Genomic DNA, 72,089 nt, shown 5'->3' with positions numbered 1-72,089 from the left:
AAATTCATTGATTTTTGCTTAAGAAAATAAATCTGGTGAGATTTATTTGAAGAGTAGATTTTTTGTCTGTGTTTATTTTTAAAAAAAGTGCGTCGATGCCAGAGTTCCAGGTATTTTTTTAGGATAAGTTCATGAATTCTTCAGATGAGACTTTGAAGCTTTTCCCAACCTTTTGAAAGTATAAGTAATAAAATTGGGTGGGTTCAGTGCCTCAGATGGAATCTCCTAGACGTAAAATCCATCTACTAAGGTGTTTCATATTTTCTAAAAGCCAAAATGGTGCAAACTGCAGCCCGAACGACGAGGTGCTTGTTAAGCGTAGGCAGAAAACAGTGTCAAATGTTCTTTAGGCTGCCTTTCATAATCACTTGTTGGCTCCACTCCTGCAGGACCTCCTACAAGGAGGTCTTGGCCGAGTTCTAAAATAATACATTTATCCATAGGCAGCAAAGGCTACAGCTGCAGCCTGCTGTTTGTGTGAGATTTAAACACCAATGGAAAGGTCTTTTAACTTCTCTGAATTCCTCATTAAAATGCTGGTGTGATTTTCTGCAGCCACCTCAGCTGAAAGTAGCAGTCCAACAAAGAAGCACTGGAAGAGATTGGCATTGTATGTTTCTCTTTGAGATGTGGCAAACCGAGGGATAAACTTGGATTCTCCATCAAGAAAAATTGGAAAAGGAAAAGTATTTTCACAACTAGCCGCTGTGGGTAGGGATTCTGTGGAGGCAGCTCTCCAGCAAGCTGCTGATGGTGAGAAGTTCAAGGAAAGACTGCAGTCTCAAAACGCTGCACGTCTTTGTGGATGCCATTGTCTTCTTAAAAAAAAAAAAAAGATTTTTTTTGGTATTGCGATCTTTTCTCTAGCTGGGCTTTCCCCTTTTTAACCCATGAGCTGGTCTGCCTTTGCCATCTATTCAGATCTCTGGGAGAGCAAAGAAGACAGGATAGGAATGTCAGGGCTGGATAGCTATGTGTATGATTATGAACAGGTTTATTTGTCCAAAGAATAATGAAAACCAATGGCCTGAAACTGAAGCCAGACAAAGTCATATTGGAAATAAGACACGAGTTTTTAACAGGGAAAAGATTAGCCTTTGGAAAATACCATGGTGGGGAATGTTAGTGTCTCCATCTCTGGACATCTTCAAATCAGACCAGACCCCCAGCGCTAGATCTGTGTGCTGGACTCACCAGAGCCAGGCGCAGATGCCTTAGCCAAGCACAACCTGCTGGGCCCAGCACAGGAGTGACTGGGTGTGATTTAAAGACCCGGGAAGTCAGATTATGTGATCCAGTTCTAGCACATCCTCCTCACTTTTGAATATGAGAAGCTTTGTAAGGACAATAAAAGCACTGAAATTCAGCCCAGCTTGAGATTGACAGGCTCAACTATATTATATGTGTTTGCTTTCACTAGATGTGCAATGATGTGGTTAAAAGGTATAGTAAATAGTTCTATTTCAAGTCTCCTAAGGTGTGTGAGCTTTTGAAAGCAGTTTCTTAAGGCTGGTGTGTACCTGATTTATAGACGATTCCTAAGGCAAATTGAGTCAATTTTGTCATATTTTTATCACTTGTGCTAGAGTGTAACATATGTCCTACCTAGTCCTTGCGAAGCGATAGTTCATCAACTAGACGAAGGCCTGGATCTATTCTTGGATGCACAACGTAGTACTGCGTGACACATTCAGATGTACGGAAATGGATGGGACTGTCTGCTGCGTATTAGGATGAAGGTTTCAGAGTCACACTGGCAGTTAATATTTATTACTTACACGTGACCAGAAACATTTTACATTTAGAAGATACTGTCTGTTTTCAAAAGCTTAAAATAAAAAAAAATCCGAGTTTGACATTCTTACAATGATTATTCCGACATGAGACAAGCCCATGGTGGCCCCGGAGAGGCCAGAATTGCATGCAGGATGAGTGACAGCTGTAAGAATCAGCCCTGTTACCAGAGAAAATAATTAGGTAGATAGGAAAAAGAGAAAGTTGAAAGCAACTGGAATTAGAAAGCATTTTTTTTCCTAACATCCCTTGAAGAGATGCCTATATCCCTATATTGGAATTAAAGTTTAAAACTGTGCTTGGTTTTATTTATTGTTCAGAATATCTGGGATTCTGCTGATACTTTTAAAATGGCAGCCACAGCCAGTATTGCGTGAATTTGGGATGGCTTTGTGTCTGAAAACCTTTATTAGATGGTTTTTTGCACTTTAAAACCCCTCAATCTCTGTAGACACTTGCACAAAGCTGCTTAGCTATATAAAGTTTTTTTAAAGGATTAAATTAATTGGTGTTCTACTGACTTTGGAAAGGCCATGAGAATTAAGTGGCTTAATAAATATTTTACAGTGAAAATGATAACTTTATTGTAGAATTAGGAAAAGGAAGCAAATTGTGGCTAAGAGTAATTCTCCTACTGTGGACAGGTAGCTACTGGGCCTGAAAACTTTGTACTGGTTGTGAAATGCTTTTTTTTTTTTGTGGAGGAGAGAGTTAAAACCCAGCAGTGCTTATGAAAGAAAGCATCACATGTGGCAAATTATCACTGTGCAGTAAATAACTGAAAGGGAAGAGATCTGCAAGACTTCACCCAGAATTTTATTGGCCTTGACATATCGCTGTCCCAGAAGTTGAGTCTGGTTGGGAAACTGTGGTGGGACTCCTACGTGAAGGAGTAAACATTGCTGTGGATCCAGTTGATGCACCAGTTGGAAGGGAAGGAGAATCCAACCAAGTAGCTGAGGACGTTACCAAAGGAGGCTTTGGAAAACAAAGGTTGCCATCAAACTGTAACACCTTAGTGTTACACTGTAGTAGGAGTTTAAGAGTAGGTGTAGAGCTGAAGGAGTATGAGTTAAAGTGTTGTGTGGAACTGAATTTCTGCTCACATTATTATGTTCCACCTTCTTGTTCAGATTCAGTAGCATAAAGCATTCATCACATCCTAGCCTAAAATACTGCAGAAAGCTTCTGTGCTTTGCTAATCATTTATGACAGGTTGTCCTAGAGGCTGAGCACATTTCAGTGGTGGATGAAGAGGTCCCTGTGTACATTGGCCACGTATCAGCTTAAGTTTGTAAAACACTTTGGAATCCTTTGGGGCACAAGGCCATGTAATGTAAGGCCATTATCATGTTTGCTAAGAAAGCTGGGTTTGCTGCCAAAAATGACAAAATCTCCTTTAACCTTTGAAAGACTGTAGCTAGAATCTGCATTAAAATAGTGCAAGAACAAAGTGAAATGGGACTTACCGGTAATTTCAGTGTTGCCTTGGCACTGCCTCTTCCCAATGTAGGCTGTGTTGATCCTATTCCTTTTCACCTTCTTCCTCTGGGTTCTCCAAAGTCTGTGGCTATAATCATGGGGTGGACTTGGCAGCGGTGTGTAGGACCTGGAATGTGTTTTTCCAGCAGCTGTGTCTGGGTTTGTGGCTGACTTCTTTGGCTGACACCACTGCTGGCTCTGCTGGCAGACAGATCTTCTTGGGGGCTGTTTTGGGTTCACAGGGCTGTCAGCTCACTTTCTGTTCTGCCCTGGATACCGTTTTCCTTGAGTCACACTTTTTTTTTTTTTTGAAAGACCGTGTTTGTGGACAAACTTTCTGTTATGAAAACACATGATACGGCAAAAATCTTTCCGTATTTCAGGGTTCTTGTAAATGTTTCCCTGCGAACCAAGACTAAATGTGCACAGTCGCTCAGAAGAGTAACTGTTGGTGTAGATGTGGTCGTTTCCAAATAAAGCTGCTCGGCTGGGGACCTTCTGTGGCAAATTCTGTCACTGGTATTGTGGCAAATCCCAATTCCTGTGACAAAAAATGCCCTGGAGTGCCCTTCGCTGAAATAAGACCTCGATCTGCAAAGGTATTTAGGTGACTAACCGTTATGTAGGTGCTTCATTTCCACTGACTCATATTAGGCGCGCTAACTGCTTTTAAGGATGTGGGCTTAACCCTTGCAGGCGGCCAGAGCCAGCAGGTCACGTGGGTGATGCCAGCTCGGCAGGACGGATTCTCGCTCACAGTCCTGGATTTCCACCTATCGCTCCTTTGCTGCCTAATGGCTCTGCTGGAGCTTTGGTAGATTGCTGTGAGTAGTTTCGCCAGGGGATGGGGTATATCCATATTAAACTGAAAGACCCTCACTGCATGCTGGTGAGAGCTCTCTAAGGGTTTTTTTTTCATTTTTCTGAGATTTTGAAACATATTTTCAGTGATCCATTTTCTTTTTTTTTTTCCTTGTGGATTTTTTTTCTTCCTTAGATCTTTCTTTCTTCTTTTCTTCCTTTCCACTTTTCCTTCTTTCACTTTTTAGATTCCTTCCTTCAGGGATGGCATGGAAAAAAAGAAAGCAGGAAAGTAAGGAAAAAAAAGCTAAAAAATAGGAAAACTGAAAAGCCAAAATATAACAATTTGGAAAAGCATCCTCTACTTTTTAGAAATGCTTTGAATGGAGAATGTTGGGAGCTGTAATCTTGATAACTGGATTGAGGCAATAATTCTCAATATATGTTAAAACTGTTTTTAGGAAAAAAAGGGTTTCCCTTTCTATATTAGATACTCTTACAAGCATTTTGCATTTTGATGTCTGTACTCCTTCAATGAAGCTGTGAACATCTACTCTAGGCCATATTGGCATGTCAGCAAAGTTCATTTGGCTTATACCCTCTTTTGACTGTGGCCCCTGGCTTCCCAGCCGCAGAGGCACTGGTTTACTCCCGGGCTTTTCTCTCAAATGAGCCAGCTCTTGATATAAGCTCCTTTCCTGCATTGTTGAGTAGCTAATTGACTAGCGTTAAAGTCAACACGCCTATGTCCTTTATATGGCTGAGCTCAAGTCTAATTATTTCCAAAACAGATATATGCATAGAATATGTGTTTTGAGGGGAACTTTCCCTGGAGTCCACCTTGAGTACATTTTTATCTTTTGAACCTTCTAATCCATCTCTAAAACACAGAAACAGGACTAAGAGGGAATTAGCAAATAATGACATGGCTTTGTGCAAGAGTAGTGGGAATATCAAGTTCCTCTTTGGCAAATAAATGGGAATTCCAGATTTTTGACAAGGAACAAACTTTTATTGTTGTAACAGGAAGGCTGAGCAGCAAAGGAGAAGTACAAAATAACATTTTCTGAAGCTGCAGAGGAAAATGGGAATCCCTGAATTCTGGATTACCACTGCAGTGATTTATACTTTCATTAGGTAGACATGAGAATGACATAGCAGAAGATAGTGGTTTTCTGTTAGTAATTCCAACTTGGCTTCCTAAACAATTGTTTAGGAACATGTTCCTAAATGTTCCTAAACAATTGTTTAGGAACAATTTTTTTGTGTGTGGTTTTTTTTTGTTTGTTTGTTTGTTTTAAATGTGCAGTGCTATGGGGTTTTATGAATTTTAAAAATACCTGACAGAAAATACCTTCAGGAAGTGTTTATGGGTAAAGTATGCATAAGGGTAGTATACTGTTTGCTTTAACATTTTAGACAAGTAAGGTTAAGTGATGTAAATGGCTAATTCAGTTGAATGAGTCATCACTTGTCTTTTGCATTTTGATTTATAAATGTCATAAAGGAAGGGATTATCAAACAATAATAGCTGGCAAGCTTTCTTGCCAGCCAGCCCCAGATAGATACCTAATTCTTTTTTTTCAGTGATTTGTCCAGTTTGCTCTCGAAGTTACTAGGAACAATAAGACTCCTGCTGCTTTTCTTCAGATACTTACCTCTAGTTAACAAAGATCATTGTTAAGAATTTCCCCTAATATATTCATTTTCTATATTTTCAGTTACACCTTCTTGTTCCAGCCTGGTTTTTTATTCCCATCCTTGGTGTTTACACTCTTCAGATACTTAAAGTGGTGAACATATGGCTGTTGGACATTGTGCAGACAATCAAACATCATTCCTTTAATCTCTCCTCATAAATCAGCCCCTCTAGCTGTTCAGTCATTTTTATGGCTTTTTTTCACATATCCATCATCCTGTTGCTCTCTTTCTGGTATTGAAGTACCCAGAATTGTGCAGAGATTCCTACATATAATCCCCCCAGAGGGAGGCTGAGTCATGCACTCTCTGGTACAGTATTTGTGACCACATACGCAGCTAGCTATGAATTCCAATTTGGGTTGCTCTCTCGCATCTGATAATTAGGTGCTTTGTAACACTTCTTTCATTCTGGTTAAACTAGAACAACATTTTGGACTGTTTGAAAGCTTGAATTAATAAATTTATGGTGTTTAGAAATTTTGGGAGAGAGACTGTAAATTAGTGATCACAGATTTGCATATCAACCAACAGCAAATAAGGACTAAATGTGATATTGCAATGTCAGGAGGAGATGTAAAAGGAACAAATGTTTTGACATGGCATGTAGGAAGGAGATGTAGTATTTGCATGCACTGAAGGATAATTGGTAGTATTACTGAATCAGAAAAATAAGTCAGGAAGGATCTAAGACATCACCTAGTCCATTGTCCTGCCCAGAGATAAGATGCAGTATAGCTCTGTTGCTCCTGTTGAGTTTATATTTCCTATTATTAAGGACATCCACCAAAGAGGCTGTAATTTCTACAGGAAGTCTATTCCAGTATTTGCAAAGAAATCCTGCTAGAAGGCTTTTCCTATTTCCAACCTGCATAATTTTGATTTTCAGGCTTCTCAGGGAGACTAAGAGTTGCCTTTTTTGCTACTTTAAATGACAACATTGATGAAGTATGGGACTGGGACCTCGGTGCATCTGTTCCTTGCAACGAAAAGAAGACATAAATGATGAAAGAAATATGGTTACTGTGTGGCTTGTCATTATTAATCTAGTCCTCTAGTCACAAAATATTTGAGCAGCCATAATCAGTGCTCTTGCGAATGACTGCCTGGGAGGGAGATGCTGACAAGAAGTACTATTAATTCAACAAGAAGGGCTTTATCCATGCCAGAGTCCCAGCTGCTGGTAAAGAAGATTGCAGTAGTGCTGTGCTGATTTGCACCAGCTGAAGGTCTGTGATCTATGTAGACTGAGTTTGTTTGAAAAATACAGAACTGTGGTACAAATTTAGCCCCAGCTCCTTGCATGAGTACCCAAAGTTTGCTCTGAACTAACTAAACTTCACTTGTAAAATACTATCAATTCAAAACTGTCCTAACAGATAAAAATAACAGGGCAAGATGCAAAGCCTGCAAAACTGCCCTGGAAATACTGTAAGAAGTTATTTCTTTTTAAGTTGTGTTTAGAATACTTAATTACTGGGGGGGGGGGGGGGGGGGGGGGGCGTGTCTGTAAGTACATTGCGAATGATTTGTGGTTTTATTGATACTTCAATCCCATATTCTAGCTAGTGTGAGGAAATGCAGGGAGAGATCATGGAGAAAAAGCTACCCAAGTCTAGAAAGTGTTTAGTGGTCTGGGAAATGGTCCAGATTGGATATTTAAAGAAAAATATAGCACATCTTTTGAAAGTCTCAGAAGTATTCCAGTTCCCATGTAAGTATTAGCATTTACTAAAAATGTAGTACAGACACGCACACGGGTCACTCCTATCCAAAACCAGACTCATTTGATGAATAAGTAAACACACTTTTAAAAGTAAGTACTCAATTTCTCAATTTTGAGGTGTGGTTATTGTAGAAATCAGGTGTTCAGATAGTTACGTGCCATACTTTCTGCCATTTGCTGCTCATAAATGAACTTATTGTAATATCCTCTGTGTGGATGAGCCTGGAAAATTTCCCCCCATATTACGTATGCAGAAAACATGTAAGAAATGCTTTATACCTCAGACAAGGGTGCCACAGGTAAGAGAAGTTCTTTGGAATATGCACCTATCAAGCAGGAATAAGGCCATCAAATGCGAAGAGTGTGCGCCAACATCCTCTCCGACGTCCCTTTAAAAAATAACAACAAAGCAAATGCAATAAAATGGCACCTTGTCTCACAACTCCATAACTCACAAAATCACAATACACTGCCACATAACTTTGTATGGCTTGGTTCTCCCTACCTCGCTTTAAGCACCTAGTTGAAAGGCATAAATAATGAACAAGGTCATTCAAGAAATTCTCTACAGTCAATGGAAAATGATGGACACCGCTAGAAGGCAATACAGATCTTAAAGTCTAACTGTAGTATTGGTAGAAAACAGTTCTTCTTCCTTCCCTAAATCAAACCTGAATACCTATTTTAATTAGGAAAAAAAATGCAATTTACCAACTAAACTAAAATACAAACCTTAATAGTCTGCTCAAATCACACAGGCTGAATCTCTCCCACAACCCTCTCCCAGTCAGTCAGCCTCACCGCGGGATTCTTTGGGGGAACAGATACTCATGTACAACAGACCTCACAATCAGTACAATCAGACTCTGGGGAGCAAAGGGAGGAAAGAAAACTTCAGAATCAAGACTTTATCACTTAAAATGTCCTGTATCTAATATGATCCTTTCTGATTTAACTTGGGATCCAGTCATGTTAGTGCTGGAATTCCTGGTTTTTAAAGATGACACTTAAAAGAGCTGTATAGAGGATTATTTTGTACTACTTAAATTGTTTTAAACCCACAACTAAGGTTGTATGTTTCTGTATATTGTGGATTGTATATATATATATAAAAATATATCATTATCTATTATATTTTTTAAATATATTTCTGGTTTTGGTTCTGTTTCTCCTATCTCGAGTGAAATATGGGAGATAGGAAAGAAACTAAGAGTTAAAGCATCTGCTTCTAATAAACTAGGAACTTTTTCTAGGATAACAATATCTAGAAGTATGTATCTTACTAAACACTAATGCTCTACTAGTGTTTAATGTACAATACTGTGCTTACTCTGTCTCTATTTTACTGAGGTTTTTCTGTTCTAAAAGTGATATTTCTCTTCTGCAAACTAACTAACTAAAAATGGGTTGTCTATGTCTAAGCTAGCCAGCTTTGTCTCCACATATATTCAATGGAAAGAAATGGGGCAAATGCATCTAGTCCTGTCTTTTCCTGAAACATAATCACAGAATCGTGCAGGTTGGAAGCGAATTCTGGAGCTCATCTAGTGCAGTTCTCGGCTCAAAGACAGGCCAGTTGCTCAGGGACCTGTCCAGCCTGGTTTTGATAAACCCTGGGAAACCTGTTCCAGTGCTTGATCACCCTCGTGGTAAAAATTTTTTCCCTTTCATGTGATCAGAATTTCTGATCCACCTGAATTCCAACTTGCAGCTCTTGAATCTTATTTTATGCCTGTGCACCTCTGAGAAGAGGCTCCTTCTGTCTTTCATATTCCCTCTCATAAGGTAGTTACAGACAGCAATAAGGTCCTCCCTGAGCCTTCTCTTCTGCAGGCTGAACAAACCCAGTTCATGCAGCCTCTTGCCATGCATCCTGTGCGTTGGCCTCCTGCCCACCTTGGTGGCCCTCCACTGCGCTCACTCCAGCATGTCCATGTCTTTGTAGTACTGAGTAGCCTAAAACTGGGTGCAGTACTCCAGAAACAGTCTCACAAGGGCCAAGTGGAGGCAAAGAAACACTTCCCTTGACCTGCAAGCTACACTCTTGCTAGTGTAGTTCAGAATGTAGTTGGCCCTCATTGCTGCAAGGGCACACTGCTGAATAATGTTCAGCATGTTGTCCATCAGGATGCCCTGGTCCTTTTCTGCCAAACTGTTTTCCAGAGGGTTGAGCCCTAGCCTTTATTGCTGCATGGAGATATTCCATCTCAGATGCAGGACTTTGTATTTGCCTTAGCTGAACCTCATGAGGTTCCTGTCAGCCCATTTCTCCAGCCTGTCCAGGTCCCTCTGAACAGCAGCCTGTGCTCCTGCATATTGACTGCTCCCCCCAGTTTGGTACCACCCATGAAGAGGCTGAGTGTGTCCAGTCACTAGTAAAGACTAAACAGTATCAGCCTTGCTGAGGTCAAGATGTACAACACTTTTTGCTCTTCCTTTGTCCATGGAGCTTCTCATCTCATCATAGAAACCAGTCAGATTGGTCAGGCATGATTTGCCCTTGCTAAATCCCAGTCACCTCCTTGCCTTTCATGTGATCAGAAATGACTTCCCAGTGGATTTGCTCCATAATCTGTCCAGGGGCTGAGGTGAGGCTGACCTGAGTCATCCTGCCTGCCCTTTCTGAAGATGGGCGTGATGTTTACCTTGTTCCAATCATCAGGAACCTCCCCTGACTGCAGTGACCTTTCAAGGACGATGACTTTTTTGCCGTGATGTCAGCCAGCTCCCTCAGCAAGCTCAGATGTATCTGATCTGCTCCCATGGGTTGTATGTGCTCAGTTTGCTTAAGTGGTCCCTGACCCTGCCTTCCTCTCCTGCAGGTATAGTGTCATTCCCACAGACTCTGCCGGTAGCCTTCAGGGGCTGGAATGCTTGAGGAGACACCTGCCCAGTGAAAACTGAGGGGAAAACAAAAGAGATGATAGAATATCTCATCCTTTTCCATGCCTGTTGTCACTCAGTCCCTTGCTCCATTGAGCAGAGAGCCCACATTCACATTAATCTTCTCCTCATCGGACATATTTCTCTTCAGTAAACATAAAGACAGAGCAGGCTGATTAGCTTAGTCTTCACTAATTTTCAAAAGCCTAGAAAACAATTACTTGAATCATACTGCAGATTCAGATAAACCTTTGTTTTGTGACTGACTGTTGCCATTACCAACCCACACTAAGCTGGGTGCAGCCTGGGCCAGTGACACGTTTGCACTGGTTGATAGCTGACTTCAGCAGCCCAGCAGTGTAGTGCTACTGCGTTGCGCAAGGAGCAAGGGCTTTGATCAAGCATCAAAATCAGTGGTTTCAGGCTTTTATTCTTTGTTGTGTTCTGACTTGTATGCTGGTTTTAATTACTTGAAGGGTGATTCATGGCAGAGAAACACAGCTCCATGAACAGTGCGGTCACAAGTAGTTACTTAACCTGTGATGATGTGGATCTCCAGAAGTCTTCCAGCTCTTTGGAGGTTCCTGCTGGTGTGCAGAGGGACATGCACTTGGCTTACACGCCACGTGCAGCAGTTTTGTAGGATCTAACTTTTGACATGAAATGGTATTAAGTCAAATAAAGATGTCAAAGATTGCTTTTATCTTATGAGCTAACACTAAAGGAAGGTGGTACAGAAGACACCTGTAAAGTATTTAAAAGCACTTAAGGGAAGAGTCATCTACATGGAGAAGTCGTTCTTCTGCTGTCATTCTGCAATGCTTTTCTTTTATGGGCAGTTTTACTCAACAGCAGACACACTGTCAAGGCAGATGTTTTGCCTTTATGGGTTCTTCTAGCGCTTGGTGCCTCTTGAACATTGGGCTGTGCTGTTGGATGGCTGCTTTAGCTCAGTTTTTATACATCAAGGTTACAGTAAAAATCAAAACAGGAGACTTAACCTGAACAAAGCAAAACAAGGCAGGAAAGAAGCATTTTCTATCCTAAGGCCTCTAAAGAGAATGCTCTATATAATATCTGGGGGGTGCAGTGGGGGTGTCATGATAATAGTGAGTGGAATGAGAAGTGGTATTTATGAGAATGTAAAAATAAATTGGTGAAAAAGAAGAAATAGTTTATCTCATTAACCTCTCTACCAGTGCAATCCTTCCTATAATATCCATTGTAATAATTATTCCAGGAGATTTTTGCCTGCCAGAGAGTGGTGTTTCCATGGAGCATGCAGCAGGCCAAGGGGCTGCGCAGCTCCCATTGAGGGTGAGGGACAGATTCCAGGTGACTTTAATGCCTTTTCAATCCAGGTCTAAAGCCTACAGTTAGCCTAAGACTACAGTTAAATAAGACCTTCCTGTGCTTAAAGGCCCAGATCCGCTATAGCAGGCAGTGCCAGATTAGCGAGGCAAAAATGACTTTATAGATCTTTAGGCTGCTGTAAAACTATTATAAATTAATCTTGGCTACCTGTGAGCTCAAAGAGTACATCTGGTAGCAAGGGAGGAACGCAGTATCGATACTACACCCTCTAGCTGGAGAAGGGAAGGTGGCATACAGCCACTATTGCTGCTTTGAATTACCCAGTATTTCCCCTCTATGGAGAACCATCAGGAGAGCAAGACTGCTGGGGCTCTGGCTCTTTTACACAGCTGAAGTGGCAAAAAGCAGCTGGAGCAGACCTGAGGACGAAGCTGCACAGCTCATTTCATTTAGCACGCTAATTTTTTTCCTGTTTCTAAGCTGTACGGCAAATGTCAAAACTTTCAATTGGCTTTAATTATGCAATATGTTAAAATATAACTAAGTAATCATCATGCATTAATTACCAACAGATTTTTGAAGACACTTATTGACATTGAATAATTACATAGGAGATGTGTGTCTCTCATAAAATGGATAATCCTTAGTAAGTCTATTTCTTGCAACCATTCTGTAATTATTTTACAGTAACTATATTTAGATTTGGTAGCATAAATCGTAAAATACCAAATTATTATTTAAAACAATATTTTAAAAGTCTAAGCTATGTAAGTTAATCCTACAGAAATATGTCTTCAATAATCAACTGGTATTTTTTTAAAAATGCAATTAGAATCTTATTAAATCTAAATTAAAAGCTTACATGAAAAACAATTTAAAAATAGATATTGAAACCTAAGAATTCACACTCTTCAGTGTTTGCTCCTATTACAATGAACACTTAAGAATTTGATAATTTTTTCCAGGTGGACAAAAACAAAAAGGGTTTAAATTTGTAGCTAGTTTCAGATTTTAAAGTAAACAGGCTATTTAAATGGAAGGACGTCTTTTGCCCTGTTGTACCCATATGGGAACATTTAATTTTAAACACATCATAAAAATAAGGCAGATTAACATTTTTAAGCAACTTTGTGCCATTTGAAGGGAGATGGTTTTTTTCATTTCAGACACTGAACTTGTTTTTTCCAACATGCAAATTCTGGGTCAATGATAGGCCCAAGGAAGCAAAAGCAAGGATGCGGTGGGCAGGTGTTCATTTTTGTAAGATGAATTAAAGTGAAAAAATCTGTAAAGACCACAGGGTATGAGGGCATAAAGTATAGCAAGTACGCTCAGTCACTGGAGTGGCGCTGAGCTTGATGCAACTGGTTAAGCCTAAAGCCATGGTTTGATCTCCTTGCTTTAATGGAAGGGCAAAAATCCCAGCTTTTAGTTATTGCTAAGCCAATTTTTGGTCAGTACTTCCAAACTGGGCTATTATGAAGTTCTCTTACCATGCCACGTAATATGTTTATACATTGAAATCTGTGCTTGGCATTTCTTCTATGCTACACACAGGGCAAAAGCAGAATTAGACATAGAAGCAGAGAGACTCCTGCAGAGAAAGCAGCAAGAAAGGGCAGCTTATGAATTATTTCTGAGATTGCATAGAGATGTGTAATGTATGATCTGTAGTCACAGGCTGTGCCTTTTGAGCTCAGATGTTCATTAGTTGATACTGTCCCATACTGATATATACCAGGATAACATAACAGCTATATGACAGTCATGATTTTACTGAATTTCAGTCACTGCTGAGTATTTTTCAGGCTTTCTGGGAAATTTTGCCATCCTTACTATATATTCCATGAGCACAGAAGTCTCTTAAATATCCATTGTTCTTGAAGGATTGCCTTTGGGAACTCAAGGGGTGCTTGCCTGCTTTTTTGTGGAAAGAAGATAAGGAGCTTAATGGAAGAGAATCAAGCTGATTGGAGCAGGGTATCCTTAGAGCATTTCTGACAATTTGGGGCGGGTTTTCTGAAACAAAAATTTTCTTCTCATCTGCAGGATTGGGTCATTTGCCTACTTACTCCTGTTGAAAGCACTGAAGTGACTGGAACACGGTTTTCTTTCTCTAGAAGGCTGTCATAACAAAACAGCTTGAGCTGGTACTGTATCATCATCTCTATGACTTATCTACCTCTGTCCGAGGAGATGGGGGTGGTCTTGCAGCAATAAAAGGGAGGCATTATAGACAAACACAGAATGTGTCATTTAACCTTTCATATCCATTGTGTAACAGCATATCCTCCACACCTCTCTATGTTAGCCTATGTGTAAATGCCTGTAAATGTATGTATGTGGCTTATATGTCAGTCATCTCGGGGAGTTATTTTTTGGTTTAGTTGCAGGAGAGGTGCTGAGCTATTAAAGCATATGGGAAGCAGCAAGTAGAAATGCCTAGAAAGAGCAGAGTCTCCGTAACGTGGGAATTCATGGTCATGCTAGGAATGGGTGTAGGCTGGCTAAGAGTGGCTGTCTGGCAGATGTATAGGCTGTGTTCCGTGAAAGAGACCTCTTGGTAGTTTGAAATACTGTCATACCCACAAGGGCTTGTATGCAGAACTTCACTGGAAAGACACCCTGAAGGTCTGAACCAAAGGACTCCTCCTTTGCTGGGGGAACACTTGCTTTCCTTTCTGGTACCATTGAAGTATACTGTAGAAACTGCTGATGTGAGTTAAGTATCAATTAACATAGAAAAGACCTGTGTAACATAGTCCCTAATGCTTTTCATTGCTTGCTTGAGCTGCTGCAATGGATCAGCTTGATATTTAAAACGTTATTTTGTCTAAATAGGGGAATACTCGCTTTCTGCTTTACAGAGGACTTGCTTTCTAAGAAAGGATTTGTAAAAAGTGGCTTTCAGTCTTCTTGCTGGCCTCAAAAAGCTATTACAGTTACTAAATACAGATGTCCCAAGTAAAATATCTGCCTGCCTAGAAACAGCTGATTAGGTTTGATATATGCCTTTGATATATGCTCCAGATAAGGACTTAAAAATCTTACCATTGTGCTCCTGTGGAGGTCAGGAAAGAGTCCTGCTGGCTATAACGTTCATGAGATGAAACGGATGCTCTGTTCTTATTCCCGTCTGTGGAAACTCAAAGCCCAAAATACTGGATCAAGTCGTCCTTATGGCAGTGCAGTTGGGTAGACTTTGAAGAGTCTGTTCAAGGGCCTCCATAACTAATTTATTCTCCCTCTTTTCCAGATGTCCATATTCTCCATTGACTACAAAGGAGTCTAGACAACCAGCTTAGTCAGAGATATCTCCTCTGTTTGAGGTTGGGTAAGCAACATCCCACTGCAAGGTCCTATTGGTCCTCGAAATCTCAACCTGAGTATGCCTCATGGTGTTCAGCTCTATTTGTTCCCTTTGCCCCTCTGCCCGCTCTCCTGAGTGGTGGTAGAAGTCTTAACCTCTATGATAGCTCCTTCCTAGCTGGAAATGGCTCTTTCCTGAAAGCCTCCTCTCGCTTTCTCTCTAATGGATTAGCCACAAAATATGTGTGTATAAGGGACTGGAGCCCAAACACTACAGCCAGGAAAATGGTGGACTTGGTAGGAAGGTCCCTGCTGATTCTCATGCTGGAATGTTTTATGCCAGGAATCCTAGCAGAAATCTCAAATAGTTATTCTTAAGAAGACTGTTTCGTAAGTTCACTACCTTACATTTTTCTGTAGAATCCATCTATATAATCTGTAACCCAAAACAATGACCAGAACTGAAAAAAGTGGTGAAAGAGAGGAAGGGAATAGTTCATTATCGTTATGATACTGAAAGATTTTAATTTCAGATGTATGGGTGAGGCAAATGTATGTTACATATAAGGAACATAAAAATTGTAAGTGCTGCTTTATAGAAGAAAAAATGTGTTTATATATTTCTCAGGCTCACTTTCAGTTTGACAAACACTGATTTCTTTTAAGATGGCTTTTGCATGATTAATATCTTCTGAATTTCTTAATACCTTATCATTAGAGCCCGGGGAAGTCGAAGGAGTGAATTTCCTTGGACTGCAGATCAGGTGTTGTAGTTTTAGCACCATGTTTATAAGGGATGAGCAAAATGCTCCTGTTTGCCCTTTCTCATCATCTTGCTGGCACAGACAACAGGTGAACATGAGCTGCTTTCTCTGTTTTGTGAGCTTCTGATCTGTGGAGTTTTGTTGTTCATAAGCTGTAATGTGAGAGGGCTGTGAGAGAATGGGTCAAACATTTCGATCTCTCTTTGGCGTTTTACCCAGGGTGGATGAGTCAGCATGACAAAGGCTATCTAATGTCAGAACTTCTGAATTATTCAGGGATTTTTCAGAGGCTAAACAGAAATTCCTTTACTGGCTAAATTATTAATCTTGTTCATTGATGTGTTTAAAAAATGATGAAATTAAAAGTGCAGTATGAAAGCAATGACTTTTTTTCATATTTTTCCAACTGTAGGTTTGACTCTGCTTCCTGATAGCTCTTTCTAAGTATATATTTGTACTTCATCCCCAGAATTTCCTGTGGTTTGAAATTCTTTTGCTGACATGAAAACAGTTGTGATTTGAAAAGCAGAACAGTGTTCAAACTGGTAATACATAAAGCAGTTGAACTTATTAATATGGCACAGAAACAGGATAGTAGTAAAAGGTGCCATTTCCTATGTGTAAATGGAAAACGTATGAAATGGAGGGCTGGGAATCTCTCGTGATTGCATTGACAGACCGTGCAAATAGCAGGATCCACTTATAGAGACTGACTTGAAGGTCCTAAAGATCCAGTGTTAGTCCAAGCAGAGACTCTATGTGAAGTTTGTTTGTACAAGGGACTGCTATAGATGTAATGAAGTAGCTAAAAGCTCCTTCGGAAGCTGCCTTTTTAGGAGCCTGTTACGTTTCTGCTGCCAGACGCGAGAGAGGAGGTGGAAAGCCTTGCTGTCCCACTTCACCTTGCCTTGCATCTTATTAGCATTGGCTTTTTATCGGGGTTGTAATAAGTCTCTACTCAGAGTTAGGTATTTTCAATAACCCTTCCTGAAGAAGGATGCTGTGGGACTCCTGTGCAAGGCATTCAGCTCCCTCCTCTCCCCCCACATGAATTGCACTGGTCAAACACTACTCTGCATGACTCAGTGCATTTCTGGCCAACTGCGTCTTAATGTACATTTTCTTGCCAAGCAGCGATGTCCCCTTCCTTAGAAGCGTATTTTTTTCCTTTACATTGTTAAATGAAAGGGCGGATTCCAGAGCCCTTCACTGTCTTTCTGCAGACATCACATCCCCGAAGCATAAATTTATCACCTGCTGAAGAAAAACGTTTTTGTGGGAGCCACTTGTTAAAATATTGGCACCGTCTCCCTGCCTGGGCCACCCATGCAGTCTGGCTGCCTGGAGGTGTTTCCATCATCATGTGCTACGTTATCGTCTATACTGCACTGTGCTCCCTGCCCCTTCCCAGCTCAGCACGTGATCCGGGACCTGCGTTTATGGCATTGACCCGTTAACTGCACTCCTCCCTTCTCCCCTTCAGGAACGAGATGGCTTTTATTTCAAAGTGTTAATATATGCGGTAGATGAGAGTTCCTGCTCAGACACGGCCGCTCTGTGCTAGCAGCAGATATATGTTTCAGTGGTGTTGGAACAGCTTGGGAGAAGGCCAGGTTGAAGCTAGCCCTTAAATGAGTGTATGGGAAGTGTAGCTAGAAAATCTCTTTTCTCTCTACATGACATCTATAAAGCAATACTCAGCTGTGGCATGTTGGAGAAACATTTATTTCAGCACTGTGACCTTTAAAGTGCCAAACAGGGCAGAAGAAGGGATATTCCCCTGCTTTTTAGTAAACCACTCCTAGAAATAAGAAACCATATGACCTTGAAGATGGAAAGACTAGGCAGGTGGCAGGGACCCTGCAAAGACTTGATGTTTTCTCCAACCACTGGTAAGTGTCTCACCCTTTGGAAACCCCCGTTCTCTGCTGCAGCCAGAGCAGAGGCTGGGCTGGAGGCAGCTGAGGCCACGGGAGGGTGAAGGCACCACAATTCAGAGCTCCTGCAGGAAGAGCGGCCTCTTCTGCACTTGGGTCGTGGTGCACAGTCACTTAACACTGATCTTTCCAGGCTTTGTTTTAGTGGGGAACGGGTATTCTCCTGCGGCTGTCGTCTGCTTGGCACCTACATAGACATGCCTGCACTGAGTTGGTAAAGGAGAAGCGTGAGCTCCTCTTGCTCTCCTCTCTCCAAGGGCTTGTGGAAGAGCTGGAAGATGGTGGTAGAGCTGTTTGGAAAATGGAGTTTTGACTCAGTGAAAAAAATTAGAGCATTTTGATGTTATTGTCATCTGGAATTAGAGTATAAAGACAAAATATTAAAAAGTGTCAAAGAAAGGAATTTTTCTTGTGAAGAAATGATGTGGAGGAAAAAGCTGTTAGACATTTATGGTGAGAATGAAGCATTTCAGTATTGTGAAAGGAAACAGTAAATTGAAATGTCAACTTAGAGCTGAAACCATTTGTTTCAAACTGTATATTCAAACAAAAAGTGTTTTGTAAGGGCAATTCAAAGCTAAAAATATTTTCAAGACATAAACATTTTCTAAATTCTAAGAAAATCAGATTTTCAGAGAAAAACATTATCTGGAAATCACTCTGGAAATCACTCAGCTATCTCTAGGTTCTGAATTGCATGGCGCCAGAGTTACAAGCGCAGCAAATGGCCCCTGTGCTACTCATTAGCTTGGGTGTGTATAAGGGAAGCTGCTGGGTTTGAGCTTCCTTGCCACCTGCCCCTGTCCAGAGACCAGTGGTCCTTCCTTCCCCTCTGAGCAGAGGGGGATGCCACACGTGTATCTGCTTCCTGGCCGCGTTCTGCCAAATTGTGCTGGGGTCACCAAGCATTTTTAATAGCTTCTTTCCAATCTGGATTGTTCTGACCAACTAGATTTTGGAGTGACTACATGTGCTGTTATGCTCTGAGGAGACTTTAAGCTTTGAAGAAAAGCAATGGGCAGAGGTACTAGCCTTTCCACCTAGCTCAGCTGCAATCCCAGGTGGCACGTCTGACTTGCAGCCACACGCTCACAGGATAAAGTTACACAGCATGTTTTCTTCGGTGGCGAAGCTGGCGTAATAAATTCCTGCGCACGCGCCCCAACCTTCCTCTCCAGCTCTTCAGCTGCAGCTCTGGGACTTGCCCTGTAAGCCTGGTCAGCAAAGATGTACTGAGTTAAAAACAGCTCTGTTATTCAGAGGTTGTTTCAGGGCTGGCTGAGAGCAGGGCTCCGCAATAGCTGTTTCAGCCCAGCCGAGGAGATGGCGGAGTGGCTGGCGCCCGCGCAGGTCTGCATAAGCTGCCCTTACTGAGGCGGCACAGCACGCTTGTGCAGGACCTGCGTAGACCATGAAAAGCTCATCCCGTGGATGTGGTCCCGGCGCGGTGGGGGAAGGCGAGGCAGAGTAAAACGGGACCGCAGGTTTGGTCCCACTCGGTGTGACCAGGTGCTTACCACGTGCTTGTCAGATAAAAGCCTTGGTTTTAGCTCATAGGATTATGCCTTCTTCTGCTGCGGCTTTTTCTTGCTGCTATTCTTTGTATAACTATCTAGTATTACTTCGAAACCCTTTGCACATCTTTTACTTCTACATGTGAGCTTACAGAGCGGCAAATATGAAGACTCCCATTGTATTCTCGCCCCTGTTGGAGTCAATCAAGTTCAAATCTATTGAAGTTAAGGGATTTAAACTGATATAAAACTGATTTGAAGACAGAATCAGGCTCAAAGCTTAGTACTATGAAAATCTAGCTAAGAAGCATAAATCATTGAAACTGAAAGCAAATGCATGTTTTCAATAGTAAGAGACAAACATTACAAAGGCACACAGTTACGAATAGGCAGTCCTAATTAAGCTGTTAAATTTACAAGGAAAATGTGTGATTTGCTCCTTTCAGGGGAGTTAGGTTGCATGGTCTCCATTACTTAGAATACACAGTTAAAACTAATAAATAAATAAAGAAAAGATCAGTGCCATGACTATTTTGTTTATTATGACAATCCCCCAAAAATCGATTATTCCATCATTGTTACTGTTTGTTTACCTTCTGCATTATGTTCACAGCTTAATGAAAATTGCCTGGCCAGGTTTATTTCCCAAATGAAATGCATAAATACAAGTGACGCAAGTTTGGGACAGTACATGTATTGATATAAGATATTTAAAATCATATCTTCTGCCCACAGTGTCCACTTTTTTGCTTAAATATGCTTGATGTTGTTTTGTTACAGCGGCATCTGTTTTTCTGCGTCTTTGATGTGCTCCGCAAAATTTGTAGCCCAATGTTTGATGGATATCAGAGGATACACAGCTTAAATCATATCATTCTTCTTTGTGTTTGGAGGTGTCTTGTTTTAAGATTGGATTCATCTCTCCTGGCTTCCTTTTCTCGCTCTCTGTTTCTGTCCGTCTTTGTTTCTTTCCTGCCCCTTCGTCCTATTTTCTTCTGATGCTTTGTGGGTGTTTTATTTATGCAAAATTTAACCTTAGAATCTCTGCTTTTCTCCCCAACCTGGTTTGGTACGCTGGAGATAAAACTGGAAGATTTAGATCTGTAGTTTTAGGTATGTGTCTGAGTTGGATAAAGTTTTTCTTAGTTCTCTTGTTGAAAAAATGAGTTGGGTTTTCTTTAGGCTGCCTCATACTTCTTATGGTAAACATTTGCTGTTGGGACATGGGGAAGGCGGGTGGTTTTGAACCATTGACTGAAACCAGAGGGCAGATATTTGTATGTTGCTGTGATGCCCCCAGCCAGGAAATCTTTCTAGCTAGGGTTTCTCTCAGGGCAGCTTGTCGCAGCCTGGGGAAAGGTGACAGCTGGGGGGAGTCAATCATGAGGAGATCAGTGCCCTCATTGTCAAGGTGCCACCGTGTTGGGATGTAAATATTGTCATCTACTGCCTTCAGAAGGTCTTTAAACCTCATGTCCTGATGAGGCAAAGGACTCCTGGTAATAATTCTGTTTTCTATTAGGGACCGGGGAGGCGCTTTGCTTGTACATGTCATTGCTTGGACATTTGAAGAGGGAGGTTGGTTATTTGCTGGTGTGGATGGCGATTTCTCATGAAGAGATGGTTTTCCAGCTTCAGTCAAGTCTTCAAAATCATTCAGGTTCTCCGGAAAGTCCAAAAGTGGCTGATACATGGGCTCACATGGCATACTTCTGCTTGATGATTTAGGGGGTCCAAGGTGGACCAACTCTCTGCCTGCAAACTTGGAAACTAAATAGAATATAGAATAAATCAGATCAGATTCTGCTGGAATGGTATTTCCAAGAAAAATAACATGTTAATATCAAAACAGCTTCATCCCATAATAAAAATGTCAGTACTTGTAAAGGCATAAATAAAAGTAGATCTTGACATAAAATGAAATTTTGCACCAAGGATTTAAAGCAAATGGTGATCTGGAGGTAGGCAATCAGCAATTTTTTGGTTGGGTGAACAGTCTTAAATGAGCATCTCAGCGTAAAGTTGCCTGGCTTAATTTTAGTGACTATTATTCATTTATGCTTCTGGGGCTATATATTACATTAATTTAACTATGCCACATATGTGAATAGCTGTGGGCGTGCAATAACTGGAGCAGAAATAAGTCTAAATTCAGATCTGGAGTTTGATTATCCAGTACTGTGCATCTTCTATATTTTTGAGACTATGGAAAATGGTGCCATGGATGTGAGTGCAACCCCTTCTTGAGTATAAGCGAAGTTGTGACACTTGCACCATGCTCACACTCATCCTGGGAATGTAAATAATTTCCGTTTTTTACTCATAAATGTCTATTCTTGGAAGTGCCTTAGCAGCACTAGTAGCATCCCAAGGTGACTCATAGGGGAACTAACCTGCACAATGAGCTGGAACAGTTATTTGTAATCAATACCTGCAGAGTATAAACTGGATCAGGTGTTCACCTGCTAATTTTTTCACCTGATCAATGTTAAATCAATCACCAAACTTGGGCTGGGAAACAATTGCTCAAAGTACTTGTAATTTCAAAACAAAGTGGAAGGATATTTCTATAGCATTTTCAGGAATCATGTTCCCTTTATTTCCCAGGCAGATATCCTAGTACCCTTTCAGACTAAGATGCCAAGACTATATTTCAGAACAGTACCTTCTGGGAAGTTTTCTTGGTTTTCCAATCTAATTGTGATCTCATCTTCTTGAATAGCATCTGGTACTGCCAGGGTTAGTACAGAAGGAAATGCCCTATTGCCATAATTCCTGAGGCTTTCCAGAGTGTCCATTTCAGCCTTCTGGGAAATCTGAACTTCTGACTCCTTACTCAGATGTTTATCAGGATTCATATCGTGTCTTTCTACTTCATTTTCCTTCCGCAAAATGATCAGACACGCATTTGATTAGTATGGAACAAAAAAGCACCTTGAAGTTTAAAGGAAATCACAGTATAACACATGCAGTGGGAAATCTTGTTTTCACACAAGCCTTAGTTACACACATCAACTTTTCATCTGAGCAGACTCCATGCCAGAGGTTCTTCCTGAAACCCGGCTGCACATGGGCTGGCAGACCCTGCCTTTTACCACACAGGCCAGGGGGAGCAAGTTTTCATGAAAACCCACTGGAGGCTAGAATACCATCTTTGGAGAGCCCGCAGCACTTCCTTCAAGGCTTATGGCTCACAGAGTCTGCTAACAGATGTCTAAGGGAGACCAGGGTACCACAGAGCTCATGCTGCAAAGCAAAAACGTTACAGGATGCTGTGAACCACCTCCCGATCCAGGAGGAAGATAATCATGGGACTGTTGCTGTCTGCTGTGAGGGCAGGCCGTCAGCACAGGGCTAGAACAGTCCTGGGAAGGTTTTGCAGTGGGATTGCAGCAGGAAGACCTCCATGGAGCTATGGTAACAGGACTGAGCATCCTGACATGAGCATGGGCTACAGGACTCCCTCCTGCTACCGTGCCGTCATCCTTACTCCTACATGCATCCTACGTGCACGTGGGGGTGTGTTCTCATATGTAGGACTCTTGCCTATCCCATGATTCAAGTTTTCAGACTCCTCACTGTGGTAGCCTCATGCACGCTGAGTTTCAGGTATCAAAACCTTGTGAAAATGCAAGGGCTGCACAGTGAAATAAATCCCCTTCTATAGTACTAAGTTCTGTATTAAGCTATCTGCGCCATGTGCTGCTTCTGCCAAAGACTGTCTTCTCTCAGGTCTGGCACTCCTGAAAATGAAATTTCTGAAAAGTATTGACTACCCACATGGGTATTCCAGTTCAATACCAAGCTTTTTTGCACGTTCTCTATATCATCTTTGGCAGACTCACTTTGTCGTTATGCAGCTACCACTTCAAGGATTATCTGTAGTAATTTTTGATCTTTTCACTGCCATCCCCACATAATACAAACTTCTTGCTTCCAGAATCAGAGAAGTCATTTGTTTTACTATGGTATATTTATCTTTCATGGTTTTCTTCTATTCTTTGCATTGCAAAGTACTCCCCTTGTGAAAAATATGTTTTTAATCTAACATGCCATTATAAAAAGTGGGTGTAATTTGTGGAGAAAAGGCACTTTTGAAAGCTTGCATGTATTTTGTGAGTTAGCAAAAATGTTTGGAAAAGATTGAAGGGCCCCAAACCTCAAACTTGTGGGGTTACTCCATCCTTCCTACATGTTTGCAGCACCCAATCACAATTAAGGAAATTATTTTTAAAGTATTTATAGAAAGAAACACAATATGTTTAAGTTGACAACATATTGCTAAAACCACACTAGATCAATTGGGAATTTGAGATGTCATAAGCATTTTAGGCTATGCAATCAAATAGTCTCCCAGGATTTTACACACTGCTAGTTAAGAAAACAAATTTTCATCTTACATTTTGCAAGCTGTCACCTTATATACAGTATATCAGAAAACTTCCCATGACTGGTTTTACTGCCAGACCTCTTAAGAGCTAATTGGTTAAGCACCTGGGCAGGAAGCTTTTTGGCAGAAATGCTATTTTCTGCAAGGACTAGCTATAAAGTTCTGGATGGCAAATTGTAATCATTAAGGCTCCCTCTTCTACAACAGCACACATAAAATGTAAATACATTGCTTGGAGAAATTACGATGCATAAAAGGACAGGCTGTGTTTTAAGTTTATCCAATGACTTATGGCTCAAATTTGAACATGGAAAGGATCTTATGCTTTTTTCAGGGTCAAGCTTTCAGCAGACTTCTCTAATTGCACGCAGAAAAATGAGAATCACATCTGTTTGCGTCCACCAAAACTATTATTTGCATGTAGAAATGTTAACTTGTGTATACAAGGAGGAGTTGCAAATACAATGACTTGCACTGGTTTTTCAAACACAGGGGGTTTTGTAGATGAAAAATAATTTCCACAGCCTTTTTTGCAGTTGTAGATTAGAAGTTCTGCTGAAAATTTGTCCCCAGGAAATTGTATGTTTCTTCAGTATTGTGTGAAAAATCGTAGCGTAGTCTGCTGCCTGGAATGAGTTGAATGCAGTGGTTTGTGAATATGTGTTTGAATTCCAAACAATGTTTTGGGCTGATTGTGTTGGTGGAATTTTTTATTACGTATTATTCATGAACATTGTCATGAATGTAAATATGTTTTCGTTTGTGTTGATATTTGATATGTTTGGCTCTTTTTGGACAGAATTTTCAGAAGAGCTAGATGCCAACTTTCTCTACAGTTCACTGAGGGGAGGGAAGGTTTTTAATTTGCTCAAAAATACTGGACTATTTTTTTACCAGAATTTTACTCCTTTATAAATATTAGCTGTCTGTAAATATCTCTTTTCATAGGCAGACAAGAATATGCAATATCCTTTACGGTCCTAGACAGAAATAACGTAAATGAATGGCAGTTTGTTTTCAGGGTACTTCATTTTACCTGTGACTATTGGTTGTTACTTATTTGTTCCGCTCATTTAGATTTAAATTTGCCCTCATTTAGATGCAAATGGTAGTTTTTGTGCTTTATGCACACAAGCTGTCTTGTTGAGCTCAATGAAACTATTCATATACTTAAAGCTGATGCATACATTTGCAAGATCTGGAGAGCTGAAAGGAAATTATGTGATTTAATGACGGATCACACGCTGCTAGTAATAAATAACAAATAGTTGGCATTATACAGAATAGAAAGAACATCTATCTATGCATTTTGAAATATCCTTGGCATAATTTGTAATACAAATGTATTACAACCCATGCTGTTGTAATTAAGCCCCAGTAACATTATCAGGATCTCAACAAGAAGATGAAGAAAAAGTGGGAAATTTCCCCCTTGCACTCTGTTAAAAATCTTTATGCTTCTTCCTCATTTTCAACTCTCTGTGGCCGGGTGGTTGAAGTGCGTTGCAGCCTGCCAAAGAGGTCGTTGAATTTGGCCTCTTTTAGACCAAAGCAGAGAATCTTCCCCCCAAGATAATGCCCTGCCAGCTGCCTCCTCCAAGAGCTGTGTCACCGCAGCGTGGTCTAGGCTCTAGGGGAGCTCGGGGCTGCTCTTGTCTCTGCCTCTGCCCAAAAATGTCATGTCACCCGTGTGGGGCTCCACCTTGGGATCCAAGAGATGCATTCTTTTCTTTTACTTATATACTTTGCGTACACTTAGGGCTAAGTTTTGCCATTGTGTAAGCATGCGCATAAAGCATCTTTTGCTGAAGAACAGGCCAGAGGATGCTGAAAAAATAAGAGCATTGAGTAAGAACACCCAACTTGATTTCTTAGCCAGCCTTCCCCTCTCTTGCCCAAACCCCAGTCTTTCTGGGTAATACGAATGTTATTGAACACTGGAGAAACTGGCATAAGGTGGTAGCACGGATGATAGTCATGATTTAAAAGAGCTCCTGGAGAGGAGTGATTGCATAGGTCAATTGTGTATAAGGCTTGAACAAGAAACAACCAAGAGGTGATCATTATTAACTACAAATAGTTGCAGGGCCTAACTACTAGCAAGGGAGAAATATTAATTTTCATAATACAGAAGAATGTAAGAGGGAGTGGAGGGGCAAAATTAAGAAACAAACAATGTAGAGTGACTATCTGGGAAAAAACCCACGAGTTTTACAAACACTCTGATAACAGAATAATCTCTAAAAGGTACTAGTAGCAGGTTTTGTGTTTATGAGTTTAAAGGTAGCATTTACAAAATTTGTGCTAACAAACAAGAGGAAACAAACTTCTACCAACATGGAAAGATGGTATCAATTGGTCTTTTCTAAGTTCCTAATTTCTATGTCTTAGTAACAGATATTAGAAGGTATTATTTATGATAGAATCCACTCTGCCAAATTTAGGCATCTAGCTTATGCCTGTATTTCAGGTTCTCAGCAAAGATGTCCTGCTAAAAGCAAGTCATTTCCCTGCAAAGCTGTCAAAGGGAGATTCTGTCTGTCTAAAAGGTTAAACCACGACAACCTGGGCAAGAACAACCCCAGGCACCAGCATATGCTGGGGCCACCCAGCTGGAAAGCAGCTTGGCAGAAAAGGACCTGGGGGTCCTGGTGGACACCAAGTTGAACATGAGCCAGCAATCTGCCCTTGCTGCAAAGAGGGCTAATGGTATCCTGAGCTGCATTAGGCAAAGCATTGCCAGCAGGTGGAGGGACGTGATCCTTCCACTCTACTCAGCACTGGCGAGGCCTCACCTGGAGTACGGTGTCCACTTCTGGGCTCCCCAGTACGAGAGACATGGACATACTGGAGAGAGTCCAGTGAAGGGCCACGAAGATGATGAAGGGACTGGACCATATCTCCTATGAGGAAAGGCTGAAAGAGCTGGGATTGTTCAGTCTGGAAAAGAGAAGGCTCCGGGGGATCTCATCAATATATACAAATACCTGAAGAGAGGGTGCAAAGAAGACGGAGCCAGGCTCTTTCCAGTGGTGCCCAGTGACAGGACCAGAGGCAATGGGCACAAGCTGAAACACGGGAGGTTCCCTCTGAACATTAGGAAACACTTTTTCACTGTGAGGGTGACCAAGCACTGGCACAGGTTGCCCAGGGAGGCTGTGGAGTGTCCATCCTTGGAGATATTCAAAAGCCATCTGGGCATCGTCCTGGGCAACCAGCTCTAGGTGGCCCTGCTTGAGCAGGGGGGCTGCACCAGATGACCTCCAGAGGTCCCTGCCAACCTCAGCCAGTCTGTGATTCTGTGATTCTGTGAAAGTCACCACTGTTTTGAGCTGGTAGCTGGCTAGGTTATTTTGGGTCAGTACCGGTTTGGGTTTAAACCTTTGACTGGAAAAATGTCAACAGAGAGAAAGAAAATGTCAGTCATTCCTTTGTTAAACTTCCCCTCTTTTCCTCCTTGCTCTACCAAAATCTCCAGCCTGCCTGGGGAATATATATAAACTAGGACTTCAAAACAATAATTGAGTGTTAATACCTTACAATCGGAGTCATTTTTTGGGTCTGTGCTTGAATTCAGCTTGACTCTCTGCCTTAAGAGGGCATTTTGGATGCCAGGAGTGGCAGGAAGCAGTGCAGCCCCTTAATCAGCCTGTAACTTACTTTATGCACTGATCGCTTCCCTCTTCCACCTGGGTAGGATGCTGAAAGAGGTCATAGAGGACGTGAAATGCTACCACTTACCTGGAAGGCTAGATCTCTAGGGGCTGTAAATCAGCTCGATATCCAGAGATTCAAGAAAGCTGGTCAATAGCCTTCACAATACAGCTCTTTTTGAGTGACTTATGATTTAGCAGATCCAATTTAAAATTATAATATGAAAAAAATCACATATGTGAAGGAAAGCCTTCTCCCCCTAAGCATGCGTGCGCGCGCGTGCGCTCACACACACACACTCCCCAACTCATATTTTTGAGTTATGGCTCTGCCTGCAAACACTGCACAGGCTGTTGCGACCTTGGGGCTGTGTGCTGGGATGGAGATCTGGATCTGCTCAAGCACATCTGAATAATTTCTAGAGGAGTCAGCTGGACCTTCTCAAAATACAGCTTCTCCAGGGCGAAGGCTTTGAATGGGAGGCTAATCGCTGATGTGTGTTGTTTTGTAGCTGAAACTTTTCCCATTGCACTTGTGTGTTAGAAGCTGGAATTTGGCTTCCTGTCTGCCTAGTTTCTGCCTGAAGCAAAATTTTTATGACTGAGCTGTGAACCCCTTAGTGGAGACGGTTGTAAAAGAAAAGCTTACAGCCTTTTTAACTAATTGTGGCCTTACCAGTGATTACCATAATTTTCTGAATTTATTTTTTAAATTTTTGTCCCCTCTGATCTCACTCCATGTCCCTAAGTGAGTTGGAGCTGGAGTGCGAGTGTAAGATACAGTGGTAAAAATACAAAAAAAGATGCTGGGAAAAGATTTTACAACTTTCACAGCTTCCCACTCACCTCCCCAGGCTTTGGATCAGGCCCTCACGGACCAGTCAGAAAGGGAAGGGATGGCGAGGTCGCTGAGATGCTAATGCTCCTTTTCCCAGTGGAAAAGTAATCTTTTGTGTAAAGCAGAATAGTTCTCAATCCCATTACAACCAGCAGCCCATTTTTAAAATTCATTAGTCATAAAAAAAGGGTATATTTATCTCTGGGAAAAAAAAAATCTCTTAAAATAATCACCTCTGAGAATGCCAGAACGTAGGTTTCCTGAGACTGCACCCAGATCTGCAATTTCATTACTATTTTTAGTGAGTTTTGTCTCCGTTCCATGGACAACCATCTTTTTCACATGTGCTGTGTGGCTGTTGCGATGTTCCTCAGAAGAATCCAGGGAGCACTTTATGCCTGTCATGATCATGGTACCTTACCTGGAGTCTTTTGTGGTCTTTCTGGTATCTGAGCAGTTTCTTCAGCAATAAGCAATAAGAAGCCATGGCAGGAGAGGGTCTGTTATGTATTAAAATGTTGATAACTTCTGAAAGACTGAACTCCATCATTTCTGTCATGTAGTTTAAAACAACAGGATTCAATTCACTGGGGCAAAGTCTGAAATATTAGGAAAAAATATTTAAATACAAATGATGCGTCCAGGTACAATGTCAGAATTTACAGTAAGCGGACAACACACTTCTTGTGATGTAGCTGGAGTAGGCTAAGTCGATTGTACAGGCAAACTATGATACACAGTTGGGCAAAAATCCTCTGTCTGGCTAAGCTAACTCCACTGCTGGGCTGAGGCTCTGTTACTGCATTATTAAATATCCTATTGTTGATATAATTGATTACTCTGAAAGGACACCCACCAGGATTAAGCTTGAAAAATTAAAAGATGGAAACCAGCATTTTCTCATTTTAATCGAGTGTGTATATTTTGGTTCTCAGTACAGTAGTCTCAAATGGATTAACAGAGAGATTGTGTGTGTGTGTGTGTGTGGAAGAAGACAGGAAGAGCCCCAAAGGCAGGAAAATCTCAAAGGACAAAAAAAGAACTAAGGAAAGTATAGGAGGTTTTTTATTTTTGTATAAATCAGACTGTGAAATAAAACTGGTTATGTTATAGTGATAATTATTTTACAGGCTTCTGTGGGTAGTAAAGTCTAGTAAAGGCATGTTAGAAATACGACAGCCTTGGATTCTGAGACTCCTAGGACATTTTTTCAAACTTGTCAAACTTCAGTATGAATGGGCACGGACACATCTGAGGAGAGGGAAGGAGGGCAAAGGTAGGAAAGGTGGGCAATTCTCAGAGAAATGAACAAATTGCGCATAGATTTCTAATAGCCCTGGCTGTGACTGACAGTGGATCGCCTGGATTGTGGCAGGAAAACCTGCCATGTGTCCTGTAGACACCTTCACAGATGGTGCAGATTGCAAAAGCCAAATTACTCTCTTTTTCGATTAGTGTAAACTATTGATTTTTACAGAATGATCTGGGCACAAAATATTAGACCCATGACTAGCTACTTCCAGCTGTGAGGAAGATGTAGAAGGTCCATCACTGAAATTAGGTATTTAAAGACACGCAAAGTATGCTTTGCAGCCTCCCGATATGAAAGATGAATTAACATCTCGAAATTTGGCAATGTTTCTGTGAGGTGTCATATTGCACATCTCTATTTCAAACTTTTATAATAATCTTAAATCGTAAAGTGGCTTGCTAAGAAAAAATGGAGACTAGTTAAGGCCAGTTACAAAGATGGATGAGAATAACAATTATTAGAATAACAAGTGCTTCAGTGTAATATAAAAATGTTCCCTCAAGTGGGCATGCAAGACCTAGTTTTGCAGGAAAGGATTAGAAGCACACTGTCTAGGAATTAGTGGCACCAGTGAGGCATGTTGAGAACAAAATTATTGATACAATGGATATAAGCAGTTCTATAAGAATGTTTCCTCTTACATAAAATTTATCCATGGTTAGAAAAGTTGGTGTGGTGTTTTCTGAAATAAAATTCTGTCATTTTGGAACAGCCCTGAGCAGATAACAAAAATCTTCTAAAACAAACAAAACAAAAAAAATCCTAAAACCCCTAACACTTCCCCCACAAATCCTGAATCCTGAAATCCCAAGCTAGAAGAGAGATGTGACATTTGTTACCTGTTCTCATAGGTAGCAGCAGTCAGTATTTTCCTGGTGAAGCCTTCGTTCAACCATTTGTCTTTTATTGCTTCTCTGACTCCAGGCCTCTTAGCAGGGTCAGGCTCAAGTAAGGACTGCATGAAGTGTACAGCTCCTGTGCAGTATTCGGATGAAATGGCTTGTTTACTAGTAATACCTGATTATTTGGGCAGTGCAAAATTTTCCTTTTTCAGAAATGTGGCACTTGCCCTGCTTCTCCACATTGTAAGAACCTCAGCTAAAATCCAGTCTCTAAGGCTACCTCTGGACTGCTGAGTAAAACAGCTCCAGCTCTCTGAGACTGCTGTGGTCCCGTGTGGTGATCCTGTTCCCCCAAGGACGCCTGAGCAGCGTGGGCAGCATGGGCCAAACCATGCCGGGAGGCATGCTATGGGCCTATGGATGCTTCTACAGGTACAGCACTGGACCTCGCTTCCTAATTTGCTTGATTTACCCCGGTGAATGCAGCCTATGGCATCAATAGCAATCTCAGCATTGTGCTCACTCAGCATTTGATCAGGGCTCTGGGAAGGGGCGCTTCTGTGCCAGCTGACTACCCAGGAGTTACGTTCTTCACACAAAGAAGCTAATCGCATTGATAAAACTCTCTGTACTGAGGGAGGGAGATGGACCCATGTGCTCAGATGACGTGCTGTGCTTTGGCTTCCTGGAGTTGGGACAGAGAAAGCTCAAACATTCCCATATGTCTATCACTCAGCTCCAACGCTGCATAAAGTCCCTCTCTTTTTTGTCTTCTTGGGAAAACTCTACTGAATTCTTCCATATTCCTTGGGGATGTTTTGAAATGAGCAAAATAGCAAGTGAGCATTAAACTGGGAACGTACTGCTCCTTTCACTTGTAATCTCCTTCAGAAGAACTTAGATCTAAAGTATGCAAAGCTTGTTTACTACTGCTCTCTCACTAAATTCCCAATGGGCAAGGGAACAATGGAGTTATCCGCAATCTTCCACTAACTGTGTGGGCTTTGTAGAAAAGCAGAGATAATGCATTTATTAGTAGAAGCTATAACAATTGCATAAATAAGAAAAATTAGAAATATTATAATTGCAGCTATGGAGGGCTTGTAGAAAAACAGAGCTGCTATCTGGCAACCAATCTCCAAAGAAAGATAAATGAGAGACTAATGTACAAACATTCTGGACAGCTATGGTAGATATCCTCATACCATTTACTGGGGGAGAAAAAGAAATTGAATCATCACATTATCTTAATACTGTAACTCCGGACTAGATCCAGCTAGCTTAGTCTGGAACTGTCTGCTGCTTCCCAGTGCTTGGCTGCAGGCAGCAACTGAAGCTAATCTTGGTTCCTAGGCTCATTCTTGCCTAACTTCAGAGCAAAGCTGCTCAAAACGATGGGGAGATCTGAACTCATGCTGGTAGATAGCTGGGCAAAGCATGTCTCATTCTGCTCTGCTTTCTGACTTGGTCAGTGAAGCTGCACAGTAACGGCTGTGAGAAGGGGTCCAAGCCTGTGATGGTCAACAGAGAAGATGCTAGTCCAGATGGAGAGAAAATAGGGACAGAGGTGTACAGGAATCATTGTAAAGCTGCAGAATTTTGAGCTTTGAGGAAGTAAATTTTGGACTGCTAACCCAGAGTGCATATACACCAACATGACTTCTAGGTTTTTGAGCCATGGGCTGTAATTCAGGCTAGAGCTTCTGAGAACTATCTTTCCCAGTCATCCTAAAAGACTCCATAGACGGTACCTCATTAAAGATTGTCAGTAAAATTCATTGAAAAATGTTGTATTTCAGTTCTTTCTCATAAAAAATATGAACAGACTCTTCACAAAAATAGCCGTCCCATTATTTAAATTATCTCAATGTTGTGGGTTCTGTCTGTAGCCAAAAGATAAGCTCTTCAGGAAAAATTATCTAAGGTTTGATAACTGATTTTTGGGAAAACCAGGAAAGAATGCCTGACTATGACACACAGCATTGGACACACTAAACATGACAGTGTTCTCATTTACTGCACAGCTGCTCCACTTATGTAAAAGCAATGTACATTTTATTTCCCCTGTAAATAAGAACCAAGAATAGTGGACTTTTGACAAGACAACAATGTTATTTTCCTACTAGCCTGAGATAAAGATATCTTGCCTAAGGCACACAAAAGTTATTTCTAAATGCAAACAAAGCAACTGGAAAAGGTACCTCTTATTTTCCAGAAGATTGCGTTATTGATAAATTCACTTTATTACATGGGTTAGACCTTTTATACGTCAGTATTATTTATAAAAATTTGAGTACTTTACCAGGGGAGATATCTGATGGAATAGGGCTGATTTCTCCGATTAACATCTTTTGATGTAGTTGCTTGATATTAAAGGGTTCCACCGTGAAGGGTAATGTGCCGGTTAGCATAGCAAACATGCTTACACCTCTGTCAAAGAAAAAGACAAACATCAGAGCTCCATATAATGCTAATAAATATTTGTTTAAAAATCCCACAAAGCTATGAGTCAGGTTTCAGAGATTTACCTTCAGTATCAAGAACAGGGTTACAAATTACCTCTAAGCAGCAATTTGTACTGAGTACATAACTTATGCCTTTTTTCTTTGTGTAAATGCCATTTTATCTAGAAAAGAATGTCGTGGGAAGTGTGTATAAAATAGACTGTACAGTGAGTGGCTGGAAAGCCTGCAGTGTTGAAAGTGGAAACCTGCTGTTTATTTTTAAAATAAGCTCATTGGAGTGTCAGTGTAGTGTACCCAGCCCATCAGAATAAAGCATTTTGGTTTGGAGGCTGAGTGACAACACAGAGCTGGGACTGATGTGATAGATCTTGTTCCAAATAGTAATTCAGTTGTTCTTGCTTTGCTCAGATTACTAAATTAGGTGTGACTTATGCCTAGAAGGCATTCGTTTGGTAACAGCTTGCTGTTGGCTAAAGACTTAAAACTTTAACTCTTGAGAAAGACTAACAGTCTGCTAGCAGTGATCAGCAAACTTTGTGAAGGTTTGCCATTCAGTTTGCAGAAGTACCAACGTTTGGAAAACTTGCTTAGCTGTCCTGAGTTTGCAAACAGGGAGGTTTCCTTGAACACTCTCCATGGTACTTCCTTGCTCCAGCTGAGTTGTGCCACCACAACAGCACTGCTCTTTGACATCCTTTGCCGTTTCTCTATTGACCTCAGTCAAGACAGTCATTTTAGGAATTCAGGCAATTCTAATTTAATTGATCTGGTGGTACATTAGTGCAGATGATGACAATGTCATCTGTGAAACAGATCTGTTCATGGTGTGCACAACAACAATCTTTTTTTAATGTTTTCAAACAGTTGAAAAACCATGAGAAGATGATGGCGCCATTGAAAAACCATGAGAAGATGGTGGCACCTTTTTCTAAATGTTGCATTGGATTGCATTTGAACCAGTGACCTACGGATAAATGCTTTTTATTACTCTCGGCTAGGACTTATCTTGTCTCACTTTCACCATCTAAAACCTAAGTATCAGTAGTTATCAATGGAAAGAGACAGGCTTCTACAAGACAGATTCATCACAGCTATGTTATACAGCTATTTTAGGCTACAGTTAAGTGTCTCAGGAGATGAGCTGTCTCCCTGCACCGACAATAACAGGACACTAACTGCCTGGTATAACCCAGATGCCTGGTTGTTAAATGGCTAAATTTAGGTGAGATCAATCTCTTCTCACTTTACCAAACGTTCTGATAAATCTAGTCCTTGAATGTAATGCTTTCCAAAACTTTCCTGATGAATCCTTTGAGTAAAAAAACCACAGAGTTACAAAGGAAACATGCTGCAATGAAACGACATTCAGTTGACTGAAGTAGCAAGGATTGTCGTTCTATACATAATAGCACGTGGATTAAATGTAGCTGGAGTTGAAGCGAGAGAAGGGCCCCTGAATATTCTCTGATGAGTGGGAGTAACATGCAGTGCAAATGGATCTCTAATGTCATTACAACGTTAAATACATTTTTCTTTTCAACACTGCAAACACTACCATGCACTTTAAATTGCTGGTGATGATATACATGACTGGTGCTTTAAACTGGCAATAGTTCTTTTCATCAGCCTACTGGATGTGGAAATCCCCAAGGTATGAGAATTTGGGGAATGGATGGAGCTGCCATCCTAAAAATCTCTTTTAAAATCTTATGCACAAAATGTAGCTAGTTAACAGTAATGCACTTAGTAGTTAATTGTAGCTAGAATCTGATGGCATGTTAAACTTAAAAGTTTATTAGCTATAATAGACTGCTCCTCCTCTATCCCACTGAACTATCTGGATTTGTTTGAATACAGCAGCTGTTTACTCAATTCAGCTGGTGCACGAAAGCTAATCACTTTCCCGTCCTCCAAAGAATCTTTAAAATCTTATGCACAAAAGTCATGATTAGGCAAAACAGGCACTGCTGTTCGCTGTTGCCTCATAGGAGCCTCAGCTGTGTTGTAGTTGAATCTGGTTGGTTTTCTGAATGTGCTTCTGACTGAATATGGCTTTCTGGTTCCCGTTGTAACGACTACTTGTCAGTCCTGCTGCATAAAGTCAGTATTTCTCCACCACGCTGGAATCTTTTGCCAGAGTCCAGTCGATCTGTAATCCTTTACTTATTTTGTGACAATAGAAGTAACTTATCTTTCTAGTTAATATTTTAGTTCATCAGAATTCCCTTTTTCATGATGATAATATGAACAATTCAGGTTAAACTGTAAATATGTTTTATGCCTAAAAGGTAGAATATGTCTATATTAAATACCAAGGGCCTTACATAAGTTTTATATAGCCCTTGACCTGTTATGTGATGTTTATTAACGGAGGGAGCTCAGTAAATTGTTCTAAGGTTACTGCTTTGCCTTCATTCAGACATCTGAAATGTGAAATAAGTATAATCCTATTTAAGTGCTGACAGCATCCTCTAGACCTGATTCATCTGTGTTATGTCTACATAAATTCAGAGTAACACTCTTGAAATCCAGACTTATACTGAAGTAATTTGGTAGAATTTGTCCCTTCATCCTTAACTTTGTGTACCATTCACATCCTGTAAATTTAGAGGAAGCTGAGGTATAAGAATCATAGTTAGGTCAAAACCCAAATATATAGTATGTCTGCCAGAAGCAGGTCTTGAGAGGAATAATGTGCATTATATATTCATGTGTATATAAAACCTCTTTCTCTTTTGAGCATATAGGAATGGTAAGCTTCTACTTTAGACGTCTGAATCAGATGCCTATATGTAGGTACCAGCAACCTTGTAGATCAAAGCAAAACACTTTGTCCTCTGTAGATACACAGTTTGGTAAAGACTGCTGAGAAGTCCTCAAGGGGACTCTGGATTCTCTCAACTGGATGAGCGGGTGGGACATCCCAGTTCAGAGCAGTTCCGTACATCCAGACCTCCTGTTCCTTCTGGTAGGTGACCAGAGTGAGGTGGTTTGGGTTTGGATCAAATGCAGCATTTTGTGTTGAACAGAAGCAGAACATTAAGATCCGTTAGATCAATACGGTGGTGGGGTGGGATGGGAGGTGGTACTTCTAAGCCAAAAAGTCCAAATACTCTTACAAGCCTTCTGAGCTGTTTGAAAGCCACGGGCTTTTATCATTGGCTTCAATAGCACCCTGATTTTTACCCTACCACTTGTTAGTTAAGATACTGCAGGGAATTACGGTTGCAATTTTAAATAGGTTGGAGGAGTCTGGACAAAGGTGCATTTGACCAACTACTGGGTTTTTGAATCTTAATGCTCTAGATGAAGATTTGGCTTAGTCTATATTACTCATACTCGTCTTCTATGCCCTGAATCATACCTGCTAGAAATGGGCTTAAAAACATGTTCTAGGTGGAACACTCAGACCTGGGCATATGGTCACTATCAAAACAGCTAAGGAGAAGCTGATACATGGGCACATATAGATAAACATGAATGGCCTTTGGACAAATGATGGACATGGAGAGCCGCTTTCCTATCCAGATCCATGAAGATCAAAGGATACAAAAATGGACTTAATATACTATCATTTTCTCAGATCCATCCAGAAAAACTGTCAAAAAAGTAAAAAACCCCAAACCTGACTGCTAGAATTGCAAACTGCAAATGCAGTTGAAAAGTCTGAGATGATTTGTGTGAAAAATTACTTTTCTGATGGCATCTTCTGCATTATTCTTTATTATAAGAAGACTTTATTACAAAAGACATACCCTATAGATGTAATGAACAAAGAAAATGGAGTCCATTCAGGTTTGTGCCACCTATGAAGTAAATAACTGCACTTTTTAATGATAATCTGATATAAGGGCCTAGCCAAGGTATGGATGAAGGTCTCCTGGCTCTGCTGAAGCCACATCTTTGGTCTGTGTGTCCCTGAGACTCAATTTTTCTGTTTAGATTTCTTCTTTTGGCAAAGTAGACAGAAATTCCCATTTGTCAGCCCAGGGTTTCCAGGGCTTCTGATTTTGACAGAAGTTACTCAGATATCAGCTGCACCTGTGTGCCAGAAGGACAGGAGGGTGGCGGGTTTATCTGAGGGGGCTGGTACATACCAGCTCTTTCTCTGCCTTTTCAGAACCGGCTCCTAGAGCTGGATACCCTACCTTCTGCTGACATCCCTTGCCACAGGCTTACTCCAGAATAGCACGTGCATTGCTCATTCGGCTTTTTCTCCAGTGTTCTGCAATGGATACACATTTCATGATATATTTTTCACACCCATAATTTTTTTTTTCTGGCAACCCTTCTCTGATATATCTCTGCTTTCCCCATTGATGCACCAAAGCAGAGTGCCACCAACCTATTTATATCATAGTCTTGTCTAAACCATTCAGTGCTGAGAATGTTTCGATAAGTATATTTTTAGATCTACTTACATGGACCAGATATCCACCTTTGGACCATATTTCCTATGAGCAAGGAGTTCTGGGGCAGCATAAGCTGGGCTTCCACACTGGGTATGTAACAGCTCCTGAGAAAGACCCTCAAACTTTGCAGTATTGCTCAGTCCGAAATCTGATGGTCACAAAAACAAAGGTGAAGAAGCTTTAGTCTCTTCTCAAAATAGTTTAACTTTACGAATTGACTGAAGATGGGAGAAAGATTAAAACAGCAGCTGGCTTTAGCATCTGGTGACATCTGAGCTGTGGATGCCAATTTGGATTCGAATAAATGCGTCCTGAATTAGCAGGGGTAACAGTGAAGTTACCCAGCCATGGGGCCGTACTCCTGGTTTGGCTGATTTTGGTTTAGCTATTGTAGTTTGCCTCAGTTGACTGTATGCTAGTACGAGAGCTTAGCTACACAGCTGCACTAGCATGGCTTAATGAGCTATGGCATTCAGCTCAGCTGGGTGTGCTTTAGCCCGTTGTAAATGTGGGGTAAAATGTGCTAACTTAAGCCTTTTTCTCTGTATATGTGCATGTGTGCAAGGGGGAGGGAAGAGAAAGGTGTGATTGTAAAGGACTGGCCGGCTATAAAAAAGGGGTGAAGAGTTGGTGCCTTTTTTCTCAGAGGTGTTAAGCTTTTAAAAGTTTGGGAAACACTGGGTTAAACATGTGGAGTCTCTAAGAGTGAGCTTCCCTTGTGGGGATTTTTCTGTGCGGTTTCCATAGAATAAAATTAATGTTTCTCTGAGCTGTGTTAACTGCTTGGTGCAAATTCCCTCATTTTTATAAATGTTTGCTTCACAACCCTAGCAAGGTTTCTGTTAGTGACCAAAAAAGTCTTTTTTTTTTTTTTTTTTTTTTTTTTTTACACATACCAAATGATGAGGTTTCTGGTTGGAGTAATGACTCGACAGAAGCTAATGTGTCCATACCTGCATTTCACCCCAGAAGATTTATTTCTTTGTCTACAAATCACTTCTGCTAGGAACAGCTTTCTACACATAAAAGCTGTAATTGTTTCTTGCTTCTCCAGCAATACGCAAGGGAAAACAATAGGCAAAATTATTTTCCTTATTCTCTTAAAAATATGTTTTAGTTAAAACTCAAATAAACAAGCTGTTAAGTTATACTTCATAGCTTTTATTTATTCTAAAAGCTCGGATATGTTTATTGAATAATCACAAGCTCACTCATAAGATGTGCTGTTTAAATAGTAGCTGAACTGTCACTGAAAGCGACACAAAATAAAAAGCTGAAAACCAGCTTCACAGATAATGTGCACCTACCAACGATTTTGATGTTGTTGTTCTCATCAAGAAGAAAATTTTCAATTTTTAGGTCCCTGAAATGAAGACAGAAAGCAAACTTTGAGATGCCTGATGTCCCAGCTAACTATTCGCAGATAGTTTTTACCAAAGTTTAATTGAAATAATAACAATAGTTCTGCACAGCTCTGCCTACAATTGTAACAAGATCCTTATTCCTTCCTGAAGTTTTCAGTTGGGAAAATGGAAACTTTCTGTATTTCAGGGAATATTTTATGAGTATATATTTTAAATAGACTATTCATTTTAGGAATAATCCGTTCTACTGATGTATTTTTTTTAAAAAAAGAACAGCATTTATTTCCTCTTTTGAGTAAAAAAGAAAGTTGCACATACTTGGACCCGGAGTGTTTTTGTCTTTGTTTGAAGTACTGAGCACTGTTGAGTATTTCTGCTTTCTTGGTGAGTAAATTGTGCCTGAGAGATATGAAGGATCAGAAGGGAACTGGAAAGTAAGATCTTGCGGCGGAGGGGAGGTATACCAAAGCTGGGTCGGGGACAGATACCCTGGAGGTGGAGACATCTCCGCAGTGATGTTTATGTAAACAGGGTCAACCAGTATCAGCCGCCCCCGCAGGGGGACGTAATTCAGAGCTGCAGGAAAAATGCTGTTAGCTGGCTCAGGCGCTTACTTGCTTATTGTGGGAACATTTATATCCTTACAAATTCAAACCAAAAGCCAGAATATTGCTCCACTGTGGGGAGCGCCTGAAGTGGCAGCTGAAATCTTTTGCAGTGCAGGGGAAATCCTCAGCCAGTGTAATTTGAGTGTTGGGAGGGGATCCAGGAGCCTGCGATGCTTTGCTGACTCCCATCGCGGCCTCCCGCATGCCACTGAGGGCTTCTCTTGGCTCTGCGGGGGTTGCGGGGGGACAGAGCAAGTTTCAGAAGCGGCTCCAGGTACATGGATTTCCCTCCCTCCCTCTCTGAAGTTGTGAAGCACTTTTAACAGCCCAAAGACGTCGGAGAGTACAGGAGGACAAACCAGAAGGAGGGATGGGAACAAGGACAGGAGCAAGGAGCAAGGAGCAAGGGCTGGGAGGACCGGTGCTGCACAAACAGCACTGCACTGCTGCAGGGGATTAAGTCCGGAGGTGTACCCGGTGGTCCCAATGGGTGGCTTTATGGAGGTGTCCTTTTATCTCCGTGGTTCTGGGTGGCACAGCATTGCACTCGAAACCCTCTGCCGCCCCAGGCTGAGCATGGGATGGAGATGGTTTTAACGGTAACTTTTTAATCGGTTTTAATTTGAAAAGCGTGTTTTCTAGAGTGGCAAATAAGCCAGTGCCCAAAAGCTGGGAGGTAGATTTAAGATAACTTTGTTCATAGCCTATCCCTGTGACATAACCCTGTGCACTAAAACTGTGTGGTTTAAAACTAGTTGTGTTTCAGGCCACTGCAAATCTCACATTTCTATTGGATTTAGCATCACAGTGCACTCTGATGACTTCTACTACACTACAATTAAATAATGTTACATTGGATTGCCACAACCGCTGCTCTATAGGCTGAGCTGAAGTGCTCACACAGTGAATAAAAATGTATGCTTTCTTGCCTGAAAAACCTGATTATGGTCACTATTAAAGTTTACATAGTGTCAGAAGTTATCTTGCATCAAAGATACATCTTGTTCTTTTTTTCCAAAGGAAACTTTCCTAGAAATGTTGTAAGTTTAAGCAACATCATGAATTTTTTCTCATTCCCATGGGGACTTCAGAGAGAGTGCCTAGAGGGCAGCCTGTGATGCTTCTCCAGGTCTTTGGTCCAGTAGTGATGGAATATATTCCAGAAGAATATATGACATTTTTATACAGAAGAAGGGAAAATATCCAGGAAAAATTAGGAACTGTACATACAAGAAAGTTACTGTCACTTAGCAAGCGCCAGCATTAGGAGTTGGTAGCTGACTGTGTGCATGCGCTAGCCCAATCCAATTGCGAGGTAATGTGATTTAGCTTATATGTCTTTATTTGAGGTTTTTAAGCTCAGATGCATTACCTCACTACTTGGCCTTGTCTAGAGCAGGCACAGGGATAGTTAGCAGGGCTCAGCTGATGACTGTTAGCTTGTGAAGCTGTTGAACCTGATCTTGTGCCTGAGCCTTCTTATATCTGGCACAGTAAAATGCTGTGTGATGGATGAATAGGCAAGTGAGTCAATCCTCCATCTTCTTGATCATTTTGGCAACTGTGGCATCACAATCATCAACTGTGATCTTGCGTGGACAAGAAAGGTACCACCTTTACTGTGAGAAGTAGGCTCAACCTTAATTTAAGCCATAAGGATTTGTTGGATCAGTGCTGATTTTAGTGCTGAATAGGAAAAGTAAAGCTCAGGAAACAAAATAGCTGTCAAAACATAGCACAGGATTTCTGATGAGCGATATTAATTTGGACTAAAAATAATTACAAAACTGGCCAGTTTTTCATCAAGTATATTATTAAGACAATAGAAAATACTGTTTTTCCAAGGTATATCCCAGGGTTAAAAATCAGGAATGCCCATAAGACACTTCTGTGCAAAAGTAAATTAGTTTAGCAAATTCTTAAGCTCATCACTTAGGAATGAGACCTTGCAATCACCAGGCACCTCCATTCCAGTAAAATAAAGAGGCCCCGGGCAGAGACCGAAGCATTGGCACACAATTATCCATCTCATGAAATTATTAGCATGATATCTGGTGTGATTTTCCAACACCCTCCCCAGCAACGCCCTGACACCCGTGGGGTGCCAGGGTAGCATGGAGTAGCAGCCGTTTCCACCAGGCAGTTTGGGAACCCTCCTTTCCTTGTGTTAAAGCAATGCAGAGTTGAGTTTTACTTAGTGCTTAGATGAGAAAATCAGATTGACTTTGTGAGGGAACTTTCCTATTTCTGTGCTTATCTTTCTGGAATCATTGATGCGTTCTTTTCAGAAGAGGATACACCCACAATTATCCTCATCAGTTTTAACCTCCTCAGTGAGTTGCTATAAATCAGTGCAGCTGGAGCTGAGCAGGGAAGCCCTTCCAGATCCTTCCCAGTCTGCTTCTAGTATGAGGTCAAGGCCGTAGCTCTGAATCTCAAAGCTAGCAGCAGGTCACGAGTTGAGGTACTGCTGACTGTACCTACGCCCATGAACTAGCAAGGCGGCTGGGCTCCTGCCGGACCATGCAACTTCATATACTCTATGACAAGGCGCTTGAGAGCCAAGGATGAATTTTCCTTTGGTTAGGGGGGTTTGATAGTAAAGCAAATCTCCGGAGAAGCTCACACTACTTCGTATCTGGCTGCTCTCAGGGTGTGCAGCAACATTCTTATCTCTCGCAAAGCTTTCCCAGCAAAACGATACCAACAGAAGAAGAGAAAAGTAGGGGAAGAAGTCAGGCTACTCCCTTGCTCACTGGGAAGAGCTGTTTCCAAACAAAAAGAAGGGAAGAGGGCTTGAGAAATTCATGAGGAATGTTGTCATGGGAAGACCGTAAATGTTTTGATCATGGGCACTGAAGAAATGCTGTAAAATAGATTAGTTAGGGAACCAGCAAGGCAGGGATGTCAGCCTGGACTAAATGGGTGAAGCCCCTTGGGTTTATTTTCTGGTGGGGCTTTTTTGTTTGTTTAAATTCTCTAGGTCAGATACTGACTATTTCTTTCTTGTACATTCCTTATTAATTAACAGATCTAATATAATTAAGTGCTGGATTGCAAGCATTTCAAGTCACAAAGCACTTGTAAATGCTGAGCCATCACATTCAGAGCTTATTAGTTTCATGGTTACTGCAACGATACAGTCAACTGGATTAATTGCTAGGTCCTGTGGGCTTTCTTGATGAGTGCATTTACCATTTAAAATTAAGGATCTGACTGACCGTGAATTATTAAGTAAAACAGAAAACCGGTGGGAAAAACTGCTTCTTGCCTATTCTCCCACCTAAAATGGAAGTCCTTATTCTGCTGCTCTTGGTATATGTGCTGAGATCCCTGTTGGGGGGAAGAAGATCAGCTCTCATTGCATGGGCTGCTCAGGTTCCTCTAGCAGTGGCTGAAGTCGTAATCTGTCCCTGTAGTGCAAAAGCCAGTGTGGAAGGTCAGCGACCTGCCACAGACCTGGACCCGCAGGACCACGTCCTCTGCACAGCCAGTGAGCTGTGATTTCTCAATCTATCTTTGGTCCTGAGTGATGTGTGGTTATTTCAATATGTTGTGGCTAACCGAATGAAATCAATATTTATATGCATAGCCATAGTGAAATATTTGAATTAGATACATGTTTGTCAGCAGCTAATTCTGAGATAATCATGGCAAAGTATTAATTTGTTGCGCTCATCAGCTCTTATCCTTGGACTTTGTTACTTTATTCCCCAAGGAGAGTGTAATAGCTTATCTTCTACCACCGCTGAGAATAAAATGTGTTATTAAGACGGGCTGAGAGAACATAGTCTTCTTTGCAATCCCTGTTTTTACAAGGGAAAATTAAAGAAAAGCTCTCGCTGAAGAACAGCACTCTATGTTCTTGCATGCTTTCTTTTCTTACTGTTCTTTGGAAGGAGGGAAACATCTTACCTGTGAACAATCCCCTGGCAATGCAGGTGCTCTACTGCAGACAGAATTTGCCTGGTGTATCTCCTTACTTCCCTTTCAGCCAGCCTCTTTTTGTCACAAATTCTATCCAGGAGGTCCCCGCCAAGGCACATCTCCATCACCATGTAATAGTTGTCGTCAGTCTCCAAGGTCTCATATAGCCGAACAACATTGGGGTGCTTAATCATCTGGTGTATCCGTGGCTCACGCTTCATATTTTTTAAAACGTAGGAATCCTGCTTGGCTTTTCTCTTGTCAATGACTTTTATGGCTACCTAAATTGCAGGATATATGCAAATTGGCAACAAGCTTTGCAACCTAGATTAATTTTCAAAAGGATGTGGAGTAAGCTGACATGTGGGAGAAGCTGTTTTTGACATGATGTTGATAATCAGTATCACAGAGGGAGACATTCTCGATGGAAAAATACACTTTTTATTTCATTTGAAAGCCAAAACAAGAAGGCTGAACTGTCATATCTATCCATCTGATTGCATTAATAAATAGGCATATATGAAATGTTCTTAAGTGCAAAAAATCCCTACATGCTTGACTGTTAACTGCATCTGTACTGTGCCAAATTTTTTTCTAACTTGCTCCCTTCTGACTTGGTCTAAAAGCCATTCAAGATACTGGCTATAATGGGCTGGGATTAGGCCCTTTGCAGTTTGGGCAGCTACTCAGCCAGTGAAGCTACTGGAGCCATAAGAAAAGTAAAAATCAAAAAGCCACTTGATAGTAATCCACCTTTCCACAGTTACATCTAGTGGTACGTTATTCTAGCCCGACTGAGCTAGAGATAACAGATGTTGTCTGTATCCTGCCATATAAATGATTGCTGTTGGAGTGGCTGTCTTTTCAATAAGTGTTGTCCATAGCTTTAAAGATCAGATACGCGGCACCAATTAGTCAATGAGGATTATCAGGGAAAGCAGATCTGAAATTGTCCTTATGCCATTATCCTATTCTCTTTCAGTGGGAGGATATCTTTGTTGTCTATATTGTTTTATAATTGTGAAAACAGTTGCAGTCAGTACATATTCACACATGTGACTGATTATACATGAGCAATAAACTCAATTTATGAGGTTAATTTATGAGGATAAGGTTCAGAGGATAATTCACTGAGTAGATTGTGGTTTGCAGATTAAATGGTCTGAAATTCTCTGACATGTTAGTGTGAGGTTACTTGTGATTCCTAGTGCGTGGTACCCCCTCATTAGAAGCTTACCTTCTCCCCCGTGGGGATGTGCAGCCCCTCCATCACCATGGCAAAGGAGCCCTTGTTGATCATTTTGCCTACTAGGTAATTCCCAACTTGTTTGGAGTGAGGGAAAGTCTTCCCAGTCTCTTGGGGCATCTTGTTGAAACAAGCAGGTATTTTTATATCCTTTAGGTTTTTCTCCCATTCTGGTAATATCCTGTCCAAGTTGCCAGTATCTGTCATTTTGTCATCCAAGCCTGCTTTCATTGCTGTGGGCATCCCTGGAGAGTCAGATTTGTATGCTACTTTCCAGATGTAGCTTCTGATTCACAGCAGATCCAGGCATTTAGTCTGTACATCTTGTGGTGCAAGTGCCATCCCGCTGAACACACAGCAACTAATCCTCTCCCTCCGAGACTCCTTGTTTGTCACTGATCTCTACCCTGGGCACACAGATCTGCTCAAGCAGAACCAAGTGGTAGATTATTAACCTAACCTGATACGCGATGTCAGTTAATGCCCCAGAGCTGCCAAGTCAGATGACACATAATCCCAGCATTAGCCTGGAATATACGGCTCTCTTCCTCCTACAGTAGTTCCCTAAACAAGTTGCACTGAACTAAACTGAGCTCCAGTTTTCCTTGCATGCATATTGCTGGTGTGCAAGGGCACAATTTATTCTAAAAACACCATGGTACCTAGCATGAATACAAAGCTGAGTTATGTACCTGATGCTGTGCAAACATTTACACATTTGCTGTGTAAAGCATATAAATATATATGCCCTTGTAGCACATTTAAGTCCCAGGGTCCTGGCCTGATTCCAGGTCAGGTATCTTGCATTTCCTGGGACTTGATTACTGTTCTGTAAAATGTAGCAGTGGGGACAGAGCACGTGTGTGTATGTGTGTGAGCATTTTCCTCCTTACAGCAATGACTGATAAAAAGAAGAAAAGAAAAGAGATTTTTTTTCTACAGCTGTTGTCTATCTGTATCTGTCTTCATTACCCGGGTTCTTTCCAAAGTCATGGAGAGAGAAAAGAGCCTTTCCAGAGAGTGCTTTCACATACCTGCAATTTGAGCCGGGAGTTGCCATCTCTCTCCACTGACTACAGTGGAATCTTAGGGAACCAAAGCCCTTCCCATAACTTAGTGCGATGACGAATCCTTTCTCCACCCTTTGTCACTTGGAGTTGAACAATAAGCGGCATCCTCCTTGCCTGATTTGACTCGTGAAGCTCACAAAGGGCAAAAATTTGCCAGGATGAGTGAAAATGAGAAGGAATTTTTTAAAAAGTGTTTAAAATCCAAAATGGATTTACTGTACGCTTTACAGTTCAAACTCTTGTGAGTGAGTTCAGTGCATCACCATCTGCATGCAGCTGCTTGCAGGCACAGGGCAACCCCTTGCCTTTTAGTGCCTAAGTAAAAGATAAAGTCCAACTAAGCTGAGCAGGTTTCATCTTTGTAACATACTCTGTTGTCACACTTTGAGCTATATCAGTTGTCCGGCTGGAATGGGACTCTGTTTGCTAACTTAAGTGGCTTTCTTCTATTCCTTACAGAAAACCAGAAACAAAGGAGACATGGTTTTCTGAGGGAAGAACGAGGAAATTCTCCTCGATTTGTGCTTACTATTTGCTCTGCCTCCTTCATGTCTTCCTAAACCACTGTTCATTGACTTTCCCACTAAAAACAAGAAAATAAAAATGAGGGGAACCACTGTATGGAACAGAAACCCCATATTTCTGGCACATTTCAGAAGAAAGGAAAAAACCTCTTTAAAAATATAACAAACATTTAAAACATGATAGCTAGCTAAGTTAACTATTGCTATTTTTGGGGAAATTCCCAGCCTGACACCTTGAAAAATGTTGAAGTCAAAAAGCTTCCAAATACCTTTCAAAGTAATTTTTTTGGCACAGTGGAGGATTAAAAAAAGGAGGCAGGGCAAAGGAGCAAAAGAGAGTCCACCTCTGTGTTAGGGAGTCCACGACTACTGATCACAAGCCAAATGAAGCTGAAATCCTGGATGAGAAGGGAGCCGTTTGCCAGCACTAGTAGTGTCTCTGCTCTGTGATATGGCTGTTATGTGATGTGCTGCATTGCAGTGTGAAAAAAGTGTGAGAACAGACCTAATAAAGCAGATCTCTGGTAGAAGAGAGACATCAATAAGGAATAATCTCCGCCAAGGAGGAAGGGTTAGCACCATAGAAGGAATGACCACCTTAATGGCTTCAAAAAACTAACAGCCCTCCTCCCCAAACAAGCCCCAGGCTAAACCGTCACATATATTTAGCACCTTGCACTCATTTGGGGGCGTGGGAGGGGAGGCAGTTCTGCTGCCTTGAGAAATAAATAAACTCAAACCAACAAAACCCCAGGTCTGAAGAAGGTATATAGTTTTCCTATCAGCAAGACCTTATATAAAGGTCTTTATATAAATTGGAGACTAACTCCAGGTTTGAGAAGACAAATTTTGCTTTATCACTCCATATTCTTAGTACCCTTCTAGGGAAACTGAAATGAAAAGTGTTTCTCATGATATCTGTGCTACCGATCCAGAAAATATGAGGCTCTGTGTGTGTGCGGGAATTAAGTTTATGCAAAGGCCAGGCTAGTTAAACAACCTCATTACGTCCAGCAGAAATAAAACAGCACGAGCAGGAATTTGTCACTTCGCAGCCACCGTCTTGGATTTCCTCCTGTGAAGCAAAATCCTGACTGTAGCTGTATCCAAAGCTTTTCTTGTCGCACATTAAAGATGAGGCAACATGGTCCTGGCTTCTGGTTTTTTGCCGTTGCAGGATGAAGCCTTGGCTTAATGAAAGGCTGGGTTTTACTATTTGGAGTAATTCTTTTTGAAGTCCTAATTTATACTCTTGTGCATACTGCCAGTTTTGTAAGATCTAGTGTGAGATTTTTCAAAAGGGCCAAAAAGATTCCTAGAGCTGTGAAGTCCCACTGATTGACTCAAGAGTTCCCCCAAAGCCTGGCTCTCTGTGGTCGCAGAGCATGTGCCCTACCTGAAGATGTGCTTTCCACAGGCACTGAGGGCATGCTGACCTGGTGGGGGGGGCTGTGCTGCCGTGTGGGAGCAATGCTGCGGTGGACTGGGAGACAAGGCTTGTTAGTTAGGAGGCAGCATCCCACCGGAGACAGGTCTCATTAGTTGGGAGGCAGCATCCTACTCTCAGGACAAAAGTCAGTTTCTCCTCCTGGATCGACATTGTCATAGGGACGTACCGGCACGCACAGAACTAGTGCAAACATCTCTTTTCCAAGAGTGGTGCTTTAATGCACATATATTCTTGGGTGCTTTGGCAACTCTCCCCACTCCCTTGACTTTTGCCTTTCCCACTAACCACTGCCGTCTGCTGCTTGAGGTACTAATGGTGCTGGCTTAGGTCCTGAGCTTGGCCCGCTTTGGAGGACTTGAAGGTTGCGAACAGTTCATATTTCCACATGGCTTAGGTTACCTGGGTGTAGGACGTAGGCTCAGCAGCTCCTTTTAAGACTGAAAGCTTTTCAAGTTTCATGCTGAGAAGTGGGGATTTCCTTTTCAGAGAAGGAAATACAAGATGGTGGCATCTAAATGTGGTGAATGGAGCAAATAAAGGGAAAAAATGGTTTGAAGACATGGTAGGAGGAATTTCATCTAAATAGCAACTTCACAGTCTGTGTTGTAATAACTCTCAGATCCTGGAACCACTTCAGTCTGTGTTTTATAACGTACCTAAGACATGCCCTTATTGCACTGTAACACCTGCCATATTGAAAGTTATTTCTGACTTCTCATATGCTTTTTGGCAGCCATGGAGTTTGCTTTAGAAGTTACTGCATGTGCAAGTTCAGCAGCTTTTCTGCAGGATTTACTTACTGCACGTTAAGGGGTTAAGAAGGCATGCACTCAAGGGCAGGCCAGACTCTCCTCCCAGAATGGTGTAAATTAGGGAATACTCTCTTTCAAGAGTCATAGTACTTCCTTTGTCAAAGAGGTGGCTATTCTTCACCACCAAGAGACCAGTAGAATCAGAAGCATATGGGTTGTTATTTTCTTGGTATTGATCTGGTCCTGCACTCACACAAGTGAACAGGAATATTTCTTTTGTCTTCATAAGGAGTTAGATCAGGCTGTAAAAGCACACAAGACTTTGTTCTCCATAATATATTAAATTTTAATTCATGTATTTCCAAGACGTTTTACTCACACAATCCGTATCACCACTAAATTTATATCTGATTCTGCACTGATTCCTTAGGCTAGCTCTTAAATTAAAAGAAAGATGAATAGGTTTACTTTGCAGATAGTCTTTGTCTTTCTGCCATGCAATATATGCTTACCAAATTTGCAAAAAGTTTCTCATGCTTGTGGATATTTATTTTCAGATTATTTTCCATTTCTAGGAAAGAAAGACTGCACCTTTTATTAACTGTCCATGAGTACTGATTCATGGTATATTTCAGATGGAGTATTTATGTCAGACCTGTATTTCCCCCAAATAAGGGTCTTTGTTTCTCAGGCATATTGGCAACTTTGATCTAGTAGCCCTTACCCGACTCCTTGAGGTAGCCTTTATAGTTTCTTTCATGTTTCAGTATTGTGTCTGGTTCTTGAATGTATAAGAATATCAAAACCAAAAATCATCCATATTGGGCCAGACTGAAAGTCTATCTACTCAGCATCCAGTCTTTGAGCGTGGCCAAAATGAGATACCTGGAGTCAAGCATGTCAGGTGAAGCCTATATGATCCCTCCCAGTAATACATCCCAGCTCCAACCACTTGATAATCAAGGGTTTCATAACCTTCGCAAGGTGGCTTCTGTGGACTCCATAAATTTCCAACAATGTCTTTCAAACCCTATGGATACACATAGCTTTTATCTTTAAAGCCAACGTATTCTTAACTGTTATGCTGTGATGAGACGTAATAGCATGGACCAGACACAGGAATATGTGGACCAGACACAGGAATGGCAGAAGTATCTCAGTAACCTACTTCCAATTTGGCTTGAAGGAAACAGCGATAGGAGAAGCAACAGTAATTTCCAAAACCCAAATCATATTTGGCATGTACTACCAAAAGTGCCCACAGATTATGTTTATACCCATCTTTTGGAAACTGAGCTCAGATGTTTAGCTCATTACATAAAGGCACTAAGGATTTATGGTCAGAAGTGTGAGGTGGATTCAGATTGCTGATAAAGTGAAGAGTTTCAAAGCTTTTTGCTGAAACTGGAGTTCTTTTTCTCTTATATCCCTTTACTTTTTTCTGTTTCAAAATGGCTCTAAATATTTTCCATTAAAAAAACATACATGCTGGGCAGCAAATCTGTAAATATCTGAACTTGCATTGTCACAAGACTGATCTGTTACCAGATTGTTAAAGGAAAACAATTGCAAGCAGAAAAAAGTACAAATCTGCAGGGGACAGAAAAAAGTTATTTCAGAAAAGAAAAAAATTGAGTAGCTGCATGTACTATCACAGTTCAAGAGAGCATGGAAATTATTGAGCTGGTTAGTATCACATAGAAAGCAGTAAGGAACAGATAGCCAGAAATAAACCAAAATTTTTTGCATTGCCACTTATGGAAAAACACGGACAGATGAAAGGTATTGTGCTGCATCACCCCCAGGATGGATGAGGGTGCAAATGGAGAGAGAGAAGGGAAGTGGACCTCTAGGAATGCACCACTAGACAATCCCATGCTAATTTCCAACATTACCTGACTTTGCCCAGCTTAACGTTCAAGGCCAAAAATAACACTTTCAGCTTTACTCCCCAAACCATAAGCATCCAGTGCAGATTGTGAAGAGTTGGATTGTGGTCTTTTTTGTGACTGGGGCAAGATACTCATCAAGGTGACTGCAAAGGCCACAGCATCTGGATTGTTTTGTTTGTTTACCTATAGCCTGATGAAAGACCAAACTGTTATGCATTCATGAAAGGGGGCATTGCTATGGGTATTTATTTACTTTTTGACCTCTTTGGCATCTTTGGTGGGGTTAAGTTCAAGAATAAGACACCTTAACTTAGTAATTTACAATTAGGTGTCCTCATGGGGGGCAGTAAAGGGGCTCAGTTGCCTAAACTTAGGCACCTAATGGTATTTGAATTGCTCACAGGTAGCCCGTCAGCTTTCAGCTTCTGCTCAAGACAGTCACAGGTATCCCCGGGGTCCCGTGTCAGATCTGCCAGCCCCATGAGGGTGTCTTGGATACCACGGAGCACTCAAATGACACTAGACATCTACATTAGTCAACTGGACTGACCTCTCAGCGACAAGCTATGGATGAGATGAATCACTGCCAAGGCTTCTCCAACTGCACTAGGATCTCCACCGAGTACAGTGGGAGCTTTGACCCTCCTCTTGCTCACAGACACTGGCATGTAGATCCTTCCATGTAGGAGTTTTGATCTCAGATAGAAACCACTCCTCAGTGTGCTGAGTGCGCGTGTGAAGATAAATCTGTGCCCTTGATAACCTGTTAATTTAAAAACAGCTTTTGTCACTGCATCATCATAAAGTTTTACATGTAACACATGATTCTCAGCAGCTTGATGACTTCAGGAGACAAAGTTGTATTGCTGGAGCTATTCATTGATTAGATAAAGTCAGATCTCATTATTACCTTTCTTCATTAATGCCTTTTGGAAAAGGAGAGATATGTTCATTTTTTTGTGAGTTTGTCTTTATTGTACTCGGGGGAAATCAACATTATCAAACTGTAATTCTTAATGGACTGAACTTAGAATGAACTCCCTTTTTTGACAATTTTTTGATGTTTTATATTTGCTTTACTGCTCTGAATATAAGAAAGCTACACTGTTATTGTCTGGAGCCAGTTGTAATAGGCAATTTTTTTCTCCTCTAAAACTCTTAGTATAGGCCTAACACTGTACTTGCTCAAGTCAATGAAAAACTACCTCTCACTGAAATGGGAGCAGAATCATGCCGATAAATAGTCCTGAAATCCCACTGAAGATGGGTGGAGACCATACCATTTCCTAATACACTTTAATGCAAACATATGTTGGACTTTCAATTAATAACGATCACTGGAGACCAAGAGAAGGGTGGACAATTACAAAAAAATAGTTTCTTAGACATTTTGCTTGTGTTCACAGGTTTAAAATACTGCTGGCAGCAAAGAGGCAGATGGGAGCCATTAGTTTGTATGGTTGTGAGATTTCTCCATATTTTTCTTCTCTCTTTCAGCCCTCACCATCCAGAGTTTCCAAGCATGGAGTACCATGTAGGAGTGGTACTCTCTGTCCAGCGCCCAAGATCACTGACATACTGAACACGTAAAGGTCACAAATTGTACAAGATCAATGCTTGTTTTTGCTATATCAAGAATACAAATCATTACTTTGTATTACAGTATCCATGATCTTGCTTGTCCATCTACCAGCTGAAGTAATAGAGTTCTGTATTGAATTGCATCTTCTGTTTGCTGAATTATCTTTTGCAAGCAATGTAATATGCTGTTTACAGGTTGCTTTTTTACGGTGGCGTTGTTTTGAGGCCAGCTGGCCCCCATGTGCATGGTCATTTACACAGGGAAAAATGAAAGCTGAAGAGATCTTTATCTTTGCAAGCACCACAATTTCTGAGTGGGTGGATTCCCTGTTGCGATCTTGCAAATTGATAGCCAGTGCTTTCGTGATAGCCAAGCTTCTCCAGTGGCATGATTTTTCAGGCAAGCTGGAGTCTAGTCACTTGTGCCTGGCTGAAGTGTAAAAAGGTAGGAGAAAGCATGTATCCTTGATCTTACTGACACCTGGTTCCTGCAGTGGGAAGAGTGTGCACCTTTTGGGTTTCCTTCTTACTGAGGGGTTAATCAGTCTTGAGGGAGACAGCTCTTCTTGTCCTTCCCTCCAGATGAGAAAAGGAGAAATGTCAATACTGTCTGGGTGATTTAGTGAAAACATAATACCCCAAATAATCAGCATGCAACTTTCATAGCATAAACTAAGTTCTCTATGAAAGTGGTGGAGGAATTTATATAACATGTTTTTTTCCACCCCCAAAAGCTAGAGTTTAATAATCTGCTCTTGACTATCCCCGTTTTCCACAGCTTTCTTGATGACAAGTTTACAGATGTGAGAGAATCTTTAGCACAGCCATGCTTTCCTTCCCTTGGGATGCTCAGCGTGGTTTGCCCAAAGCTTCAGTGTCAGCTGAGAAGCCAGTGTCATATATCACAGAATCATGAACTAGATGAGTTTGGAAGGGACCTCTGGAGGTCACCTTGTCCAACCTCCCTGGTCAAGCAGGGTCAGCCAGAGCAGAGTCTGGGGACCTCAGAACTGGAGCCAGCACTCCAGAAGTGTCTCACCAGAGCTAAGCAGAGAGGAAGGATCTCCTCCCTTGACCTGCTGGTAACGCTCTCACTCATGCAGCCCAGGAGGCTGTTGGCAGTTCTCGCTGCAAGGGTGCGTTGCTGGCTCATGGTCAAATATACATCATGGCTGCCTCGAGGGTAGGATCAAGAGGCACCATTCTGGTTTTGTCTTCATTGCTTTTGTAAATATTTTTTCAGTGTCCTAAAAAGGGATGAGGTAGGCAAAGAGGATAAAAACAGCATCAGAGGAGTAAGTGTGCAACCCCAGTTTACTCTGGGCTGTATCCTCTGTATCCCAGAGGATAGCTTTGAAGTTACTGAGTGCCAGTAAAGGCAGGCACTCGTTGCCAACTCTCCTCTCAATTGCCACTTGAGAAATAACTCCATTAAGGGACTAAAGCAGAAACAAAATTGTGCCTGACCATTTAAAAAGGAAATGAAAGTCATTAAAAAAATATAAACTCCCACAGCAGACGTGTGGTAAATAGACCAGTAAATAGATTAGGAAACACTGTAGGATGCATGACTTGGTGCAAATAGTAATCGGGTGCAATGTGTCCCAGACTGTGCAATTCTTCTTTCAGAGGTTTTGGTTATTATGTGAGATTTCACCAAACCAACTGCAGTTAGCAATACAGATCTCAACCTGAGTAGCCACCACCGACTGTCATTTATAAGACTGGAACAAGCTGGGATTTTTTAAATGAAACAATTTTTCACTAGGCAAATACTAAGCATGTTTCATGGGAATGTATCAATTCCGATGAGAATGATTTCTCTGCTCCAGGGTAGAATTTGATTTGAAAATGGAAGAGAGATTAGAGGACCAAGCAAATAACAATTTGGTTGCTAAAGCTTTCCTATGGACTGTCAGATACACCTACCTCCCAAGCCCTCCAAAGTCCTCTGGCACCCAGAGAAATGCTTTAACATCAATCATGGGGAAGCTGTCCCACTTCTGTAGATGAATGAAGGTTCATTAAGACAGAAAAGGTGAAACTGGATTGCTGACTCATTGACTAAAGCATTGTCTTGGATATAAAAGCAACTGGAAATGGAAGGATTTGAACTTCAGTTTCTCTTGTCCCAGCCCAACTAGTGGCTATTGGTCTTCTCCTTGAGCTCCGTTCTTGTCATGGACAAGATTTCAGGGATTTGGTGGCATTCTAATGCAGAATGAGATACTTTTGTTTTCCACCGTCTTGAAAAAGTCTTATGAGGTGAGAAAAACATCTCCTGCTCAGTTCTGATGAGCCCGAGCCCAATATTGTCAAGATCTTACTCCCCTGAAGTTAGACATAAGCCTCCTATTGACTCCACTAAGAGAGAGTAATTTCTTAGGAATCTACTGCTCTGTAGAAAAATTACATTCTTTTATTTTTTTCTAATTATATGGGATTCAGAAAAGCAGGCTGTTCTAGGGTGATGTGCCTTCCTGAAAAGGGATTCCACAAACTCATCAAGAAATGCAACTGGAGTGAAAGGGATACAAAGTTTAGATGTCAGGGAAAGGGTCCCGCTGCATTAAGGCTAAGTCAGGCTGTGCTGTCCTTCACTCCTTTCTAACCATGGTCTGTAGAACACAGCCTCAGCGGAGGTCTCCATCCTTTACCTTGCTACACCTTTTTTACAGGCTCCCTTGTAGCCTACTGTAGCCTTCACATACATGGGTATGAAATCTCTGAGCAGCACTAAAATGGTAAAAAAATAAATGGGAGAATATTAACCCATTCTCTGTGTATCTTATTTGGGCTGCCTCCTTACCACCTTTCCATTAAGTTGATTGCTTTTTGAATTTGAAAGGAAGAATCCGGATTAAAGAGCATGTTTCCATGTAAGTTATTTTATTTATTTATTTAAATTGACAGCTGCAGAGTTTGTACCGACAAAGTGAGCAACAGGAATGAACTGGAGAGTAAGGCCTATTGTGCAGCCCTATTGACAAGCTGTCGGGTTTAACTGACCTGAATTTTTTTGTACCATGACAATATACTGAGACCATGACAGGGGTGTCCATTTTCAGGACTAGTTATAAGAAGGAAGAGGAGATGAAGCCTTTTTCTCTCTAAGAACCTATGCAGAATGCAGTTTGTACTGCCTTTGGATTCTCATTCCTCTCTGGATCAATAAATTAAGTAACACATCAATACCAGATAGCAAATGAATCTCTGCAAAAGAAAGCTCCCCTCTGTGGGTTTCTCTCTTGGCATGAAAAGTGTTTGATCTGGTTGTGCTGTCATAAAAGATAAGAGCTACTTCACCATCTTTGCGGATTTTGATTTACTAACTAAAACTGGTGGGGTACCTGTTTCTCAGCCTTAATCTGAGATGGTATGTTTTTATTTGTTTATTCCTTTGTTAAAGGGTTTGCTTCTTGGTGAAGAATAACAAACTGAGAAGTAAATAGTTGGAGCATTTGTAGCGGCTGGTCTTTGAACAGGCACTGCGACGGCCAGTGCTATGCTGGCAGGCAAAAGGCAAACGAGGGCAGAACAATCACTCCTGAAAGCCTTCCTTGTGCTAACTCTTTGCCAGGGCCAGACTTTGTTAAATCAATACCGGATGTAGGATTTTGGAACGGGTTAATACTCCCCATGCCTCATCAAATGGACCCTGTGCATGGCCTCCAGAAAGAGCCGGGGAGCTCTGCCGGGTGCGTGTGGGGCTGCCTGCAGAGCGATGGGCAGCAGTGTCTCCTCCGTTAAACTACAGCACGGGATTTCTTACACTCAGCAAGGTAATTCCCCGCTGATTTATATTAGGAATACAGTTTGGGAAATATCTGGTGCGGGTTGGGGGTGCCTAGGCTTTTGTGCATATGCATGTGGTTTGCCTCCTAAAACACCTTCCTGCAGTATATCTGGAGCCGCGTTTTATTCCCGGCCCTTCGCTGGGAATAAATCCCCTGCGCTCCGGGGTTTCCTCGGGGTCGGTGCTGCCGCAAGAGGGAGCGCAGCTGCTGGGGAGGGCCAGGAGACACCTCCGGGCATGCAGACAGCCCGGCAGCCTCAGCAGAAGGCATCCTTTAAAAAACACCCAGCAGCGAAGGCAAATCGTTCAGCAGGGTTGTTAAAAAGTGAAGGTCTGCTTGAGAAGAGGATGAGGCGGGAATATGTTTCGGGTTTACAGTGGGAAAGGAATTTTTCCCCTATTTGCCGAGTCAAGGGAGAGGCAGAGGTAGGTTAAGCCCACAACCCCTTCTAGAAGGATAATTTTGCATGCTACATCTGCCAGGTAAACAGCATGTGCGTGTAACACGTGCAAGAGTGCTGGCGAGTTGCTTATAAATCAGATAATTAAAGACATAGCTGACTATAATGTCTTGAAGGAGGCTCAGCATTGGGCAGTGACTTTTATTTACAATTTAACAGTTAAAGATATTATACTGCATAAACCTTGAAATGGCTTGATTATAAAACGTGTTTTGGAAAGTCCGTGTGCCTTCCCCACAGAGTGCTAAACCTGGTGAAAAATGGGTAGCATCAATAAACACCAAACTTTGTACCAATAAATGTGTTCCCTTCATTACTCAAAGAGCCCAGAGCTATGGAGGTATAAAAGGCCCCATTCTCCCCTGCAGGGGAGTAACACATGTAGGGTAGAGGAAACTCAGTGAATTTCAGCGTGCAGTTTCCTGCTCGTTTCTCCATGGGAGGGGGATGGGTAAGGATTTAGGGCTTGCTTTCTCCACGGGACAAAAAAAATAGCTGCCTCCCTAATTTACAGATGCTGGGAAACCCAGAGAGTCAGGAACATCTTTTCTGGTTAACTGTCCTACAGACTGCTTTTGCAGTCGTCATTAGGTACACCTCACAAGTGCATTTTTTTAAAAAGTCAGGCAAGTAAGTTGCGTGTTCCAGTCCTGTCATTTGCATGAGAAGGGTGGGAGCTGTGTGTCCGTGCAGCGCTCCAGGCACCCTGACAGACCTTCACACCAGCACAGTGTTTGGCCATCAATTGCAGCCTTTGAGTTCCTGCAGTCCTAACGGGCAGTGGGACATCTGCTATTTAATTTAGAATAAATTAAAATTGTATTGTTGCCATGAAATTATGCAGGATGGTTATAATGCTCCCTATATGACATGTGCCTTTTGTGTATATATATATAAAAAAATATACAAAGAGAGGGCATGTGTAATTCCTCTTAAGTTCCTACAGAAACCCATTCATCTGATGCAGATGAGGTATAGTAGCATTTGTCGATTCATATTGCTACAGCAGCAGCTACCTTCATCAGCCCAGGAACTGAACGTGGGGACTGCCCCAGACCCAGCTCTGTGCACGTGAAGGTGTCTGATGGGAGGCAGATGCTGGCCCTGTGGGGGACACAGAGAAGACTCTGACAATCTGGTCCACGGTTTTCTCTCCTGGTTGCAGGGGGGATCGGGTCTTTTCCACCCTCTCCTCCTTCCTCTTGCAAAACTGGATTCCAGCCAGACCAGGGTAAAATTGGGGTACACTGCAGTGGCTGAGTTCCCAAAATGTAATTTTTTTTGCTGCAAGATTTCTTCCTTCAGTTGGCTCAGATCTCAGTTTGAGCCTAAAGGACATCTTTCCCCAGACTTTGAATCAGATCGAGATGGGTCTATACATTGTCTGTGTATGCGTGTTGTAGGCTTTTAAGTATCTGCAAAGTTATTACAACCTTAGTCTTTTTAGAAGATTATTCCCTTTGTCTTAAGTGACTTTTTTTACCTGACCTGTAACTTGAATAAGGATTCTCCCATGCAGCTTTACCCTTGGTCTGGAAAAAACGGTTGAATTTGCTTTGGGTTTTTTTGAATAAGCTTTCCCTTTTTCACCTGACTTTCTCAAACATAAATCCCAAACAAAGTGTGTTGGCAGAAGTGCCCCCCACCATGTCTCTGTGCAACCTCTCTGCAAAAGCGAAGCAGGAGCCTCCCCAAACATGACAGTTGTTGCAGATGCATTGCCCCTGTGTGGCAGATGAGAGAATAAACAACATATGGGGAGATGCTAAGTGCTGCTCCAATGCGACAGCAATGAGCACAGGATAAGAGCCCCTGTAAAACAAAATAGACTTTTTGCCCTAATCTGTTTTAAAGTGCCATAAAATTACATTTATTTCAGGCACATTTCCTTAGCCCTTGTTTTCATTATGTTGTTCTCAAGGATTTAAGCTGGTGTATCTGAGCACAGACCCCATGCAGTTCCTCAGATAATCAGAAAGATGCTTATCCTGAAAATTCACTTGAGCTGCTGAATTTCCCAAATCAGCTTTTCCTTTTCCATACCAGGGGTTGCTTTCCCTGTACCGCAGTGGCAGCATGCGGCTCCTAGCCATAGCTCATGTTTACCCCCAAAATATGCTGGGAGCCGCTCTGCAGACCCCCGCGCTGCCTGTGCCCTGAGTCCCCTGCCCAGGCCAGGAGGCTGCTCAGTCCAGGGCACGCCGTGGTGGCTGTTTTATCTGGGCAGGAGAGACCCTCTCCAGTAAACACTTCAGCACACGTGTGTTACCTTCAGGAAAGGTGCTTTTGTTGCTAAATATCTGACGATGTTTTAAGAACTTATTATTTTGGACTCTTAACCAGCTCTGGTAGTGAAAGCACGAGTTGGTAGTGGGAATATTTATTTGTTATTTGCCCACTGCTGTAGACAGCTGTAACAGTTACAATAACTTTGATCTTTTGTTTTCCCCACTTGGAGAAGTCCTCATTACCAAAACATCACCTCTGACCTTCTTTTATATTTTCAGCGTGTGTTTTATTAACTCCTTTTTCATATGGGACATGTGGTGTCTGCCACTTGGTACAAAGGAGACAAAGTTTGCACTTCTGATGCAAAGAGCAGCAGTGAGGAAGCTGGCTCCTTGCCAACATTTTATGAAAAAAAAAATTATGGGGAGGGGTGAATTAAAACTGTGCGTATATAGTCAGACTTTCTTTGGGCTCACTGCTGGGACAAGCCTATTGCCCTTAATGGGATTCAGCTAGAGTGCATCCTTATCCCACCCCATGCATGTGCTTTACGCAGAGATGATAAATTTCAATCAGTTGCCTGAGGAATTTATTTTCACAGCACCTCTTTACTTCCCAGGCTAAGAAACAAGGCGTCCAGCCTTTCCCTGCCAGTAACACTGGAGGTTTTGCACTTACTATACATTTGGTGAAACAGTATGCGACAGTGAAAATTTACTAGATGTTGCAGAAAGAAGCAAGGAAAAGTTAAAGCACAGCCTAGAAAAATAAAATGAGTACTGTTTGCATGTACTTTTATTGATTTCTGACAGCCACGTTATTTTCAGGGACAACAGAAGGGAAAAGAATTTCAGTCTTTGAACGGATGAGTGATATACTACCCCCCCTTTTTAACTAGTCTTATATATATTTTTTTTTTTTTGTGCTGGTGTGTGCATGTGCAGAAGGGTGTCTACCTAATTGGCCTCAAGAGGGGATTAAACTAAATAAAATCACGGTCCACAGGGGGCCTCTAAATATGGCTTTTTAATTTGAAAATTTTTGTGGGTTCCAGTGTAATTCAAGCTTTTCAAGCTTTATTAGTGCACAGTCGTTCGTGCAGCTTGCAAAGCTCCCATCTCAGCGAGTTTGATATGCCCGCCCCTGCTCAAGCAGAAGACAGAGCACTCTCTTCAGCTGCAAAACACACTCTGTGACATAACAAAAGCCCTACTGTAAATAAAACACATGTTAATAACAGTGACAGGAGGCGGCAGAAACCGGCAACGCACATCCAGGCAACGCCGCCACTTGAAAGTGATACTAAACGGAGGTAATGACAGTTAGCAAGCATATCTCTGCTCTGCCTGCAACAGAGGCGCTGGGAGCAGATAGGAGTAAATACCAGCAATTTTACATGTTCGCTTGTAATAAAAGTCAAAATATGCAGCTTGGTGTAACTAATTGCTGTGGAAGGAGAACGAACCAATAGTGCTCGTTGCTGTGAAACTGTTAATGGAGAACTTATGGAGAGAAAGTCCAAGTTCTCTCGTCCAAATTGGAATGTGAAAGAAATCTGTTGGAAGGTGATGACAGAAATGAAGTAAAACAGTTGTTTCCTGATCCATGTGCCAGATGTGTCACATACTGTGATAAATAAGATCTGCATCTTACACTCCAGAAATTGGGGAATATTACAAGCGTTTGTTATAGTGAGGTACAAAAAAATGTACTTGAAATGCTTTGTTTCTCCTGGCACCAAGCAGTGAGAAGTTATTGCACAATGCCTGGAGCTGCTAATTCTTTTGTTTAGGTTCAATCCAACACAGCCTATTAAAAGCTTAAATTCAATTTTATTGTTAAGGTATTTATTAACTGATTATGAAAAGACATTAAAGGGCTCATAATTAAACTACTAAATTGTTCCTTACCTTGACGAATCCCCCATTTTCCAAGACTGACTTCCATAGTATAAAATATCAGGGTTTTAATTTAGAGAAGAATGCTGCTCACAGGCAAACCCCAGCTTTTGCTTCAGCTCTTGAGTCGATCCCAGGCTGCCTTGCTGCTGTTCATAAGCCCAGAATATCATGGCAGAAAGCCTAATGCATTGGTGGCATTTCTTGGGAAGACTGCTCTGCAGGTTTGTGGCATGTTGTCACACATCTGTAGAAATAGCTGGGTGTTGATGTTGGATAACTCAGTCTTATTACTCAGGAAAAAAGCCTCATTGACTTTTGGCCCATATGCTTTTGAAAATGCGTATTGTGAACAGCTTGCTAGCCCTGCCGAGACTGAAGGCACATGCTTCCAGGCAAAGCAGATTCCCAGAGTAAGATGCAGTTCCTGAAGATTTGCCATCTAAATACTCCCCCAAATTCAAAGCCTGGAAAGACAGTGGGAGCTGAGTGACTGGATCTCCCACACCAGGTCAGTGTGGGGCCTCAAAGAGTCTGACGACCATCCAAGCCAGTGATTTTATACAGGCAACTGCATCATGTCTTCATCCAGATGACTGATGTTTGGGTGGGGTGGGATGGCTGCAGGAGGCAGCCAAGGGGGATTGAGTCTTTTTGTGTTTTCTCTTTGGAAACTGCTCTGTTCATCAGAAGGGTCGTGTGTTCAGCACCTGCACCAAGGTTAACAGGGAGACTGGGTTGTCTACCCAGAAGTCTTGACAGCTCTCAACTGGCTCTGGCTGTCCACGTCCTCACAGAGCTCACCTGCAGGGCTGTAAAACTCCATGGCCTTTCACACTGACATCATCAGGAGGCTTTTACTGTCAGAACGGGCAGAAAGTACACGTCTGATTACCACAGGTAGAGATGAAAGCTAGAAACCCCTGATAAGCATGATTTGGGTGAACCTCTGCAGTCTCAGGAGCCTGATAGTGAACAGCAATTCCCTGAATATGTGAGCTGTCTTTAAAAAACAAAACCAATCTCATGGTTGCTATGCCTATGATGACCCAGGGAAGAGGTAGGACCCTTTACTGTGGTGCTGTCTCCAGCAGTTCAAGAAGGCTTCCCAGCCTGGCTGGGGCATTAGGCCACCGTTGTGTTCACTCTGCATGCTGGCTCAGAGCTGGGGTGGGTGTCCCACGTGGCACTGCATTTGCCGTGGAGACATTCTGGTTGGGATTCATCTCACCTGACCCTAAGCACCTAATGTAGGCTGAGGTGAACTGCACCCTCCAAGTGCCTCTGCCTCTCCTTTGACAATAAAGGGACAATGCCTCGCTGTATGTAGATGAAGCCCACCCTGGTTACCACTCATATTTTCCAGGGTTACTTCAGAGAGATTGGCTTGAGATGCATTTCAAAAACCGAGATTTACAAAAATGATGCAGGTGTCAGTATCCTGTCTCAGCGTGTAAGACCTGTAGGTGAGTCCCAGCTGGGAACGTTTCCTAAATCATGTTCTCTCCTGCTGCCCAATTTCCCCACACAGTATAGTTTTTAACCTTTGCTGTGTAAGTTAGTCTGTCCCACCCTGAAGATGTGACATCATCTATGGTCCTCATCAATATCCCACTAGCCTTTACTCAGATTTCAGAGGAAAAGACCTCTGTATTAGTTTTAAAATTCTTGGGAACAACTTTGTTCTTAGGCTATGTCTTCACTGCTGGAAGAGTGTTTGCTTACCCCATGGTAAGATATCTTGCTCTAAAACCCCAATTCAGAGCAGCACAGGTAGCTTTTACTTTGAGATAGGTCTTTCACTCCTCCTGGGATTTGCCTTCATTAGTCATATGGAAGTAAAAGCTCTCTTGCCCTCCCCTCCATTGATGCTTCCCAGTGAGATACTGAATTTAGCAACCTCATTGGAAAAAACACCCTTTTTTTGGCAGAGAAACTGCAGCTATAAGTGTTTATGGGAAATAAAGATATCTGATTAGTTTTTTCTTACACACTAAGCTGTATACCCTCTGGTAACCTTATTATTTGTTATACTGTTGGAGGCTGTGGAAGAATGGAAAGACTGCAGTTTCTCAGCGGCGCAGCTAGAGCTGGCCCCCCTTCCAAAATACAGAGGTGCTGTTGCTGTTCAAAGATATTTTATTGAAGAAAGTGATACTGCTTTCAACAAAACCAGGCACACCCTTACAGTAAGGGCTAGTTAGAAGCCTCAGCAAAATGTTATTGTCATCCAGAGCCATGTTTACCCTTAAGGGACACATTAGAAAAAACAATGGACAATGGGCCATACTGACAGCTTATGGGAGGAAATAAATGAAAGAAGTAAAGCTTACTATGCTTTTGTGAAGCTGACATGAAGACAGCTGACAAAGGTCTGTACGTTAAGGCTTTGCAAATGGCAAAAATATTGATTGTCCTGGCTTGTCACAGAAAGTGAAAACACCCATCGTGCATGCCGAGTATATGAAAAAAAACCCAGGTGATACTTACTGCAGCAAATAGCCAGCGATGAATGTGGTGAATAACACGTGATGCACATCTCCTAAGCCAGTGAGTGGATCCCCCTGAGGCAGGGAATATTTTTATGTTGCCTTTTTATACAGTGTGGGATTCATTTCTCCTAAATGGAGACTCCAGAACCTAAGACCTAAAGAAGAATCCAGCCTAGCCACTCTCCTAACCTCACAGGCAGCTAAATTCATTAGATGCTTCCCTCTGTAGGCTGAAGGATCCTGGAGCAATGAATGTTAGTGGCCAGAAGTACCTGTTCTGGGAAGGGGATGCCCATCTGCCCCCACACATCCTCCCAGAAGTCTGCTGTGACCCAGAGTTTGTTGGAGTGGAGCCTCAGCTCCACCTGGGGTCTTGGCAAAGCCCAAGCATGGAGGTGCAGTGGGGATGAGGGGAGCAGGCTGAGGACTCCATCTGCTCCCTGGGACAGGGACCAAAACCTGAAACTAGAACTCACTCAAGTCAGGCATCCAAAGGACTGGGTGTTACCAGTGTTAACTGGATCCCTCCCAGTGTTACCAGTGACACTGGAATTCCAGTCAGGTTTACCGAGAGTCTGTGCAACAAGGGTCACTGGCAACAACTTGGGATTATTTACACCAGTGTAGTTCTCAAAGTTTATGCTGTGGATTTCTTGGTCTAGCACAGATAAGTATTGCCAAAAAAAAGTACATTTCTAACTCTGGTTAGATAATCCAAGTTTGCTATTTCAATATGAATTCACCGTGAAAACAAGATGACTTGGGCTTTAGGCAGTGCCTGTATCTCAACTCCAGGTTTATACAGGAGCCTGGAGCAGCTCACTCAGGTTGCTGCGTCTTTTGGGCTGTTTTCACCTAAGTCAGATAAATTGGAGCGGCAAACTTTAGAGCCTGGAAAGCTCTTAAGATCTCCCCAGAGATCTGTCCTTCACACAGAGCTGCACATGGCTCAGTTGCCAAACAGTCAGGGCAGCGCCTGCGGCTGCGAGAGGTGCCCAATGTAGCATGGGGGTGGAGGCGGGACTCCTGCCAGCCCAAGGAGGACCTGGGGCAGCTTTCCCTTGTAACCCCTGTCGAGGCTTGTGAATTCATATTTCACAGTTTGTACTGCTCTTTGCACTCAGAAAATAAAAGCTTGTCCAGTCTTTGCAAATACAGCACCGAATACGGTTTGGGTGACCCCTCGGTGAGAGGTGGGCAGCACGTGGTGCATGAAAAGCGCAGTGTCTCAAGTGCAAACCTGGCCCTGCCATCAGCCCAACTGAAGAAATGTGTGCTGGCAGTTCCCGTCTGTAGGTGTTACTGACTGACAGATAGCGATGGAGGCAGAAAAATGTCAAAGTGTTAGAAAAGTCAATATTATTAAGACCTTGCTCCCCTCGCTTCCCTGTTCCGAGTAGTTTCTTGAGTATGACCAATTACATTCTTTTTTTATGACCAGTCACAAATGCAGTTTTTATTAGCTGGTTTGCTCAATGATTCAAATGTATAGACTTTATTTCACTCTCATTTGAGTTGGAGGAAAGCATACAAGGATTTTTGCTGGCTTAAATTAGTGGAACTGCCCCTTTGGCTGAATGACAGGGCCCTCGCGTTGCAGAGCAGAGCTCCAGCCCCGTCTCTGACTTTTGCCTGTAAATTAGTTTGTGAAGTGGTGTTTATTGCTACATTGGGAGGTTAAGACAGCCTAATTGTATGTTTGTACAGGAGAAAACATCACGCCAGAGCCTTAAGCAATTATTCTTTCCATGTCCTTTCACTGTTTAATCTTGACACTGTTCAGAGGGGAAAGGAGACAATTTGTCTTCACCCTACAGCCAATTAGCAGTAAAAGTGCAGAATGGCTAACGCAATATCCACTGAAGTGCCATCGTCCATTCATCAAGATAAGATCCTGAAATAGTATGCATCTAGAACCCCTCTCTGGGAATTGTTCTGAGCCCATGCCTGACTGCAGCCAAGGATATCTCCGTGGTTGATAACCCAGCACGTGGTTCCAACGTGTGACAGTGCTCGGCACCTCTCCTCCCACTTTTCCTCTCCAGTGGCCATCTTCTTTTTATGGAAGAGTTATTCTCCAGAGGATCAGTCTTTTTAACAGGCCATTACTCACGGAAATGTTTTGTCTTTTCTAAACAGCTAGGGTGAATCATGGGGAATTACCTTTCTTTCCCAAGGAGGGCATGCCAAATATAAGCCAGACGAGTAGTGTCTTCTCTGAGTTGGCTAAAAGGTATGGCACAGCAAAGGTAGTCCTTTGATATAAGAGCCACTGTGTTAGAAAGAAGAAATCTCTCTTTCGGACCATATCTCATTTATGGAAGCGGCAAATCTCTTAAAACCATCCAGGCCTTGTGCCCCGCATTTACATGCAATAAGCCTACAGAACCACAGTCAGACCCAGGGTAAATGACTGACAACAGTGGAGCTCTGGTCATGTACACACAATGTGTATTTGGTTCTGGATGTCCAGGATTCGGCTTCCTTGAAAGTGTCTGCAGGCAGGTTCTCTCAATGTTTTTCTTGTCCTCAAAATACTTCTCTTGAAAGTGCTATATAAAAACCAGCAGGATCTATCTTCCTTGGGCCAGTGCAACAAGACCCCAACTATTTTTTACTGGATGCGTAAATATATGCAGTAAGAACAAGCTCATGCTCAAATTTTGCTTTCAACTGGCAGGGCAGAAGTTTTCTGGGCTCCTCCCTAAGAGTGATCTAGTCCTATCTGTTTTAAGAGGTTAAATTCAGCCCCTGACTGTTGGTACAGGCAATTGCATTGCATCAGGAATGGGCATGACCCCTAATTGCTATAATCAATAATACAGGAGGATACCTACCCAGATTAAATCATTAAATCCTTAGTGTGCTGCTTCATCATCCCGACCCATTTTGGTGGAGTAAACGAAGCTTTGCCTCAAAGATGCTGACATTTGATGTAGGAAAACTAGACATTTTCAAAGAGGCTTTATTTGCTGGATGGAATAAAAGGGAGGCGCCAAGAACATTTTAATCAAATGCTCATTACTGAGAGGATCCAAGAAAAAAACACTGGCTGCCCTATTCCCTTCCAAGCCAACAGACCATTTTGAAGGCTTCAGCATCTATCTAGCTATATATACATACACAAGATGTTCTTACACTTCCAACAAAGAATAAGGTGGAGGAGGACTAGTGATTAGCAAGAAGGGAACAAGACTGCACATGAGACTGGTCTGGGAAATAGGTTAGACTATTCCAAAGCTTCAATTTCGACCTTTCTTCAGGAAAAAAAAAAAAAAGTGCTTTATGTAAAAACCCTCAGATCTTTAGCTGCTCAGAGAAACTGTCTTTTGCCAAGTAACACAGTCACTTACATTCCATATGTCTCTGCCAGAGGGTATGTCCCAGGCCTGATGGGCTAGTAAAACAGGGAGTGTAAATCTGGATAGGGTGCTCATGCCAAGCTTAGAGATGTGAGAGGGCAGGAGACAGACTTTAAAAGCTTCTCTGCCTTAAAACGCCCCTAGGAAGGTGGTCGAGGGTGCTGCAGTGTATGTGGACTTTCTGCTTTCCAGGTACCCCAGGGACAGAAGGAATGATGTCACAATGATGTCATGCTCGTCCTGAGCTTTCCTAATGTTAATCACAGCAGCATCTGCTGCAAGGAAGCATTTCTGGGAGAAAGGTGTCAAAAACATGACACTTTCCAACCGTAGCTGGAGTGGGGAGTTTCAAGCAGCAGAGTGCTGATGCCGTGTCCCCTGGGGCCTGAACCACTTCTCTTCTAGGTGTCTGACTGTCAAATGTGCTGCGGCGCATGATTTTCCTCTCTTTCATTTACTTTATTGAGGATGGCATTGGTTACAGCTGTTTAAAAAATATCTGAGCAGGTTGTTATGGGACAAGACAGAAGAGGTTCTTGCTGCACAAACGCAGAACTCAGATGGTTTTCTTTGCAAGGGTGGAGATCATTAGTGGTTTTTCTTCCTGGGCTGTTTTTGGGGAGGGGAAGCATCTTTGGTGTGAGAGAGCTAGCAGAATGGGCAGTCGGGCATTTTGGAGCGTTGACTGCAGCTCTGGCATTGATTCCCACTGAAACTTAGCTAAAAATTTCAAATTGGAGTCTCTGAAAGGTCGATAATAATAAGTAATAGGGCTGGCTGGAAAACAAGAATTCTGTTTTGTGAAAAATGTTGTGGTTTCAAAATTTGTTTTCATTCCAGTGCAGAAAGAATATGAGATCTTTCTTCCCTTTTTTCTTTTTCAAGGGAGAGCAGAAAAAATAAAAAATAGGCAGATTTTAAAAAGCCTTAATATTCTAGTAGGTTAGGGCAATGGTTCAGATGAGGAACTTGACCTGATATCTCCCCATCCAAGGTCAGATGGGGGTTTTTGGCTATCCAAAGTTGGTTTTCCCACACAGTAATTCCATCCCAGAGATTAAAAATTTTCTTGACAACTTTTTCATTGAAACATTTGTGTTTCTTTAAAAAGTTTTAATGCTATGACTTTATTTTTTTTATTTAGAAAGGGAGTTTGGACATTTCTTGATAATTTCTAATAACCACATGTATATATAGTTTTATTACTTATAGTAAATGCCAGGTGCAGAGACAGTCCCTCATCTCATAGACGCTATCCAACTGCTTGCTGAAATTGAGGGAGATACAGAACGGCAAAACAATATTTGGCCGTTTCCATATAAGGTTGTTTAAAATTCTGATTGTGTGTTTTGTTCTGCAGCTTCAGGCAAGACATGTTAGAAATAGAGGTCTTAGCATCTCTGACTTCACCTCTGCCACCTCTGATCTTTTCCCAGCTGGCAGGGATGTTGAAAAGTTTAATTAATACCTGCACAGCTCTTTGAATATGACAGTCTTAAGTGCGGTTTTCAATTATCTCACCTTGAATACCTTGTATGGACAAGACAGAGGTGTAATCAAAGATACAGACATGGTGCAACGTATCAGCAATAGCACTCCAGACTATCTAAACTGAACCAGCCCAATGAAGGTCCGGTCGACAGGCCAGCTAATGGCTGTTCTCAATTTTGGCCATGGCACAACAACATGAGATCATTTATAAATAATAAATTTTTGTTTACCCAAATGTTTTATGTGAAAGCTTTGGAGGGTTCTCCTAGGTAAAGTGAGCCAATATGAAGTACAATGGGGATGAGGTGCAGCTGTAGCTACTACTTTGCTTGTTATAGCTAATATCCAGTGCTTAAGTGGTGCTACAGCAGATGAGATTGCAATTGCAGGGAATTCACACAAGAAACAGACTTCTCTGCAGAGCACTGCAGACATTATACCTACAGGTGCAGCCTGTGAACTTGTAAAGTCTTTTCAAAATTCAGCTGGGGCTTTTGCAAAGCAAAATACAATTTCTGTAAGCAAAATAGGTTTAGCACCTATTCTTGCATAGCTGCAAGTCTCCTTAGCTACCACTGAAACCAATTAAATTTAAAAATACAATATTGGACTCTTGGTATATAATAGTTCTGCGCTGACTAGTTCTCAGATCGCCATCTTTTAGCCAAACAGAAAAAAAATACTCAGGCAGGCCTGTCAATTCCCTTTGTAGCCTTTCCTTATCTGCTTGCATCAAGCCATGGCGACTCTTTTTCAGCTGAGCTTGCTGGAGTGTGGTCTTAGGGGCTCTGTGGAGGAATACAGAGAGCCTCAGGGAACTGGGGATTGACTGTTTTCCCCTCTGCGTTGGTGACATCTCTGGCAAGTCCAATAACATTCAGCAGCAGCAGCAACAGTAAGAACAAACTGTGAGATGCCACCTTGTATTTTCATAATATAGCAGAGACTCTAGTGAGTTAATCCTCGTAAAACAGCCTCCGAAGTGGCTGAAATGGGTTGAAGTGGGAAGCTGGGGTTAAAACAGTCAAACCTGGGTGTCTATAGTAAGGCAGCTAAATATGAGCAACTATTTTTTTTCCCCTTGAAAGGCAGAGTGCTTTGGCTGAACTGCTTCGCTTGTTGATGTCCAGGTCCAGAACGGGTTTGCAGGACACAGGATTTACCTTTTGATCTTTCTTGAGGAGGCCCAATGTCTGCTTCCTTTAACGTGAGCATTTCCCCAGCTGCTTGGGGACGGGAATTGTTTCAGCCATTTGTTTAGACCTGAGCACAGAAACATACGTCTCTCCTTTCCCTGGCTAAGAAAGCAACCATGGGTAAAATTCAGCGAAAATCCGTCAGTTTAATAACAGTTTTTAGGCTGTAAATGTGATTATTTTATAACATAAAAGATTCTGGGAAAAAAGTCCATGTCTATCTTCTACATTTGGAAAGCCCTTGACATTTTATGGGTATTACAGGAAATAAAGACAGGAACAGGAGTAGCTGGTCCATGATGCAGGACACACAATTATGCTGTCAAATAAGGGAATTACAGAGAAAAATACCTTGGCCACAAGCAATAATTTTTATACTAATACTGTGCTGTACTGAATTCATCCTATTTAGCAGCTGAAGCTGGTCTAGCTGGCATTTAGACCAGTTAGGCATTTAAACCAGTTGGGTTTGAGTGCACATCATAACTGCAACTTTTATACCATCGTTGGCCCATAAATCTAACAAGCAGATTATTTGAACTGTTTGTGCTGCAAGAAATAAGCCAATGAGCTATGCAAGCTCACTACGTTTAAGGCAACAAACCCTCAGATAGCTATTTTAAGGCCTGGAAATCCATACTCTTGGTTTCGATGGATCTGTGTTGCCATATGGAAGCTGAGCGTACCTGGGAGAACGGGAGGGAGCTACAGGGGATGGGTGGCCTCAGGCAAAGAGCTCTCACAAACTTCCTGTGACATTTTTTCTGCTGAAAATGCCTTGTGACATTTTTTCTCAGAAATATGGTCAGCAATGTCAGACAAATAAACATACGTATTCATGTGATAGTAGAGCTATGCCTTGGGCCGTATCTTAAAGGTTTGAAAAAAAGCTCAGAGATAAGCAACAGAATCAATGGCGATCCTTTTCGTAAACACAGGAAAGTAACTGAAAGTTCCCTGCAGGGGTAGGGATCTACTACGGGAGGACACTTACCCCAGTAACAAAAGATTTGGCTGCTGCCACAGATCCATTTTCCCAAGAATAAAAATAACACAAGGGAAGAGTTTGTGGAACCAGCTCCTGAGACATAAGGTTTTTGGAATTTGGAATCAAAAATTGATTCTTTTGGCCCATGTTTGGTGAAAACAGTGGAAAGACTAAATTTATTTGAAAGAGAAATTAAAAAAACATGAGCAGTAATAAAAAATAGTACTGACATGACAGTAGGACAATTTATAATTGGAGGTCAAGTATCCTATTAGTTTGGGGCTATTTCTCTTTAAATAGAAGACCAGTCACAAAGGATTCCTGAGAGATGATATAATCTGAAACTATATTGGAAAAAAGTTTACTTCTCTCTTAAATTACCAGGGCCTTTTGTATCCTAGTAAAATACTTTATTACTTGATCTGGCTCTAGAGAAACAGTGATTCCATAACAAACCTTTCCCAGGACTTTAATTATTTCCTTTATTATATCCCGAAAAAGGACCAGGTCACTTCTGAAGGCCACAGAAAGAGTATAATATATTTTTTTCCTGGGCAAACAAACAAAAACCAAAGGAATGTTTCTTCATATCGCAATCCTAAATTGAAGTTAGGTTGCTAAGTACTGAGAGTGCAATAGTTCTGTTCCCAGAAACATGTCTCTGAATATATTTCAAAGAATTATCTGATGATCTTCCAGTGAATCCCTTAAAAACCAGCCCTGCCCCAACACAACTGTGAACCTTCTTTGTCACTACAAGCATAAGGAGGGTTTTCAAATGAAAGCCCATGTGGCTTGTGAATCATTTAGGTGCTTCTATAAAGGCCCTGATGTTTGATGTTTCAGTGACGGACCCAGCTGTGCATGACAGGGTATGTTCATGCTTTCAACAGCTATAAATTTCTGACAGTGCTTGATCAGTTCCCCATATGACGGCCCATTACGGATATTGTCCCTCTGAAATTTGCCTGCTGAGGTGGGCACTCAACACAGAGTAGCCCGTGAAAACTAGAAAGGTGTGCAAAAGTGTTTGTCACCCTGCAGGACAAACAGGCAACACAGGGTCCTCCTGTCTGTAATTCTACTGAGAATTTCTTGTAACAGAAAACTATAGCTTAATTCACAGTTAAATTGCTAATTTTTCCTTCCTTTCCTTCCTTCCTTCCTTCCTTCCTTCCTTCCTTCCTTCCTTCCTTCCTTCCTTCCTTCCTTCCTTCCTTCCTTCCTTCCTTCCTTCCTTCCTTCCTCCCTCCTTCTTTCTTTCCCTCCCTCCCTCCTTCCCTCCCTTCTTCCTTCTTTCCCTCCCTCCCTCCCTCCCTCCCTTACTCCCACCATCCTTTCTTCATTTCTTTCTTCCTTTCTTTCTTTTCCCCCTATTGTCTTTCTTGATAGTGAACTGAAAAGCGTTTGCTTATGGAGTGATGGAGTGACTACATTGGTGGACACGTCGTGTCCAGATGTCGTCTATCTGGACCTCTGTAAGGCCTTTGACATGGTCCCCCACAACATCCTTCTCTCTAAACTGGAGAGGTATGGATTTGATGGGTGGACTGTGCGGTGGGTGAGGAATTGGTTAGATGGTCGCATCCAGAGGGTAGTGGTCAACGGCTCAATGTCCAGATGGAGATTGGTGACAAGTGGTGTCCTGCAGGGGTCTGTATTGGGAGCAGTACTGCTTAATATCTTCATCAATGCCATAGACAGTGGGATTGAGCACACCCTCAGCAAGTTTGCAGATGACACCAAGCTGAGTGGTGCGGTCGACACGCCAGAGGGACGGGATGCCATCCAGAGGGACCTGGACAAGCTCGAGAAGTGGGCCCGTGTGAACCTCATGACGTTCAACAAGGCCAAGTGCAGGGTCCTGCACCTGGGTCAGGGCAACCCCCAGTATCAATACAGGCTGGGGGATGAAGGGGTTGAGAGCAGCCCTGCCAAGAAGGACTTGGGGGTACTGGTGGATGAAAAGCTGGACATGAGCCAGCAATGTGCGCTCGCAGCCCAGAAGGCCAACCGTATCCTGGGCTGCATCAAAAGAAGCGTGGCCAGCAGGTCGAGGGAGGTGATTCTGCCCCTCGACTCTGCTCTGGTGAGACCCCACCTGGAGTACCGCGTCCAGCTCTGGAGCCCTCAGCATAAGAAAGACATGGACCTGTTGGAGCGGGTCCAGAGGAGGATCACAAAAATGATGAGGGGGATGGAACACCTCTCCCTTGAAGAAAGGCTGGGAGAGTTGGGGTTGTTCAGCCTGGAGAAGAGAAGGCTTCGGGGAGACCTTATTGCAGCCTCTCAGTACTTAAAGGGGGCTTATAAAAAAGATGGTGGCAAACTTTTTAGCAGGGCCTGTTGCGACAGGACAAGGGGGAATGGCTTTAAACTAAAAGGGGGTAGATTGAGACTAGATAGAAGGAAGAAATTTTTTACGCTGAGGGTGGTGAAAGACTGGCACAGGTTGCCCAGGGAGGCGGTGGATGCCCCATCCCTGGAAACCTTCAAGGTCAGGTTGGACGGGGCTCTGAGCAACCTGATCTAGTTGAAGATGTCCCTGCCCACAGCAGGGGGGTTGGACTAGATGACTTTTAAAGGTCCCTTCCAACCCAAACTATTCTATGATTCTATGATTCTATC

General features: G+C 42.0%; 1 protein-coding gene across 1 annotated transcript; it reads right to left on the bottom strand.

Moving 5' to 3' along the window:
* Positions 1-19,370: 19,370 nt before the first annotated feature.
* LOC143158861 (hormonally up-regulated neu tumor-associated kinase-like) lies at positions 19,371-44,522 on the bottom strand. Its single transcript, XM_076335315.1, has 10 exons — positions 44,271-44,522; positions 43,022-43,314; positions 38,442-38,497; positions 37,144-37,282; positions 32,560-32,687; positions 30,255-30,390; positions 28,525-28,702; positions 21,888-22,104; positions 20,417-20,992; positions 19,371-19,438 (listed from the first exon to the last, which is right to left on the bottom strand). The coding sequence occupies exons 1-10, from the start codon at positions 44,520-44,522 to the stop codon at positions 19,371-19,373; spliced, it is 2,043 nt and encodes a 680-aa protein (XP_076191430.1).
* Positions 44,523-72,089: the final 27,567 nt, after the last annotated feature.

This window comes from Aptenodytes patagonicus, chromosome 3, assembly GCF_965638725.1.
Source record: "Aptenodytes patagonicus chromosome 3, bAptPat1.pri.cur, whole genome shotgun sequence".
Classification (NCBI taxonomy): domain Eukaryota; kingdom Metazoa; phylum Chordata; class Aves; order Sphenisciformes; family Spheniscidae; genus Aptenodytes; species Aptenodytes patagonicus.
Note: the sequence above shows the minus strand (reverse complement) of the source record. Positions and strands in the feature narration are given on the sequence as shown.

What these genes read in the sequence shown, in the direction of transcription:
- LOC143158861 (XM_076335315.1), bottom strand. Translation starts at nt 44,522, where the DNA reads ATGCCCACAGCAATGAAAGCAGGCTTGGATGACAAAATGACAGATACT. An exon ending in AAGGTGGATATCTGGTCCAT is followed by an intron (nt 32,688 to 37,143) that starts GTAAGTAGATCT and finishes TTTCTTTGACAG; the next exon opens with AGGTGTAAGCATGTTTGCTA. An exon ending in GCTGCTACCTATGAGAACAG is followed by an intron (nt 28,703 to 30,254) that starts GTAACAAATGTC and finishes CTAATATTTCAG; the next exon opens with ACTTTGCCCCAGTGAATTGA.